At 54.8% G+C, this 68,523-nt stretch overlaps 4 protein-coding genes across 5 annotated transcripts in view; 3 read left to right on the top strand and 1 right to left on the bottom strand.

Annotated features, from left to right (window-relative positions):
• Positions 1 to 21,624: 21,624 nt before the first annotated feature.
• Positions 21,625 to 22,954, top strand: CLDN3 (claudin 3). Its single transcript, XM_059414700.1, has one exon. The coding sequence runs from the start codon at positions 21,892 to 21,894 to the stop codon at positions 22,546 to 22,548; it is 657 nt and encodes a 218-aa protein (XP_059270683.1). The 5' UTR covers positions 21,625 to 21,891; the 3' UTR covers positions 22,549 to 22,954.
• A 16,039-nt stretch (positions 22,955 to 38,993) lies between these two features.
• ABHD11 (abhydrolase domain containing 11) lies at positions 38,994 to 41,306 on the top strand. 2 transcript variants are annotated; one of them, XM_059414699.1, is made up of 6 exons: positions 38,994 to 39,199; positions 39,366 to 39,501; positions 40,021 to 40,162; positions 40,358 to 40,528; positions 40,623 to 40,804; positions 41,019 to 41,125. In XM_059414699.1, exons 1-6 carry the CDS (start codon positions 39,081 to 39,083, stop codon positions 41,034 to 41,036), a joined length of 768 nt encoding a protein of 255 aa, XP_059270682.1. In that variant the 5' UTR covers positions 38,994 to 39,080; the 3' UTR covers positions 41,037 to 41,125. The 2 variants fall into 2 exon arrangements, with proteins under 2 accessions (XP_059270682.1, XP_059270681.1); XM_059414698.1 differs by having other exon boundaries at positions 38,995 to 39,199; positions 40,021 to 40,194; positions 41,019 to 41,306.
• On the bottom strand, positions 41,260 to 42,788 carry LOC132027284 (uncharacterized). The gene is made up of 5 exons (XM_059416036.1): positions 42,754 to 42,788; positions 42,333 to 42,549; positions 41,900 to 41,994; positions 41,561 to 41,681; positions 41,260 to 41,471 (listed from the first exon to the last, which is right to left on the bottom strand). The coding sequence occupies exons 1-5, from the start codon at positions 42,786 to 42,788 to the stop codon at positions 41,265 to 41,267; spliced, it is 675 nt and encodes a 224-aa protein (XP_059272019.1). The 3' UTR covers positions 41,260 to 41,264.
• Positions 42,789 to 52,120: 9,332 nt separating this feature from the next.
• Positions 52,121 to 68,523, top strand: part of STX1A (syntaxin 1A) — a 16,514-nt gene continuing 111 nt past the window's right edge. Inside the window, exons 1-10 of the mRNA XM_059414695.1 lie at positions 52,121 to 52,227; positions 60,247 to 60,324; positions 60,531 to 60,630; positions 63,268 to 63,342; positions 64,030 to 64,103; positions 64,202 to 64,310; positions 64,403 to 64,476; positions 65,256 to 65,393; positions 66,821 to 66,931; positions 67,224 to 68,523. The exon at positions 67,224 to 68,523 is cut by the window's right edge and continues 111 nt beyond it. Coding sequence (XP_059270678.1) covers positions 52,198 to 52,227; positions 60,247 to 60,324; positions 60,531 to 60,630; positions 63,268 to 63,342; positions 64,030 to 64,103; positions 64,202 to 64,310; positions 64,403 to 64,476; positions 65,256 to 65,393; positions 66,821 to 66,931; positions 67,224 to 67,301 — 867 coding nt within the window. The 5' untranslated portion in view covers positions 52,121 to 52,197 and the 3' untranslated portion in view covers positions 67,302 to 68,523. The remainder of the gene's footprint in view (positions 52,228 to 60,246; positions 60,325 to 60,530; positions 60,631 to 63,267; positions 63,343 to 64,029; positions 64,104 to 64,201; positions 64,311 to 64,402; positions 64,477 to 65,255; positions 65,394 to 66,820; positions 66,932 to 67,223) is intronic.

Below are 68,523 nucleotides of genomic sequence, written 5' to 3'. Positions count from 1 at the left end.
TTCCAGGCAGCCCCCAGGCTTGGTTTCAGCAGGCCTGGCCGAAAAAACGGAAGAGGCCTGGGCAGGGCAGGGCCTCTTTATGGCTTTTGGCGAAACCTGGCCCTGGGGACAGGGAAGAAGTTTCTCTGAGCAGGTGCGGAGGGAGTGACTCATTCCTAGCTCCCAGGCTCCCGGGACACCGCAGAGCCTAGGAATTACCCCAAAGCAGCCAACTGGGCCGGGCCGGTCCGAGAGAAAACAGCCCCACCCCCCCCCGGCCACCCCCACCTCCCACCTCCCACCGCCACCCACAGGAAAGGACAGACCACACCCAGAACAGTGGGTTCCCCGGATGAGAAACGCACACCCTCTGCCATAAGCACAAACCCACACAGACACACAGACACACACACCCCACAGTCAACACCCGCCACGCACACACACTCCCGGGCGCTCCCCGGGAAAAGCCCACCACCCCCACGCGTTAGGCCTAGGCTCCCTACCCTAAACCTTCATAGCCCAGCACAGGTGTCCACAACCAAAGTCAGCGGCAAAGTCACTCCCCGAGAATCCCGGGAACCGACAGCACCGGCCACGTGGGCTATGTCCATCAGCGCGGCCCAGCCTCGTGTTCAGGCCCAGACCTCCCAGGCCGGGGCCTCTGCTGGGGTCAGCAGCTTCCCGCGTCTGTGAGTCCTTCATGTTTTTCCACCTCAGACGGGCTTCCCAAGGCAGGGCCTGTGTCCCCCAGAAAATCCTCCCCAGTGGCATGGCCAAGGATCTCCAGTCAGACCAGGGCCCCTGTGTTGAAGACAGCAGGAGTGCTAGACATGATTCCTTTTACTGAAGGCAACAACAACGGACCATGTTGAACTTAAGTCCAAAAAAGAAAAAAAAAACACTAAGAATTGGGGAGAGCAGTGATAGCATGTCTACTGGGACTTCTTGTGGAGCAAAATAAGAGTCACCAGATTCCAAAAAGGCAGCAACGGGGACAGCCTGGGGACTAGCATAGTATATCATATACATATATATTATTAAAAATATATAAATATTCATCTATAGTCAATATATAAATTCTAATATATATACTTGAAATAAATGGGATAAATGAATATAAATATATATAAATAAATATATATAAATGTAAATAAATATATAAATACATGAATAAATGAAACATGATACATATAATTATATAAGCTAGGAAAAAAATAAATATATATAAACTAGAAATAAATTAAATAATTAAATTTATTTTAAATAAATTTAAGTAATTAAATTTAATTTTATATTTATCTTATATTTATTTATATTATTATATTATATAAATACATTTATATTTAATTCAATAAAATTAAAGTCATATGAATGAAAAGAACTATTATAAAACTTTTAGAAGAAAATAGAGGAGAATATCTCTTTCTTGGAGCTAGGGACACTTCTTAAATAAGATTCAAAAGGTATAAAAAAAATTGATAAACTTGGATGCATTAGAAAACTGGCATGATCGCGGTGACCAGCTGGCTCGGTGGGTGGAGCATGAGACTCTGGATCTCAAGGTTGTGGTTCGAGCCCAGGTGTAGAGATTACTTAAAAATAAAATCTTTATGGGTGCAGGGCTAGAGGTGGATGGGGCAGATCTGGTCCTGGGGACGGAGCTACAGGCCCTCTAGACCACTTTGCCCAACTCCCAGCCTCTCTTACCCCCACCTACAGAAGGAAAAAGAAAAAAAAACAAATAAAATAAAATCACTTAAAAAAAAACCTGGCCTGATAAAAGAGAATAAAAAACGTTATACAACCCACACACCCAACAAATGGTTAGTAATCAGAATAAATAAAGAACTTCTACAAAATCTATAAGAAAAAGAAAGCTTAATAGAAAGACAGACAAAGGCTATGAACTGGCATCCTACAGAGGTAATTGCAATGACCAATGAATCTCTGAAAGATGTTCAACCTCACTAGCCATTAGAGAAATGCAAATTACAATGAGTAACCATCTACATCCAGAGAGGAACAAAGCTACCAAGTGTTGGCAGGGATATGTAACAACAGAAACTCCAACATGCTGCCTGGAGTGTTAGTTGGTATAATTTTAGAGAATCATTTGGCAATATCTCATAAAGTGAAGGGTAAACAGACCTATGACCCAGCATTTCCACTTCTAGAGAAACTCTCAGGCACATGTACCAGGAAGACAAGATATTGGAAACAAGCCAAATGCTCATCAAAAGAAAACTGAAATGTGAATTGTGACAGAGTCACGGGATGGAATACTCTACAGCAATGAAAAGGGAAACCATTACTGACACACCCAACAACATGTGTGGACCTCACATTGAGTTAAAGAAGCTAGAAACAGATAATTACCTGCTGATTCCATTTATATAAATATCAAAACAAAGCAAAAGTAATCAAGGTTGAAAGAGGGAGGCCATCTCTGGGGAGACAGAAATAGAAGGGACACCAGGAAACCTTCTGGGATTATGGAAATTCTTCTACCTTGATCTGGGGGGTGGTTACCTAGTACACACGAATGTAAATATTTCATCTAGCTGTACATCTAAGATTCGTGCATTTTAGGGGCACTTGACTGGATCAGTCAGTGGATTATGCAACTCTTGATCTTGGAGTTGTGAGTTTGAGCCCCACATTGGGCTTATGCCTAACTGCTCTTATTTTTAAGTACTCTTAAAAAATCTTGGGGGGGGGGTTTGTGCATTTTAAGGACCTCACTGAATGTACTTTAGGCCTCAAAAAAACAAAAACGCCAAAAGTCTCCATAAAAATGGGAAAAGATAAGCCATGGTCTGGGAGAAGATATTTGCAACAAATGATTTGTATTCAGAATATATAAATTCTATAACTGGATAAGAAAACTCCCTGTGTTTGTGTTCCCTCTCTTACTGTGTCTCTCTCTGTCAAAGAAATAAGTAAAATTTTAAAAAAGAAAACAAAGTTAATGAAAAAAGCAAACTGGAGAATGATAAGTGCAATCTAAGACCATTTATATAAAATTTTCTAAAGATTTTATTTATTTATTTGAGAGAGTGAGAGAGAGAGAGCAGGAGATGGGGGAAGGTCGGAGGTAGAAGCAGACCCCCTGCTGCGCAAGGCGCCCAATGAAGAACTCAGTCCTAGGACCCTGGGATCATGACTTGAGCTGAAGGCAGTCACTTAAGACTAAGCCACCGAGGTGTCCCCATTTATGTAAAAATTCTAACAAACAAAATAGATCTAAGTATTGTACGGGGATGTATACCTAAGTAACAAAAAAATAAAAACATGAATAGGAAGATGACATGCCAACCTGAGGACAGTGAAGGGACACAAAAGAGCTTTAGCAGAATGAGATTTGCTAAATCTGAGTGACGGAGTCCTGTGGGTGTTTCTTATATTATTCTCTGTACTCTCCCGTGTGTTTGAAGCATCTCATAACTTCAAAAATACATCAGAAGGGCAAGAGGACAACTTTACAGTGTAGCGGCAAAATGGTGGATGGGCGGCCATCTTGGTTTCTGCAGCAGATCCCAGGTTGTTCCCTCTCTGCTTCCCTCCATGCCTCAGCTTTGGAGGCTGGGCTGGCACTCTTTGCCCATGGAGATGGCTTGGACTTCATTCTTGGGCCTCCTAATCTTTGGTGATCCTGGAGGCGGGCTTCTCTGAACATTTATCAGTGTTGACAGCAGAAGGTAGATGCTCAGGAGGGTTGCTGAGCTATTACAGGTTCTGCCCCTGCTCCCCTCTTGTAACCATGACTTGATACACCTTCTAAGGTCAAAGTCAACCACCTAATCCATTATACAGATTCCCTTTGGCCTGTTCTTATAGGGGCACAAGGAACCTCAAATGGACAGGTGGCCCCTTCCCTTCCAGTATAGCGGGCCTGTGATCATGCTCCCTTTGAGAGCATGCCTCCTTCGGCAGCATTCAGAAAACAGAACCGTTAAGAGTGGACTATAAGGGGCGCCTGGGTGGCTCAGTGGGTTAAGCCTCTGCCTTTGGCTCAGGTCATGATCTCAGGGTCCTGGGATCGGGCTCTCTGCTCAGCAGGGGGCCTGCTTCCCTTCCTCTCTCTCTGCCTGCCTCTCTGCCTACTTGTGATCTCTCTCTGTCAAATAAATAAATAAAAGCTTTAAAAAAAAAAAAGGGTGGACTATAAGGAGTTTTTCGGGGTGATGCCACCCCCATTTTTGCCCCTCAGTTCCTGGATCCACATATATATCTAAGATCCAAGAGACCTCATTCAGGCCAGGCTTGATGTCCCATCCACAAAGGATGACCTAGAAGCATGTAGGAACTCCCTACCCCACCCTGGCCTTTTGAAACCCGTCAAACATATGGAGATATGTGGTCTACTGCAACAGATAAGAACCTCCTTTCCTGGCCACTCTTCCCACCTCACACCCTACAACTGATCCTAAGCAGATCAAGAAGCTTCCCCCAAAACCTCTTTTCCACCCCTAGTCTAAAGAGTTCTGTTCCTGCCCTGCCCATCTCAACACTTTCTGTGTATCCACACTGTCTCTCTCCCCGCAGCAAGCAATTCTCCCTCCTTGGAATTGATGAGATGGGAGAGCAAATCCCATATCAATGAATGAAACCTCTTTAGCAGAGAAGGGAGGAGGGAAGCCTGGGAATGCACCTGTGTTCTTCCCACAGGAGAAACAGCATGAGGTGTAAAAACATCTGCCAGATGGCAGTCCCATCTCCCAGGCTCCTGTCTCCTGGGCGGAGCCACTGCTGTCTTCAAAAGGCCATTTCATCATCCTGCAGGGCCAGATGCTTCTAGACGGTGGGGTCTGTGAGAAAAAAGCAGGGCTCTCAAGGCATTACCCATGCTTCTTTGGCTGTAAAGCAGCTTCTAGATCAGAAGCGATATAGTGGCATTCACCAGAACAGTGGATGAGGCATTAGAAAGTTCATAAAGGGTGCCGTTGGCAGAAGCGTGATACACCAGTAGAGCTAATACGAATCCCAAATAACCGTCTACTGGATATGGACCAATTGCTGTCATCCTCCCAACAGGAGTCTGGGGTGATGGGTTTGCTTTAGGCCAGCTGGTTCCTAAGGAAGGAGGCGGCCATATTGGATTCAGGCTGGAGTCAGCCTTGGAGAGAGAAAGCCCTGTATGGCCTCCGTCCCTGCCACAGTGGCCTCTGCAGTCACAAGCCCAGCAAGCAGGCACTGGGCTGGCTGGGGGAGAAGGTTACATGGCACCCACAGGTGCCCACCCAACAGGGCTGTCCATCAGCCCAGAAAGTAATTTGAGCCCCTTCAGCAACAGGACGGCCCTTTGGGTTGGAGCTCAGAGTCAGGGCACCAGTGGCCCAGAACTGTGCTGACAGGGGAGCGTGGCCTCTGTCAGCAATAAGGCAGGACATGCTAAGGGTTGAGTAACCTCTGATAGAGCCCTATCTTAAGTCAACTTCTCTCTCCTTGGGCCTCAAAAGCTGCTTTGTTTAACTTCGTGCTGCTTGGATGAAGATATGATAAGGTCCCCAAGGTTTACATAAACTTAGAATGCGGCGGAGTTTATTACCCTCCAATGGCTAGGAGGGAGGCTTCCCAAGACCCTGCAGGAGCTGAGGCCTGAGGTCTCATGTCCCTCCTCTCTCCTGAGTCGCCCTCAGCCGCAGCCTGTCCCCCACTGAGTTTCCCTTGGGTTTCTTTCTTTTCTTTTCCCTTTTCCTCATTTTGGTTGCCAGTAAGGGATCCAGGGTCAAAACACAGAACTGTGAAAGCTAAGCCGGGGGTCTCTAACTCACGTGGTTACAGGGAATGAACAGGTAATGAAAATGCATACTGAGAGCCATGTGTAAAACAGCAGGTGGGGGACACCCATTTCTTAGAAGACGGAGTAGATGTCCTTTCCCGGTTCCTTCTGCCAAGAACAACTAAGTGCCCTGCCCCCTTTATAGATAAAACAAACAGGAGAAGATTGAAAGGTAGAGAGAAGGCAGAGCAGTTAGGCACCTCCAGACCCAAGGACGTGCTATGCCCTTGTTGTCATCATTCTGATAGCCACCTTCGGGCTCCTTGTCACACCTGGTGAGGGCTCTGGGTTTTCTTTTTCCTTCTGGTATCCCAGACATGGAAATGAGGAAGCAGGCAACTGGGAGACACCAATGGGTACAAACAAAGACAGCCCTGAAGAAAGTTCTAGTCAAAGGACCAGCAAAGGAGCAGCCTAGAAAGACAGAAACTTTTGACAATAACCACCCATACTCACACCATCTGTGTAACCAGAGCCCAGACTTCTACCCTCCAGAGGCTGTACCAAAGCAAACGTGCTCACCAAGGTGGCGAGACACCCCCCACCCCTTCAGTGTCAGGGGAGACCCCATGGGGAAGTTAGCGGTCCACACTCACCGGGGAGGGACACCACACAGGATCCCCCACCGGGGTGCATCAGAGGAGGTCATACCGTTGATGGAAACTACCTGAAGAGCCAGAACTCCCATGTCTGTCCAGAAGTAAAGAGAAGCCACCCTCCTCCATGGCCTAGATGCCAGTCAAGGCCAAATGGGGAGCTTGGAATGTCTACTTCTGCCTGACAATACAAGAAAGACCCCTGCTCTTCTCCTGCAGTGTCAAAATAAAACAATTAAAACTGAAGGTTTATGTAGCATCCAGACTCTCAGAACATAATACAAAAATGCCCAGGATTCAGCTGAAAATCACGCATCATACGAAGAAATAGGAAGATCTCAAACTGAATGAAAAAGACAATCAAGAGATGTCAACACCAAGGTGACAGAGATGTCAAAAATTCTTGACAAAAATCATCTTAAACTAGCCATGGTAAAAAATAATTGCATGAGCAATTATGAATGCACTTAAAACAAATGCAAAAGAAAACTTCAGGGGCACCTGGGTGACTCAGTGTGTTGGGGGACTGCCTTTGTCTCGGGTTGTGATCCTAGAGTCCTGGGATCGAGCCCCATGTGGAGCTTCCTCCTTAGCTGGGAGCCTGCTCCTCCCTGCCTGCTTCTCCCCCTGCTTGTGCTCAAATGAATAAATAAAATCTTTTTTAAAAAAGAAAAGAGGGGTGCCTAGGTGGCTCAGTGGTTTAAAGCTTCTGCTTTCGTCTCAGGTCATGATCTCAGGATCCTTGGATCGAGCCCCGCATCGGGCTCTCTGCTCAGTGGGGAGCCTGCTTCCCCCCACCTCTGCCTGCTTCTCTGCCTACTTGTGATCTCTCTCTCTCTGTCAAATAAATAAATAAAATCTTAAAAAAAGAAAAGAAAAGAAAAGAAATTACCCCGTCTGAACAACAAGGAAAATATATATATATTGGAAGAAAAAAGATCAGAGCCTAGGGTATCTGTGGGACTATAACAAAAGATCTAATATGTGTGTCATCAGAGTCCCAGAATGATAAGGAAAAGAAGGAAGAGCTGGAAAAATACTTGAGGAAATAATGGCTGAAAATTCCCCCAATTTGGCAAGAGACATACACTTACAGACTCAGGGAAAGCAAATCTCAAACAGGATAAACCTCCCCAAAATATACTTAGCTTCAGAAAACAAAAGACTGAGGGCAAAATCTTAAAAGCAGCCAGAGAAAAACAACACCTCACTTTTAAGGGAAGACAATTAGAGTAACATCAAATTTTTCATCAGAAATCATCGAGGCCATAAGTCAAGGGAAATTTTTTTAATGCACTAAACTAAGTGAAAATGAAAATACAACATGTCAAAATTGTAGGACTCATAAAGCAATATTGAGAGGGAAATTGATAGTATTAAAGGCATGTGGTAGAAAGAAAGGAAAGTCCCAAATCAATAATCCAAGCTCCCACATCAAGAGTTTAGAAAAAGAGAAGCAAAATAAACCCAAAGTAAATGAAGGAAGGAAATCATGAAGATCTTGAAAATAGAGATCAATGAAACAAGCTGCATCTTTGAAAGAATATGATAAAAATGACAGACCTTTAGTAAGGTTGACAAAGGGAAAAAAAGAGAGAGAGAAGACACAACTTACTGGGGCGTCTGGGCGGCTCAGTTGGTTACATAACCTCCTTCGGTTCAGGTCATGATCCCAGAGTCTCTGGATCAAGTCCTGCATCGGGCTCTCTGCTGAGCAGGGAGTCTGCTTCTCCCTCTGACCTTCTTCCCCTCATGCTCCCTCTTACTTGCTCACTCTCTCAAATAAATAAATTAAATTAAATTTTAAAAAAGACACAACTTACCAATAGGAATGAAACAGGAGCTATCATACAGACCCTATAGATTTCAAAAGGATAATAAGTAATTATTATGAACAATTCTACACAGATAAATTCAATAATTTAGATGAACAGACCAATTTCTTTAAAAAAAATAGCCCACAAAATACAACTCACACAATGTAAAATAGATAATTTGAATAGCCCTCTAAATATTAAAGAAATTAAATTTGTATCTTTAAAACTCCTGGCACACCTGGGTGGTTCAGTCGGTTAAGCATCTGACTCTTGATTTTGGCTCAGGTCGTAATGTCAAGATAATGAAATCAAGCCTCATTTCAGGCACCACACTCAACACGGAGTCTGCTTGGGATTCTCTTTCCCTCTCCTTCTGACCCTTCCCTTCTAATGCTCTCTCTAAATAAATACATCTTTTTAAAATATAAATAAATCAATAAAACTCCTAAAAAAGAATTTCCAGGTCCAGTTTTCCCTGGAGAATTCTACTCCATTCACCAGGGTTACCAGAGAAAAGAGCCTTAAAAGAGTAATCTGAAGGGGCACGTGTACCCCAAAGTTTATAGCACAATAGCCAAACTATGGAAAGAGCGTAGGTGTCCATCAACAGATGAATGGAGAAAGAAGATGTGGCATATATACACAATGGAATACTATGCAGCCCTCAAAAATGATATGTTGCCATTTGCAGCGACGTGGATGGAACTAGAGGGTATCATGCTGAGCGAAATAAGTCAATCAGAGAAAGACAATTATCAAATGATCTCACTGATAAGAGGAATTTGAGGAACAAGACAGAAGATCATAGGGGAAGGGAGGGGAAAATGAAACAAGACAAAACCAGAGAGGGAGACAAACCATAACGGACTCTTCATCTCAGGAAACAAACTGAGGACAGCTGGAGTGGAAGCAGAGTGGGAGGGAGGGAGTGGAGGAGTGTGGAAGGGAGGGGGCGACGCGGGGGGTGGGGACGGACACTGGGGAGGGAATGTGTTATGGGAACGCTGTGAATTGTGCGAGACTGATAAATCACAGACCTGTACCCCTGAAACAAGTAATATGTTATATGTTAATTAAAAAAAAAACAAAAAACCTGCTTTTCTAGCCCTAGAGGCTGGGAGTACATACTGGGGGACCACCCAAGAAGAGAATGTTTAAGAATCAAGTGTGTCAGAGTCCTATCTCCTGGACGGATGAAGCTAATAGAATTCTAGCTAATTCTAGCTAATAGAATTCAGGGTACATAAGAAGAATTATACACCATGACAAGTGGCGTTTATTCCAGGCATGCAGGACCGGCTCAGTATGCAAAAATCGATCAATATAATCCACCACATGAACAAGCTAAAGAAGGGGTGCCTGGGTGGCTCAGTCGGTTAGGCGTCTGCCTTTGGCTTGGGTCATGATCTCAGGGTCCTGGGATCGAGCCCCACATCAGGCTCCCTGCTTGGTGGAGGGTCTGCTTCTCCCTCTCCCTCTGCCTTCTGCTCTGCCTGCTTGTGCTCTCTCTCAATCTCTCCGTCAAATAAATAAATAAAATCTTAAAAAAAAAAAAAAAAAAACAAGCTAAAGAAGAAAACTAACATCATCATTTCAACTGATGCAGAAAAAGCATTTGAGGGGCACCTGGGTGGCTCCTCAGGTCATGATCTCAGGGTCCTGGGATCCAGCCCAGCATTGGGTCTCTGCTCAGTGGGGAGCCTGCTTCCTCTTCTCTCTCTGTCTGCCTCTCTGCCTACTTGCGATCTCTGTCTGTCAAATAAATAAATAAATAAAATCTTTAAAAAAAGAAAAGAAAAGAAAAAGCATTTGACAAAACTCAACACTCATTCATGATTTAAAAACAATAACAACTCTCTGAAAAATAGTAATAGAAGGGAACTTGATTAAGAGTATCTTAAAAACAAACAAACAAACCAAAAACAAAAAACCTACAGCTAACGTTGTACTTGGATGCTTCTACCCCAAGATCAAGAACAAAGCAAGAATGGCTGCTCTCACTACCTTAATCAGCTAGTGACCGAAGTTGTAGCCCGAGCAGTAAGGCAAAAACAAGAAATACAAGGTGCACAGATCAGAAAGGAAAGAATGTCTCTAGCTCTATTAGCCCGTGACATGACTGTGCATGTAGAAAATCCCAAGAAATCTACAAAAGCATTCCTAGAATAAGCGAGTTTAACAAGGTCTGGAGATACAAGATAAATATAAAGAAATGTTTGCTCTTTGTTAAGAGGACAAAAAGACCCGCTAGCGTGGAAGCAACGGCTGGGTTAAAATTAATAAAAGGAAACCTCACTAAAACTGAGTCCGGAGGCCACCAGTAGGGGTAGTCGTCTCATGTCCTACCACTCGTGCGTGCTCAATTGCAAACCCAACAGGAAGAAACTATTTGCAGACTGGTTCTCCCTCATTAACCCAGAGGGAGGAGGAAAGGCTTTCCTACACCCCAGCAACAGCCCAGCCAATGAGAAACTGTCACCACACAGCCAATGAGAAGCTACTAGACTCTGTGCCCCCAGCTTCCTCCAGTGGACTTGTTTTAACAAACTTCTCAACTTCCCCCTCTTCTAGAAAAGAGCGTTCCTCCCTGGACCTGCCTGCGGTTTTTGCCATAGTTCGTTTAATAGATTCTCCCTTAATCCCAAATAAAACCATTTTTTAAAACTGGCAGTTTTGGGGTGCCTGGCTGGCTCAGTCCGTAAGCAAGTGATGAGTTCGAGCCTCACACTGGACAAGGAAACTCGTTAAAAAAATAGTAGGGTTGGGGAGCCCGGGTGGCTCAGTGGGTTAAAGCCTCCGCCTTCAGCTCAGCTCATGGTCTCAGGGTCCTGGGATCGAGCCCTGCATCGGGCTCTCTGCTCAGCGGGGAGCCTGCTTCCCCCCTCTCTCTGTCTGCCTCCCTGTCTACTTGTGATCTCTATCAAATAAATAAATTAATTAATTAGAAAATAATAATAAGGAACTGCCAGTTTCCTTTTTTAAGGTTAACAGTTGCAAACCGCGCATTCAACAAAGGATTACTATGTAAGATATATAAAGAACTCTCAAAACACAAGAGCTAAAAAAAAGAAAGAAAGAAAGAAAGAAAGGCAAGAAATCCAATTATAACATGAGCAAAAGCTACCAACAGACATTTCAATAAAGGAGATACACAGATGGCAAATAAGCAGATGCAAAGATGTCCAACATCGCGAAGTCATTAAAGAAAGGCAAATTGAAACCATAGCAAAATGCCATGACACACCTCTCAGCATGACTTCAGTAAAATCTGGGGACAGTACCCAATGTTGCTGAGGATGCAGAGAAACTGGACAGCTCACACACTGCTGATGGAAATGACAAATGGTACAGCCACTCAGGAAAGCAGTTTGGCTGTTTCTTTAAAAGTTGAACGTACAACTACCATGCAACCCCGAAATCACATCCACACGCATTTACCCCATAGAAATGAAGACGTGTTCGCACAAACACCTGTAGGTAGGCGGTTTTCAGCTGTTTTGTTTGTAATAGCCCCAAACTGGAAACAATCCAGACGTCCTTCAAGCAGGAGATGGTTAGTTACAGAAAAAGTTCACGTCCATATCGGGCAATATCACTCAGCAATAACAAGGGACAAGCCACATGACTTGAGACACATGACAAGCTGCGTGAACAAGAATCACACTGGGTGACCAAAACCGACACCAAGTTACTGTTCGTACTGTGTGATTCCATTTACATAACATTCTTTTTCTGAAGTTTTACTCATTTGCATAATCTCTTTGCCCAACATGGGCTTTGAACTCATGACCCCAAGATCAAGAGTCCTAGGCTCCGCCAACTGAGCCAACCAGGCACCCTTATATATAATATTCTTGAAATGACAACAGATGAGTGATTGCCAGGGGCCAGGATGGGGCGTGGGTATTAGAGATCAGATGAGAACGGGCGCCTGGGTGGCTCAGTCTTTGGGTGTCTGCCTTCGGCTCCGGTCATGATCCCAGCGTCCTGGGATCAAACCCCACATCCAGCTCTCTGCTCAGCAGGGAGCTTACCCATCTCTCTCCGCCTGCCTCTCTGCCTACTTGTGATCTCTGCCTGTCAAATAAGTAAATAAATTCATTTTTTTTTAAAAGTGCCTCATGATCACCTCCCCCACAAATTGAAAAATCAATCAATCAATCACTGATGAGGGACCCCCTGCGGTTTGGAAATGCTCTGTGTCCTACCAATGTCAATATCCTGGTTGCGATCTTGTACTATAATTTTATAAGATGTCGTCACTGGGGGAAACCTGGTAGGGAGTATGGAGATCTCCGTGTCGCTTTTTACAACCATATGTGAGTAACTCTGCATTATTGTTTACAACTGTGTGTGAATCTACAACGATCCCTAAATAAAAAGGCCAGTTAAACAAAGAAAGAAAGACACGAGCTACCATCAGCAACCAGAGTGTGCATGTCCCACTCTGTAGTGTTGGAAAAACCTTGTGCTGGTCAAATGAGACTCTGCAGGCTGAATTCTGCCCCGGGGCTGCCCTTGGCAACCCTTGGCAACCCTTGGCCAAGCGCTGGGAGCATAGATAAGTACTGTGATCAAATGAAATTGATAACCACCTTTAAAACACACGTGTAGCGATACGCATCATCATTACCGTTTATTTCTCAGCCTCACACACATCCGCACACGTCATTCACAAACACTGCACACTACACCCCCCCCCCCCCAACACCCACACTCACACACACCCTCCACCAGACGGACACCTAGACGCCGCGGCCGAACGATGACATTTCCCGTGAGGACTCGGCCATCCCAGTAGGCACCGATGGGCCCCCTCCGTGTACACACTTTTTGCTCTTCTCCTTGTCCTTGATTTGTCCCCAACAAGGGCATCGGGGCCCCCAAGCTTCTCAAGCCTTGGGCTCTTCCCTCCTGCGCCCCCTCCCCCCTTGCACACAGCTCTCCCGGCTTCTCATGCTCGAGGCTACAAGAAGGTGGCCCCAGCGGTCACTGCCTACTGAGGCGGGCACAGGAAGGGCCGGAGCGTGCTGGGACTGGAAGAAACAGGAGGGTGCCCCAGGGGCTGCCATGGGGGGAAGCTGGCCCCAGGCCCCTGATGCCTACTCTCTGGGGTTGGACACTGGGCAGGAGATAAGGAAGAGGCTCATGGAGCCGCAGGCACTTTTCTATTCCTTCTTTTCCTAGTGCTTTGCTCCTTGGAAACACACACGCATGCGCACACACAGGCATAGACATACTGCAGACCCTGAACACAACCAGGCCCTACAGCTCCCTATTTAAAGATTTATTTATTTATTTATTTATTTGACAGAGAGAGATCACAAGTAGACAGAGAGGCAGGCAGAGAGAGAGAGAGGGAAGCAGGCTCCCTGCTGAGCAGAGAGCCCGATGCGGGACTCGATCCCAGGACCCTGGGACCATGACCCGAGCGGAAGGCAAACACTTTAACCCACTGAGCCACCCAGGTGCCCCTGGATATATATTTTTTTTAATGGACTCACCCAATGTGTCAGGCTTTGTGACCGGCATCTTTAACTTACTGTAATGTGTCAAAGGTTATCCAGGTGTAAGTGCCCTATTCCTTTTTACAGCCAAATAATATTCTGTTGATAGACATACCTACCATTTGGTTAATCATTCATCAGGGGACGCTCAGAACGTCTCCACTTTGGGGTTATTATGAATAATGCTGCTACAAACAGGACATTCATGTGCAAGCTTTTGCATGAACCTATTTATTACTTCCCTTGAGTTGATACCCAGCAGCGGAAAAGCTGGGGCAAATAGTAGCCTGAACTTTTGAGGAACTGCCGCACTGGTTTTCACAAGCAGCCATGACATGTGACGTCCCCAGAGTATGGGGGTTCCCGCTTCTCCAGCTCCTTGGGACCGTCCGTCTGTGTCCATCTTTATAATTCCAGCCATCCCTGTGGGTATGAAGTGGTATCTCTTTATGGTTGTTGCTGTTGTTGTTTCTTAAGGGATGCCTGGGTGGCTCAGTCAGTTAAGCATCCGCCTTTGGCTTAGGTCAGGATCCCAGGGTCCTGGGATCGAGTCCCACATGGGGCTCTCTGCTCAGCGGGGAGGCTGCTTCTCCTTCTGACCTTCCCCCCCCTTTCGTGATTTCTCTCTCTCTCACCCTCTCTAATAAATAAATAAAACCTTTTTAAAAAGATTTTATTTATTTTTAAAGATTTTATTTATTGATTTGAGGGACGGAGATCAGAAGTAGGTAGAGAAGCAGGCAAAGAGAGGGGGGAAGCAGGCTCCCCGCGGAGCAGAGAGCTGGAGCTATCTGCCCGGAGCCAAAGTCTTACTTGCAGAGTCCCTGAAGTTTGGCCCCTGGGCAAGAAGCTTCCTGTCCAGCTACCTCCTCTCAGCCCTGCCCAGCACACCCCCACCCCTCAGCCTCTGGAGCCAGGCCCCTCTCCTTGCCCACCTCCCCTAACCCAAGCAGCTCAGAACAAGCCCCTCCTCACAGCTGAGGAACTTGAGGCTCCAGGAGGAAAAGCACCTGCTCAAGGTCACACGGCTGGGGAGGGGCCGCTGGGTTCCCTTTCCGGTCTGGCCAACTACACCCCACGCTCTTTCCACACATTCTCTGCACCTTGGCATGTCCTGCCTGGGTTGTTTTTTGTTTTGTTTTGTTTTTTTGTTTTCCCTGGTTTACTCTCACGTGTCCATTCTGCCCCCAGCCCTGGGAGGTGGGCCCTACAGACACTGTTTTCCTTGCTGGACAGAAGAGGAAGCTCAGGTAAAAGAAGTGACAGGACTGTCCTCAGCCCTGTAGCTAGCAAGAGACAGAGCACACAGCCCTCCCCACCCGGGCACCACCAGCCAGGGACCCAGGCTCTGGCTGAAGGCATCTGACCTCGACCCCCCTAAACCCAGCCCAGCTGCCTGGGGGCTCCATTTCTCTTCTTGCCCAAAGCCACCCCCACAAACCAGGAAAATGCAGCAGCCAGCAGTCCACTGAAATGGACCCGGGCTACCCGAAGCTTCTGAAGGGCAGCCCCCACCCAGCACCAGCTGGGCCCTCTGGCCGGGCACTCCCAGTCCTGCCCAGCCCAGCTCCAACAGGCCCAGCCCAAGACCTTTGCCCCTGCAAGAAGCAGAACCGTAGTTTTCAAGGGCCTCTGGCCCTGTTTCCCCTACTTTGCTATCACCCCGGGGCCTGGGCGCTTAGGAAAAGGACACAGGCTGCATGTGTGTGGTTTGAAAAATGTGAGCAAACCAGAAAACCCCTTAGGTCCCGCTCTGTGAGGGCTCTCCCCTCCCTTGGAGGTGCCCTTGGTTCCTATTAGATTACAAAGCTCCCTTGGGGCAAATAAAACTGGCAGAAATCCTTGCCTGTTTGGGGACATTCTGGCTGCCCCCGTGGAGATGACATACGGGAGAAGAGAAAGAATGAAAAATAAATAAGAAAAATCGAGTATGGGGCCCCTGGGTGGCTCAGTCGGTTCAGAGTCTGGGTCTTGATTTCAACTCAGGTCGTGATCTCAGGGTTGTGAGATCGAGCCCTGCACTGGGCTCCGTGCTGGGCGTGGAACCTGCTTGGGATTCTCTCTCTCCCTGTCCCTCTGCCCCTCCCTCAAATAAATAAAAATACATCTTAGATAAATAAATAAACAAACGGACCTCAAGTTTCCTACCTTCCCCGGACTAGAGCTGGGTGATGAGTCTTAAGCAAAATGAGTTTCCTAAAGTGATGGAGGGCCCCAGCCCCTTGCTGACAAGTCTGACATTTATTCACAGCTAACAACATGGTTTCTGAGATTTCTCTCCATCAGCCCACGTGCCTGCTGCTGAGGACCAGGGCGAGCACTGGATAAAACGAACAGGAAAGTAGCATCCTGAAGGGGATTTCGAGGAAGGAGCCCCTAACTTTTGGCAAGATGCTAGAACACTGTCTGGAAATTCCCTCCGAGCAATGACAGTCGTCACAAGCTGATTGGAACAAGAGTTGGGCTTGTGCACAGAGATCTGATGGTCCCGCTCCTAACGATTACAGTCCGCTCCAAATTGTCCTTTAAGGGTATTCCGGGGACACCTGGGGGCTCAGTCGGTAAAGTGTCCGACTCTTGATTTCAGCTCATGTGTTGATCTCAGGGTCCCATGGTTAAGACCCATATTGGGCTTAAAAAAAAAAAAAAAAAAAGGAATATTCTGGTCTCCCTTTAGATGTTAACTCCATCCAGGGAAAGTAAGTCTATGTTCATTAACAGGCTGGACAGGGATCTTTCTCTTTCAGTTAAAAGGAGCAAAGTGGAATGGAAAAGCAACCACTCCAGATTTATTTATTTATTTATTTATTTATTTATTTATTTATTTATTTTAAGCCACTCCAGATTTAGACCGCCTTGCTCATGTCGGAGATGAGTCCCCTAAAAGAAAGGCGGGTAAAATTCTCAATTTCCAACTCAGGCAAATGAAGCCCCACCCCCCCCCAAAAAAACTTTCTAGTTTCTATTATTATTGCAAAGATCCAGGGCATTAAAAAAATTTTTTTTTAACATTGTTACTAATTTAAGCACTCCAGTTGCTTCCACGCGTCTGGTGGGTCTTTCCAATGTATTCCCAGTTCCCAGGGTCCGGGCTTCCAGAAACAACAAGGGGCTCTTTCCAACCCTCACTCTTTTAAAAGAAAAAAAAAAAGATCTTATTTATTTATTTGACAGAGAGAGAGAGATCACAAGTAGGCAGAGAGGCAGGCAGAGAGAGAGGAGGAAGCAGGCTCCCCGTTGAGCAGAGAGCCCGATGCGAGGCTCGATCCCAGGACCCTGAGATCATGACCCGAGCTGAAGGCAGAGGCTTAACCCACTGAGCCACCCAGGCAGCCCCCAACCCTCACTCTTAATCAGCTTGGAGAAATATGAGTCTGTCTCTGTGTTTACTGACACCGACCTAGACTGCAACCCCTGTCTCAAAGTATTAAAATAATAGGGCTTCAGATTATAGGGGTTTGTAATAAACCTCAACAGTTTCCTGCCTCTGAACCTCTTCCCTCTTGTCCAACAGGAGATATGTACCCTTTCCTCCCTACTTCCTCTGCCTGTATTCATTTGCTGGGCCAAGATTTCTTAGGAAAGTATCATGCCAGAATTTCTTTCTCCTAAAAGGGAAAAGTAATTCCAGAAGTTGACAGTAAAATAAAATAAAGCTGAGGGCACCTGGGTGGCTCGGTTGGTTGGGCAACTGCCTTCCGCTCAGGTCACGATCCTGGAGTCCCGGGATCGGGTCCCGCATCGGGCTCCCAGCTCCGCAGGGACTCTGCTTCTCCCACTGACCTTCTCCCCTCTCATGCTCTCTCTCTCACTGCCTCTCTCTCAAATAAATGGATAAAATCTTTTTAATTAATTAATTAATTAATTAAAGCTGAAATGCCAAACAGGAGACATTAATGATCCTTTGGCGTGTTTTCTGTGTGTTGTCTCTGATGGCAATGTGATTGAATCTGGGGACATGGATCATTCTTTCCTATCAGATCAGCTACCATTGACTTTACGGGCAAAATCCTCAGCTGATATTGGCTGAAACACTGTCCACCCGCCATCCAGAGTCAAAGAGATCCCTCAAAACCTCTTCCCATAATGAATCAACACTGTCTACATAAAGGGGACCTTCAAGGCATCAAGCCCATAATAGACGATAACTATTAGGTGCTCATTATTCCTCGTATGAGTCACTGTTAACACCCTCATTTTACCTGTGAGAAAACCCAATGGCCCAGGATGGAGATCCGCCCAGGACCTTTGAGCCATAAATAACACTGTCATCCCTCCCCTCCCCGGTGTTCCTGGCCCCAGTGGGCCACGACCAACATCCATTCCCGCTGAAAGCCAATGTTTCACTGCAATTGACCTATGAGGTCCTTTTTAGTATTCCAGCTGATAAGGATAGCCATGAACTTGTCGCCTTCGCTTGAAAGAATGGAAATACACCTGGACAGTAATGCCCCAGGACTTCACAGAGCATCTCACCTTAAAAGCTGATTTGGAGGGGCGTCTGGGTGGCTCAGTGGGTTAAGTCTCTGCCTTCAGCTCAGGTCATGATCTCAGGGTCCTGGGATCGAGCCCCGCATCGGGCTCTCTGCTCAGCAGGGAGTCGGCTTCCTCCTCTCTCTCCGCCTGCCTCTCTGCCTACTTGGGATCTCCCTCTCTGCCAAATAAACAAATAAAATCTTTTTAAAAAATAAAATAAAGAAAGTGCCAGACCCTGGGGTGCCTGGGGGGCTCAGTCGGTTTAGTGTCTGACTCTGGATTTTGGCTCAGGTCATGATGTCAGGGTTGTGAGACAGGGCTCCAAGCCCAGAGTGGGATCTGCTTACTCCTCTCCTTCCCCTGCTTGCTCTTTCCAACTCTCTCTCTCTCAAATAAATGGATAAAATCTGAAAAGAAAGCAAGAAAGAGAGAGAGAAATAGAGGGAGGGAGGGAGGAAAGGCACCAAATCCTGATAGAACCTGGTGACCTGAAAACTGAAGATTTCCCAGAACTGAAACGGAGGGCATCTGACAAGACAACTTTTCCAGGATGTCCAGACCGGGCCTGTATGCCTTTTTCTCTTTTCCACGGGATGAAAATACCCTTTCTCTGCATTTCTCCAGCCTTTGCAAAAGACGGGAACCTCTTCTCTTGATTCTGGCCTTTCGGGGACAGCTTTGTCATGATCCCGGAATAAAGTAATTTTTCACTTGCTTTTTGCTGAAGTCTTAGATGGTTCAGAATTCATAAAAATCCTTCTTCCATCTGAACTATTAACTGACCAAAAAAATGTAAGAATCTAAAAGATAAACTATTTAAAATTAAAATAATAATTTTTTTAAAAAATTTAAAATAAAAACCAATTATGAACTGATCATGGATTCTTATCCAAATCCACAGTCTCTGAATTTACAACTTTAGACTGTATTATTCAATAACATTTGTTTTCAACATAGTTCTTTTTGAGATAACGATATTTATTATTTGTTTTTCTAATTTTGATAGTTTTTATTTTTTTTAAAGACTTATTTATTTATTTGGGGGAAGGGGCAGATAGAAAGGGAGAGAGAGAATCTCCAGCAGACTCCCCATCGAGCAGGGAGCCCCACTCAGCGCTCGATCTCATGACCCGGAGAATACCATTTGAGCCAGTCAAGAATTAGAGGCTTAGGGCACCTGGGTGGCTCAGTGGGTTGAGCCGCTGCCTTCGGCTCAGGTCATGATCTCAGGGTCCTGGGATCAAGCCCTGCATTGGGCTCTCTGCTCAGCGGGGAGCCTGCTTCCCCCTCCTCTCTCTGCCTGCCTCTCTGCCTACTTGTGATCTCTCTCTTTGTCAAATAAATAAATAAAATCTTTAAAAAAAAAATTAGAGGTTTAACCAACTGCGCCACCCAAGCGCTCCTCTTTTATTTTTTTTAAGATTTTATTTTTAACCACTGAGCTCTACCTCTGAAACTAATAATACACTGTATGTTAGTTAATGAATTTTAAATAATTTTTTAAAAAAATATTTTAAAGTAATCTCTGCATCCAACATGGGTCTCTAACTCACAGCTCTGAGCTCAAGAGCTGCATGGTCTCTGACTGAGCCTGTGGGGAGCCCGGAGATAAGTCTCTGAAATGTTGCTGCTCTGCAAAGAGTTACACTTTTGCTTCATGTTGATACTTACACTGTTTCTTCCCAGTGCACTGGATTGGTTCTTTCCATGTGCTTGTGCAATATTCACTATTCTGCTCTTGCACCTACTTTAAGCAGGGACTTCCGGGGGCCATCCATGAGCCTGGGCTTGCCTTCATAGGGAGAAACTTCTCTTCCCTAAACTGGAATTAAGAGCCAAGAAACATTTTTAGCTGGCTACCTGCAGACCCAGCGTCCCGGTTTAGAATCGGCATACAGTTCGAAATTGTCATGTTACTTTTGATTCTGTACTTGCCTATCAGTCTTTCATAAAAACAATGTCCCCAATCAGGTGATGCTAGCTTGACGCTTTAAGATGACCTCCAATGCCCATAACCTGGAGAAGACACAGACCTCAGAGGGCAAGCACCCGAGAGTTCTCCCTCCCTACTCTTGTTACTCAAACGTGGTCCGAAGTGGTTTCCAATTGCTATGCACTTTCCTTCCAGCGTGGGTCCTCCCAGGCCCTGAGGGACAAAACCAGTCTATACCAAATACCTAACTCTTGGTCAACGATGCTTTCGAGGAAAGATCTTGATCTCAAAGAAGGAAACGGGAAAATTAATGAAAGGAAACCTCACTGAAATGGACCTGGAATGCTGGAAAAAGAGGCAGGTGGGGCAGTCCGCCACTCCGCGTGGATTACAGGGAAGAATGGTCAGTTGCAGACCCCAGAAGAACCTCGGCAGGACACAATCATCAGTTATAGGCCCCCAAACGGAAAGATCCACACGTGGCATCTTCTAAAAGAAACTGACCACCTCTGCCACTCAGGCAATGAGAAAGGGAAACGTCATTGCCCTGAACTCTGGCTTCGCTTTAAATGGACTTTTGTTCAGAACAAGCCCTCCGCCCAACTTCCTTCTTTTTCCCCGTGAAATAATGTTCTTCTCCTTTGCTTGTTGGACTTGTCTACCGTTCTGCTGCGGCTCGGTCGTGCTGGGTTGTAATCCTCTGCTTTGCCCAAAGAGACCCATTTTTGCTGGTATAAGTAAGATCTCTGACTTCCCACTTTTGCCTAGATCCAACCGTTCACCACCATTTCATTAAAGATGGGTCACAGCTCCCCGGGCGGGAGGACCAGGCGGTGAAGCAGGAGAAGAATGGATGAGGAGGCGGGACTTGCGGGAAAGGAGAGCGGCCCTGCTGAAGGCGTCCGGGACCACCGCAGGACTAAGGGCGAAGGGCGCTGCGGTGGGGCGGGAAGTGAAATTGAGTCCAGCGCTGCTTTGGGGCAACTTTTCGGTACCTTTGGTGCGGAAAGGCGGGTTCCTGGCTTCTGAGCGCAGACCTCCGGGGCCTGGATCAAGCCCGGATTGCGCGCCAGCCAGGGCGGGAGGGACCCAGGAGCAGGTGCGCAGCTCCCGGGGGCAGCCTCCCTCTCGCGAAAGCAGCCCCGGCCACGCCCACACTGGACGTTCCCAGGCCCCAGGGACCCCCGGCCAGATGGCAGAGACCCCCTTCCCCACGCCGCCTGTGCCAATGGCGACGAAAATGTGGGGAAGTCAGGCAGTGTCGCGCAGATCGTGATCCGTAGCGCAACCCCTGCCGGCCCCAGACAATGAACTCGGGAACGGTTAGGGACGAGAAGCGAGGGGCGGGGTGGCAGGCCCCGCCCTCACTTGGCACCCCCCACCCCGAGCTGGGCGCCACTCCCGGCCAAGTCCTTCCTCCCCGGGCGCTCGGCGAAGGTGGGAAGTGGGGCCACGTCACTGTCCCCAGGCCGTGGGAACGGCGGCTCCGCCCCTCCCCCCCCCGCCAGAGCTCTGGGCACGGATCTAAGACTCACCGGCCCCAGCCCAGGGCCAGCCCAGTCGCCGCCGCCCGCCCACAAAGCCACAGGCAGGTGCAGGCGCTGCCGAGGCGCGAGCCGGCAGAGCGGAGCCGTTAGCCCGCGCCGTCCGTGCGTCCGTCCGTGCGCCCGTCCGTGCGTCCGTCCGCTGAGGCCTCCGTCCGTCGGCGCGCGGCAGCTCCGGCCCAGGCGCAGCGGCCACGGCCCCTCGTCGTCCCGCACCCTGAGCCGCCCGGCAGAGCCGGCTTCGGCGCGCGGCAGCCATGTCCATGGGCCTGGAGATCACGGGCACCTCGCTGGCCGTGCTGGGCTGGCTGAGCACCATCGTGTGCTGCGCGCTGCCCATGTGGCGGGTGACGGCCTTCATCGGCAGCAGCATCATCACGGCGCAGATCACCTGGGAGGGCCTGTGGATGAACTGCGTGGTGCAGAGCACCGGCCAGATGCAGTGCAAGGTGTACGACTCGCTGCTGGCGCTGCCCCAGGACCTGCAGGCGGCCCGCGCCCTCATCGTCGTGTCCATCCTGCTGGCCGCCTTCGGGCTGCTCGTGGCGCTGGTGGGCGCCCAGTGCACCAACTGCGTGCAGGACGACACGGCCAAGGCCAAGATCACCATCGTGGCGGGCGTGCTCTTCCTGCTGGCCGCCGTGCTCACGCTGGTGCCGGTGTCCTGGTCGGCGAACACCATCATCCGGGACTTCTACAACCCGCTGGTGCCCGACGCGCAGAAGCGTGAGATGGGCGCGGGGCTGTACGTGGGCTGGGCGGCCGCCGCGCTGCAGCTGCTCGGGGGCGCGCTGCTCTGCTGCTCCTGCCCGCCGCGCGACAAGAAGTACGCGCCCACCAAGATCCTCTACTCCGCGCCGCGCTCCGCCGGCCCCGCCACCAGCACCGCCTACGACCGCAAGGACTACGTCTGAGGCGCGGCCGCGGGGAGACCCCAGCACCCCCACCCCTCGCGCGGGAGCGCCCACCAGCCCGGCGAGCAGCCTCCCGTCGGAGACCAGCCCACCCCACGCGCCGGGAGCTCTCCCACTGGACTGCGAGGGACCCCCGACCCGGCCGCCCCCGCCCCCCGCAACTCGCCTCTCCCCCGATCCTCCCCCCACCCCCGGCCCCAGGGTCGGGGAGCGGGACCACGGCGCGCGCGCGGGGGACCAGCCCGCACGGACAGTGAAACCTTGTTCCTCCAGAGCGCGGGGCTTCGGGGGCCGCCGCGCCTGCCCAGCCCCGTCGGGCCGCAGCCCCGAAGCCCGCGTTGGGTGGGGGCCGGCTGTCGTGAAAAGGGCCAGTGGATATTTTTCAATAAAAGCCTTTTGTTTTGCATCTGCGGGCGCCTCCTTGTCCTAAGAGCCGAATGGCGTCCGCTTCCCTGCGGATCGCCCCCCACCCCCCACCCATTCCCTCCCCGCCAGAGTCGGCCTTGGCTGGATTCTGCTAAGGGGGCACCCAGGAGTGAAGCTCAGAGAGGGCAGACGTTGGGTAACGAACGGAGAAAGCGGGGTTGGAAACTGGGCTGGGCGCGCCCTAGGGGGCCATTTGGCCTCCTCCCTGGGGACCCGGTCCTTGAAGGCCCAATCTCGAGAGGCGAGTATAAGCCGCAACGGCCTGCTCCGTGGACAGAGGCGTGGGGGAGGCTGGAGAAGGGTGTCAGGGGCCTCCCTCCCTAGCCTGTGCTATCTTGGGTCTGTACTCCTCGTCCTCCCCGGCTGGCTGCCCACCGAGTCTTCCCTGTGCGTGTGAGAGAGACGTTCCGTGCGATGATTTCATACTGGGAAGAGAACAAAAAGACCTATTGTTTTTGTAAAACACCGCCTCAAAAGGAAAGCCGGGCAGAATCTTCTCACCGGGAGGAGAGATGAGGGGTCTCATATTCTTCCCAGGACCCTTGACCAAGAGAGAGAGAGGGGGGACTCGGGACCCTCTTAGGGCTTGAGTTTAACCAGGCTTGGAAGCACCTGTGTCTGGGAGAAGGCGCCGGAGTTTCAGGCGGCAGGAAAAGGGGGCCTGTGCCGCAGACCAGGAAAAGGGAGATCCCCGGCAGCTGGACAGATAGCTTGGTGCAAAAGAGAAGGCGATGAGGCCCAGGAGCCCAGAGGAGGCCGAGTCATCCAGACTCATACGTGGAATTACAAACTCTGGACCTTACTCTGGTGTTTCTGGGAGTCAGGGAAAAACACACCTGGTCAGATTTATGCTCTTAAATATTAAATTTAATATTGCTTCCCCACCCCACCCCCCAAAATAGGTGGGGATCCCATCCAAGAGGCTCCGTAGCCAACCCTGTTGAGATGGTGCAGGCCAAAAGAAGTCAGGAGCCCCGGGGCCTGGAGCAAGGCCTGATGGGAGCCGAGAGGAAGCAAGAAGCGTAGGACTTGAGAAGCACTCGGACATGTGGGGTGAGGGAGAGGCGGAAAAATTAGGTTAATCCCAATCTTCTGCCTTAGGCCACTGATTGGATTGGTGGTGCCATTTACCAAAATAGGAGACCAGGTTACTGGGGCAAACCGATGGTTCAGTTTTGGGTGCCCGGAGTTTCGCACCTGGGGGACCTCCAGGCAGAGACGTCCAGGAAGTGGCAGGACATGTATAGAGACCTGGGACTCGGGAGTGGTAAATGTGGCTCTTGTTAGCACACGGGTGGCACCCGAAACCAGGAGAGTAGATGAGGTCAGTCTAGAAACCAAAGAGGAAAAAGGGTCAAGAGACGGGCGTTGGCAAGGGTGTCCGAGGTGGCGGAAGTGGTCAGGCCTGAAACGGCCTAAGGAGAAAGCCCGGGGTTCAAAGCATCAGGGTGGTCCCTGGTGGCCTTGGCAAGAGGTGTCGGGGCAGATGGGGCGGGCAGAAAGGCGAGCGAGAGATGAGAAGTAAACTCAGAGTACGCAGACCATGAGTCCAAGAGCTTTGCTTATAATGCGAGTTTCGGCCAAGTTAGCAAGTTGACAGGGAGCGAGAGTCAAGGGACAGGCATTTGGGCTTGGGGAGACTTGGGATTATTTCCAAATAGATACTGTATCTCAAACTGCTTTGCCTGCAGCAGAGCTAAAGCAGAAGGTCCCAGTGGCCACCAGACTTTTCAGTAGAATGCTCCGCTTGGCTGCCCCCAGATTCTCTAGTTAGAGAAAACCGACACGCTGTCACCCTTTATGACTCAAGGAAGAGGAAGGAGATTATGGCTTTCAGTCCTTCTTTGTAGGATTCCGGGAAAGCATGAGGGGCTGGAGTCGGGGTCCTGATTAGTCTTTGGGAGACCAGTCTTCTAGCCTGGAGTGCGGGGCAGGGGGAGGAAAGGGAGAGAGTGGCAGTGAGTATAAAGGGGGGGGGGGGGAGTGATGGAGACCCATCCTAAGAGAGCTGGAGAGGAGGGGTGTGGGTTCAGAAAAGCAGGACTCAGTGGGACCTCCGTGAGGGGAGGACGGGGCTCAGTGATGGGAAGGGGCTCAGTGGGGGAAGGGTCAGAGAGGGAGGAGGTTCAGCAAGAGGAGGGGAGAAGGAGGGAACCGAGAGAAGTTTCTCCGGGCCTGTCTGGGATGGAATTGGGGGTGGGGGAGGTCAGAAGGGCTAAAGGGATTGCATCTGCCTTAAACCTCCACAGTCTCGGGCCTTGGGTATGCCAGGAAATGACAAGTGGGAACTGAGGGGCATAGAGTGGGTTCTTTGTCCCAGGGAGCCCTGGACATGGAAGCAAAGTTATTCATTTACCCAGAGCTTCCAGAAGGCAGCCTGAGCATAACGCCTCCCGGCCACACTAGGACAGAGCTGCAGCCTGGGGGCTTGCAGCCAGCCTGCCCACCGCAGCCCACCCCCCACGACACACACACACACACACACACATCCTGGCCTGGCTTCGGGGTGTCTCCCCACTCAAACTCTTCTTATGGTTTTTGGAGATTAGGGTCTACAGGGGGTGGTGGCGCTTGCGGGGTACAGACCGCAAGCGGAGGGGAGGCTCAGAGGAGGGATCCCGGAAAACCACAGGCTGGAGGACAGACGGGGAGTCAGTGGTTTCTAGATCCCTTCCTTTTCCTGGGTGCCTTTGAGCACACGCCTTCCCTTTCTGGGTCTCCGTTTCTCCATCATTTCAACAGGGGGTTGAACCAGAGGATCCACCACGGCCTCCATGTTTACCCTTGCCACCCCTGCCGCAGAAAATGAGGGAGAGCCAAAGGGGGCTGGCTGAGCAGGGCAGTTCACGCCTCTGGGCCTCGGCTTCCTCATCCACAAAATGGGTATGATATTAGCTTCAGGCCGTGTGGAGGACCAGCGATGCCATCCTCTGGGTTGCCAGGAGGGAACCCCATGATGGCACTGTGTTATGTGGCTTCCTGTCAGACCCCTCCAGCAGGAGGTCACCCCCAAAGTCAGGGAAACTTGTCCTGACCTTCTATCCACCCGTAGCACCCAACGCAGGCCAGCACCCGTGGAAACAAGACCCGCCTATGTGCTTTTCCACACGACGAGGCACACGACAGGACCTCTATGAGCGTGAGCTGGTACTGTTAATGCTTTGGTCTACAAAGCCAGGCAGGGGTCTGGGAACTTGAGGGCAGTGAGAAAGTTCTGGGTTTCTCCAAAATCCAGAGCCCTGGACACCCCCTGCCAGGCCCTGCGGCTCTGTCCCACTGCACCTCCCACCGTTGTGCCGCGGGGCTGCCCTGCTCTTGCCACACCTGCCCCAGCCCTTCCTCCTGCCGAGACCAAAAGCCAAGTGCTTTATCAAACAAACACAGCATTTATTGTGGTTCCGTCAAGGTCTGCGGCAGGCCTGCAGGAACAGACAGTACCTTCCTTCTCCCTCCCCTAGCAGGGCTCCAATAAAGGTCATCTGTGCCAAGACAAGGAGGCTCCGCAGAGCCGGTGAAGAGAGCAAGTGTCCTGCTGGGGCGCGGGCTGAGCGACCTTGGACAAGTCACCGGCCGCATCTCACTCTCAGCTGCACAGGAAGCCATATTGTCACTGCTCCCCTCCCCCCCGCAAAGAACCCTACAAGGCACGCATTGCACGATGAAGCCATCAAGGCTCATAGGTGATGGGACTAGGCTGCTGGCCCTGCCGCATCCTGCCAAGGACCAGCCTCTCACCTGCCAACCTGGTCATGTTCTAGATGTGTCCACCTGTCTTCTTCCCCACTTACTGCCATGACTCCAACCAGGCCACCACCATCATTCAGGAACAGCCTCAAGGCTCCCTCTCCACACCTCCCCACCCGGCTACGCCCCATTCCAGGCCACTCACCTCGGCATAGCCAAGGGACTCCTCATGCGACGAAGTCCTGAATCTAACCACATTGGAAAATCCTTCCAGTCCCTTACCCCTCCACCCCCAATATGCCTCTTAGAATCCCACTCAGACCCCACGGCATGCGTTGAGAGCCTCTCCAGGGCCAGAGCCACGGTCGCCGCCATATTGTCTCTTGTCTTCCCCACCCCAAGGCCCGACGTGTCCGGACATCCTTCAATTCTGCATGAACCCTGCCCTCTCCGGGCCCTGGGCCTCACCACAAGCTCTTCTCTGTTCTTGGCAATTTCCCCACCCTTGCCTCACCGCTCCTGGCAAGCGTAGAGGTCATTTCGTGTCTTGGCTTGAGGGAAGCTTCCCTGACCGCCACCCTACAGAGTGCCATCCATCCAGGACCCCATCTTGGCCTTTGTCGGTCTCTGCCAGAATCCCTTCTCCCTTTCAAACAATCCCACAGCGTTTCTCATCAGCTGGCCATAACATAAGCATAATCAGGACAAAATGACCAAGGGGGCCTGGGTGGCTCAGTCAATTAAGCATCAGATCCTTGATCTCAGCTCAGGTCTTGATCTCGGGGTCGTTGAGTTCAAGCCCTGGGTTGGGCTCCACACCCAGCGCGAAGCCTACTTAAAACACACACACACATGGGGCGCCTGGGTGGCTCAGTGGGTTAAGCCGCTGCCTTCAGCTCAGGTCATGATCTCAGGGTCCTGGGATCTCAGGTCATGATCTCAGGGTCCTGGGATCGAGTCCCGCATCGGGCTCTCTGCTCAGCAGAGCTCTGCTCAGCAGAGCCTGCTTCCTCCTCTCTCTCTCTGCCCGCCTCTCTGCCTACTTGTGATCTCTGTCTGTCAAATAAATAAATAAATAAAATCTTTAAAAACACACACACACACACACACACACATACACACCGGTGTGAACAAATGTTTCCACAAAGGACACCTAAAAAAAAAGAAGGAAATTACATTGTCTTCTCAACAATTTCTCAGTTTATTGACCATTTCTACTTGAAGACACTTTGGAACAGAATAATATGATCTCCCCGAGCCTGATTCAAGCCACGTGTTTTCCTGACTTCGTTTTAGAATGAATCTCTTCTGCATCATCTAGCACGAGGGGCAGAGATTCATAAAAACCAATGATACAGCACTCCACACTCATGGTCACTTGCTCCTAAAGCCGCCGCTGAATCTGGGGTCCATGTGCAGGGATCTGGAGATCAGCCATTCCAGCACCTTCCGTACTCTGAGTGCTAGCCACAACACGCCATAGTGGAAACTCACAAAGACCATGCTAACTCACATGCTACCTCCCGGAATGACCTCTGAACTTGTCTTTCTCCTGCCCCTAAACCATCGGCTCTGCTGGGGCAGGGCTCTACGCACCTTGTTCACCTTTGTATGTCCCAGGCTTAGCCTAATGCCAGCACGAGCACGGAGCTGATGTTCAGTGAGTGAGAGACAAGGTTCACATCCAGGGTGCCAAAAGAAGGAAGCTGAAGGACCCACACTGGTAGACTTCAAACCTTATCCCAAGGCTAGAATCATCAAAGCAGTACAGTACTGAGAAAGAGACCAATGAAACAGAATGAGAGAACCCCAAAATGAACGGCCACGTATGTGCTCAAATGATTTCCACAAGGGTGCCAAGAGCACTTGATGGAGAAAGAATCATCTATCTAGTCTTTGCCCCAAATGGTGCTAGGACAAGTGGATATCCACCTCCAGAAGATGAAGCTAAACCTTTATATAATGCCATATACAAAAATTAACACAAAATAGATCAAAGACCTAAGAGCTCAGCTTTTCTGAGGCACCTGAGTGGTGCAGTCGGTTGGGCATCTAACTCTTGGTTTTGGCTCAGGTCGGGATCTCAGGGTCATGAGGTCCAGCTCCGAACTGGGCTCTGTACTCAACTCCAAGCCTGCTTAGGATTCTCTCTCCCTCTGCCTCTCCCCCTGCTTTCTCTCTCTCTCTAAAATAAATAAATAAAATCTTAAACAGCAACAAAAAAAGAGGGGTGCCTGTGTAATTCAGTCAGTTAAGCATCTGCCTTTGGCTCAGATCATGATCTAAGGTCCTGGGATTGAGTCCCACATCGGGTTCCCTGCTCAGCGGGGAGTCTGCTTCTCCCTCTCCCTCTGCTACTCCCCTTGTTATTTTTTTTTAAGAGAGATTTTTTTAAAGAATTTATTTATTTATTTGACAGAGAGAGATCACAAGTAGGCGGAGAGGCAGGCAGAGGGAGAGGGAGAAGCAGGCTCCCTGCTGGGCAGAGAGCCCGATGCGGGGCTTGATCCCAGGACCCTGGGATCATGACCTGAGCCAAAGGCAGAGGCTTTGACGCACTGAGCCACCCAGGCCCCCCCCCCCCCCTTGTTCTTGGTCATTCTCTCGCTGTCTCTCTCTCTCTCTCGCAAATAAATAAAATCTTTTTTTTTAAGCGCTCAGCCTATAAAACTCTTAGAATAAAACATACAATAAAAGTTTCACAATATTGGACTTGGCACCAATATCTTGGCTATAACACCAAAGGCACAGGTAACAAAAGAAAAAAAAATAGATGAACTGTACCCGATGGAAAATTGAAAAATTTGTGCATCAAAGGATACTATGGACAGAGTGAGAAGACAACCCACAGAATGGGAGCAGCGAATCATACAGCAGCTAAGGGATTCATATCCAACATATATAGAGAACTCCCAAAACTCAACACCTACAAAAAGAGCCAATGCAAAAACAGGCAAAAGATTTGGATAGATGTTGCTCCAAAGACGATATATGAATGGCCAGTAAGCACATAGGAAAAGATGCTCAACATCACTAATCACTGGAGAAAGCAAATCAAGACCACAATGAGATAATACTTCACCCTCATTAAGATGGCCACTGTAGGGTTGCCTGAGGGGCTCAGGTCTGACTCTAGATCAGAGTCATGAGATCAAGTCCTGTTGGGCTCCTCTCAAAAAAAAAGAAAGAGAGAGGGGCGCCTGGGTGGCTCGGTCAGTTAAAGCGTCTGCCTTCAGCTTGGATCATGATCTCAGGGTCCTGGGATCGAGTCCCACATCCAGCTCTCTGCTCAGCAGGGAGCCTGCTTCTCCCTCTACTTCTGCCTGCCTCTCTGCCTACTTGTGATCTTTCTCTCTCTGTCAAATAAATAAATAATCTTAAAAAAAAAAAACTGATGTTGAAGATATGGAGAAATTGGAACTCTCAGGCACTGTTCGTGGGAATGAAAAATGAAAAAAAAAAAACGGTGTCCCTTCCAAAAACGAAAAATTAAATAAATAAGAAGATAAATTTAAAATTTTTAATTAAAAAATTAAAAATAAAACTGCCTTGTGATCAAACCATTCCACTTCTGGGTCTGTCCCTACAAGAATGGGAAGCGGGATCTCAAAGACATATTTGCACGCCCGTGTTCACAGCCTGTTGTTCACAATGGCCCAGGAGTAGAGACAACGCAGATGTCCATCTGTGGGTAAATGGAGAGCAAAATGAGGTCCACCCGTGCAATGGAATGTGATTGAGCCTTAAAAAGGAAAGAAAATCTGACACCTGTTGCAACAGGGCAGAGGTTTTACTGGGGGGACTCTGTGCAGAGAGGCACGTACGGAGTTAAGGGATTCCATAAAGGACATGGAGGTGTCAGGAAACTAACAAACCGGGAGCTGGGAGAAACAAAACAGCTCAGCATCTCCCTCTTCATAATTTTTTAAAATATTTTATTCATTTATTTGACACAGAGATCACAAGGAGGCAGAGAGTGAGGGGGAAGCAGGCTCCCCGCTGTGCAGAGACCCCCCCCCATGCAATGTGGGTCTCCAACCGAGGACCCTGAGATCATGACCTGAGCCAAAAGCAGAGGCTTAAGCCACTGAGCCACCCAGGCGCCCCTCCCTCTTCATAACTTTTAAGCGCAAGTGCTGACGAAATAGTGGTGCTTTCATCATCATCCCCATTTTATAGATAGGAAAACCAAGGCATAGAAGTGTGCTATGTTTGCCCAAAGTTCGCATAGGGGATCTGGGGTTTGAACCCAGGCAGTCTGGCCTGCTAGAGCCCAGGCTGCACGCCCTGCTTCTTGCTTTCCCTCCCCACCCCCCCCTCCCCCACCCCCCCACCCCACCCCCGGGCTGGGGAACCTTATATTGATACAACAGCGTTAAAGGGCAATCTGGCCATTTCTATCAAATCAACCAAATCGAAGTCCCTTATAAAGATCCTCTGACACCCAGCAATTCCACTTGCAGATAACTTTGTCCTGAAGTACAGAGCGTGCAAGGGTATGCGATGCTCGTTTTACTCAATCCTCAGGTACCTACCGTTCTGGGGATTAGACGAAGCCAGTCATGGTGGCTGATCTCTTTTCCCTCCACGGTGACTGGTTTACGAGGCGCATGTGACAGTTGAGGCCAATGAGACAGGAGGAAAGATAGGGGTGGGCAGCAGGAAAAGGCTTCCACATTTTCTAAGACAGCACTCTGACTCTCCTTGGATGGGTGGTAGTGGCGATAGGATTCTATCGCCAACTTGAACCCCCAAAAGAATGAGCCCAAGAAGCCATGAGGTCCACGATGAGGACATCAGTCTGGAGAGGTGGAATGTGGAGCCCTGGAAACATTTTCTGCCCGGTAGTCACTGTCAGCTCCCTGGGTCCTCACCCTCCTTAGATCTCACTGCTTAAGCCCGTGTGACTTGGGGTTCCAGCCTGAGATATCCTAACCAGTACAAAGGGGCCGCCGTTTAAAAAAAAAAAAAAAAAATCAAGTACAACGTCTCTTGTGTAGGAGTCTTGCAGAAAAATAAATGAACCAATAAAATCCGAATCTGATCAATTTTCTAGATCTACTACCAGTTTACAGGACATGCAAAGGAAGGAGGAGCACAGCAACAGTATGGTCAGCAAAACGGCACCTGGATTCTTCAGTGACCCAAAAAAAAAAAAAATGCATTTCGTTTTCAAGGAAAGAAATTGAGATGTAGGGGAATCTATAGATCAAAAGAGACTTAAAAGAGGTATCAACCAATCACGGTTGTGGCCATTCATAGATTCCTGATCGAGACTCTTAGAGCTAATAGCATATATGAGGCAGTTTGAGGGGCACATAGGTGGCTCAGTGGGTTAAGCCTCTGCCTTCAGCTCAGGTCATGATCTCAGGGTCCTGGGATCGAGCCCCGCATCGGGCTCTCTGCTCAATGGGAAGCCGGCTTCCCCCTCTCTCTGCCTTCTGCTCTGCCTACTTGTGATCTCTCTCCGCCAAATGAATAAATAAATAAATCTTAAAAAAAAAAAAAAAGAATTATGAAAGAAAAAAAAGAAATACCTTCTTTCTCTTGCCCAAAAAAAAAAAAAAAAAAAAAAAAAAAAAAGTTTTCTTGACTTCGCATTTCCAAACAAAGACCAGCCCAGAGGATTTTGCCTCCTCTGCTCCCACGGGCCAATCAGCCTCTCCCGCCTGCTCCTGCCCCCACTCCTTCAGCACTCCAAGCCGCTCTTGGCAAGGTCCCCAGTGGCCTGCAGGTTGCCATGGCCTATGGTCACTTTTCTATGCAGAGCTTACTCACTCTTGGCAACTTTTGACACAGGTGATTGCTTCCTCCTCCTCAGAACCTCAGTTCCCCTGCCATCTGGGACCAGTCCCTCCCCCCCGCCCCCCTCCCCCAGCTCTCCTCCTGCCACTGCTCAGTCTGTCCTCCTGGGCATTCTTCTCTTCCTCTGATGCTCTGTGAACGCTTTGATTGTCTCACCCATTCCCAGGGCTTTAACACCCTCCGGCTCGCAGACCTCTCCTTCCAGCTCCCCAAGCAGGCGTCCAGCTGCCTCCTCGGGTGCGTGCGGGTGGTGGGGCACAGTGGTTAGCAATGGCGTGGCCCCTGGAACCCAGCCACTTGGAACCAGATCCCAGCCCTGCAGCGTCCAAGCTTTGGGATGGTGGGCAGTTAATTAACCTGACTGTGGCTCAACGCATTTGGCTCTAAAGAGGGACCGACAAATAAAGTAATACAGCTCTTATGAGGACGAAATCAGTAAACAGATAAAGCACTTAGAATGGTGTTTAGCACATGGTAAGCACTCAACAAATGTTGACTATTACCAGTATCTTACGGGCAACTCGACCTTAACATGCGTCAAGTAGGACTCTAGATTGTGGGACGTCTGGGTGGTTCGGTCGGTTCAGCATCTGCCTTCTGCCTGGATCGTGATCCCAGGGTCCTGGAATCGAGTCCCGCATCAGGAAATCCTTCCTCAGTGGGGAACCTGCTTCTCCCTCTGCCTGCCACACCCCCTGCTTCTGCTCTGTCTCTCTGACAAATATATAAATAAAATCTTAATAATAACAACAAAACTCTAGATTGTCCCTCCCTAGTGGAAAGTTCCTCGCCAGCCTTCCCCAGCTCTGCAAACAGCACAGCTACCTGCCCAGGTGGTCCGTCCAGAAACCTGGTGTCGTCCTAGACCCCTCCCGCTCCCTCCCCATTGTCCTCTCTACCTATCCAATTCTTCATCCAATCTTGCTGATTCTAACTCCAAAACATATCTGATTTCTACCTTTCTCTACCTCAATGGCCACTTCCTAGCCAGAAGTGGACATCGTGTCCTAACTGGACAACCACAGTGGTGTTCAAGCTGATTTTCCTTCCCCTCCTCCATGTGCCCTTCAGTCTGTCCATCTTCCACTATGCACCCAGAGAGTCCTATAAAAACGCATGCCTGTCCCTCCTTAAACCCTTTCCCAGTTCTCCTTTTTCTTAGAATAAAAATCAAATTCCCTACCAGGCTCCCCCCACTCGGACCAACTCCAACCTACCTACCGCATGCCTTGCTCCCTTTGTTTCCTCTGTGTACCGCAGGGCCTTTGCATACACTGTTATCTCTGTGTAGGACACTTCTCCCCTAGCATTCCTATGACTGCTTCCTTCTTATCCTTCAGATGTCACCTACCTGAGGCCTTTCCCTACCGTCCTACTTAATATTGCCAGTTCCAATTACTAGCTAACACAGCATCCTGCTCACTGAACTTACACAATTTATACTTACACACTTATTTCTTTGTTTATTTCTTTGTAGCCTGTCCCCCCCTAATGGAGACTAGAAAAGTAGGGGATTTAGGGTTTGGGTTTTTTGTGTTGCTTAAAGAACAGAGCCATGTAACTGCCATATCTTGTTTTAAAATTCATATTTGGCATTAAAAAAAGAAAAATCAGGCCACCTGGGTGACTCAGTCAGTTAAGCGTCTGACTCTTGATTTCGGCTCTGGTCGTGATTTGGGGGCCATGGGATCGAGTCCCAACTTGGGCTCTGCCCTTACCCCACTGCTTGAATTGTCTCTAAATAAATATATAAATAAATAAAAAATTTAAAAAAATTCATACTTGGCCTTAGCATGTGTTCAGTAAATATTTGTTGAATGGATTATTGGATTATTGATTTAAAAAGAAAAGTTAGTTGCAGACGGATGTGCATGGTATTATCACAATTATGAAAGTCAGTCTCTAGACTTAGACATACAATGCCATGATTTTTGTGATGCCCGGTTCTGACCCAGCAGTGGGAGTCACGTTAAACTTCAGTCCCCCTGGGTTGGGGCCACAATTCCAGGATATTCAGCAGGCCCAAGTTTGTTTGAGATGGGGGGAGGGGAGGTTGGTGGCTGGAAGGACAGGTTGGACAGTATCCAGCCCTCAGGAAACAGTGGTCACTGCTGAGGCATTGTCATTTTGATTCAGTGGCCAGTTCAGTCCTGGTACTGTGTCTGCTTTGGGCTTGGGACCGGGGAGAACGTTGCAAGCTGCCTATGGTTCTGCCAGCCCAGTAGACCCCTGAGCTGTTTCCTCTCTGGGGAGCCTGCCAAGAAGCCAAGAAGTGGGCGACAGACGCCTCTCCCATTCTGGGCCAAGCTCCGGTCTCTGCAGAAGCATTCCCTTCCCCTAAGGGCTTTAGCTCCTGAAACACACAAACCAGCTTTTCTACTCTTGGGTCAGCCCCTTGCATCCCCAGTAGCAATGAGTATGGAAAAGTAGGAAGGAACCAACTAGATGAACCCAGAAAGACATTATATATTTGGAAAAGATCACGCTGACTACTGTGTAGGGAAATGGACAGGGAGCTGGCCATCCCCGGGGAAGGGACGGGGTCGTGGATGTGGACAGCAGAGAATGGATATCAGAGTTATTTGGAAGATAAAAATCCGTAGCAACTGGGGGAGAGATTGAGTGGTGGCAGGGGAGGTAAAGAAGATGCCCCTAGAATGATTCCCAAATTCTGCCTTGGGAGAGGGGAGGGCTCGGCCATTGCAGTGATGGTCCCAACTTCCAGAACAACCTCCTCCACTGTAAGCCCTTCACCTGCCCCGACTCCTACTCATCTTTCCGACCTCCATTCAAGCAACCCTTCTGCACATTGGCACTACCCGGCCCCAGGGCCAGAGGCACCCCTTCTTTCTCTCTCCGCCTTTCTTTGCCTATTTACTGCGTGTGCGATTACACATCTGATCCTCCCCACCAGACTGTCAGGTCTGTGAGTGGATCTGGGGTCATCCTTGGAACCCCAGTGCCTAGCACATAGTAGGTGCTCAATAAGTAAAGGGTCCCAAATGCAGATTGGGGGGGGGGGCCTGCAGTGTCCCCTGCGGGTTGGTGTTTTTCCCAGGGGAATGGAGTGGGCTGGGTCCACCCACTCCGCCCGGCTCGCCACCCAGACTCCTCACCCCCCTTCTTTAAGATCTATGCTTTCCAGGAGGCTGTGACTGGGGGTACAGCGTGCACATGGGGCTGGAGGTGGGAAAAGCGTTGGCAAGGTTGCAGCCAGCAGGGCCTGCGGGCCTTTCTGGAGCAGAGGAGTGAGGGGAGCAAAGCAGGACATGAAGGTGTGTGGCCTGGTGGGAAGCTCAGAGGGGAGGGGGCCTGCAGGTGGCTGCGAGGGGGCCCAGAGATGTTCTGGGCCCTGTGCACTCCCTGCCTTTTATCAGTATCAGTGGGTCTCCCGCACCTGCCAGGAAGAAAAGAAGTACTCCCCACCATCCACTGCCCTGCGGTTCCTGAGTTTCTCGCTTTCTTCAGGGCTGTCTAGAAAGGTGCATACATTCTCCAAAGCAGCTGTTATTTTTGAAGCGATGAAGGAAAAAGGGAACGTTCCGGAAGTGCTCGGTGAGTCTGGGGGAGGCACCGCGACCACCGTGCCCCTGTGGGAAAGGCTGCGATGGGGACTGAACAAGGTACTGCACAGAAAAGTCCCCGCAGCTTAAAAAACTCCGGATCCAAATCGGAGAAGGCTGAGTGGCCCCGACAGGAGGAGGCTGGGCGCGGAATCACCTAGTGCCCCCCCCCCCCCGTGGGGAAGCCTCGAGGGGTCTCCTGGGAGCCCCGCCACGGCACGACGGACACTCTGGCCCCACCCGGCCGGCAGGCAGGAATTTGCCCGGCTGACCTCCCCTGGCACACTCCTGTCACCATGGCGACCAACCTGGAAACAAGCGGCTCGATTGTCCCTGCTCAGCGGGGCAGGTGAAACCCCGGCCACGTGACCGATACTGAGCCAGGTGCGGCGACGGGAGACCCGCCTGCCTCCCGGTCTTAACCCCTTCCGCCCTGCCGCCGCCGGCCGCACCCCTTCGGAGGCCTCGGATTCCCAGCCAGAAGGGCGGGGACTACCGGGAGCACTGCACGAGGAGTCAAATTCCTGGGAAGGAATTCGGGTTGGGCCACGCACGTGCTCAGCGGCTGGAGCTGGGTTACTCCCCTCCCGCGCCTCCATTTTCTCAGCAGTCAAATGAGGATGACAACACCCTCCCAGTTCACAGGGACCTGGGGACGGCTGGGAGCCGGGATGCTGGGAACAAAGACTGCCAGGGCCATCTCATTCACGCCCCTTTGCCCCCTCCCCCACATGACCTCAGCATATCAGGGGGCTCCAGAAGGCCTCCCCCCACCTCCAAGAGCTGGACACCCCCCCACACACACTCCAAGAGAGACCCTCACAGACCAGTTAGGAGTTAGCCGGTTCCTAAACAAGCTGGGGAAGGGTGGGCAGCCCCCATTTTGACCCCTCCCCAACACACCCACACCAGAGTTCTTCCCAGGTGGCAACCTCCCCTACCCAGGCCCCACCGCTTGCTCCAAAGTGGAAACCTCAAGCCAACTGGTTTTTCCCGCTTGCTCCCAGGCCCCAACCAGCCACGTGATGGGGCTTTGGCCAGGTCTCAGGAATGTCTCCAGACTGCTTCTGCCACAGACCCAGGGCTCTGAGCAGATGGTCCAGGGTCACGGGCCAGGCTCAGGTTGCCTGGCTAGACAGCAGGCTGGGGAGGAGGTGGAGGGTGGTTTAAAACCACGTTTGGGGGGAACCTGGGTGGCTCAGTGGGTAAAGCCGCTGCCTTCGGCTCAGGTCATGATCTCAGGGTCCTGGGATCGAGCCCCGCATCGGGCTCTCTGCTCAGCAGGGAGCCTACTTCCCTCTCTCTCTCTCTGCCTGCCTCTCCATCTACTTGTGATCTCTGTCTGTCAAATAAACAAATTAAAAAAAAATCTTATAAAAATAAAATAAAACCACGTTTGGAATATTAACCTTCTGAATCACCAACATTATGTCCACCCCCTGCCCCTTCATCCACCAATTCTAGAAAAACACTTGCTTTATGTCTCCTCCAAGGACCCCTCCCATGCCTTGGTCCAGCCCCCATCCAGGGCTCAGATGTGCTCATCAGTCCCCTAAGGACTATTCTGGCAACAAACCATCACACCACCCGGTGTGCTTAGCATCCCCCCCCCCCCATGACCTCAAAGCCCTTCTCTCATTAGAACAAAACAACTGCCAGTCCCCGGGCTGACTCAAGGTGGGAGCCATCTTATTGGGCAAGGTATTTATAACACCTTGGAGTTCAGATGCATCCTACAGGTCTTGACTCCATCAGGCCTGCCCTGAAGAGAGAGAGGCCTGGCTGGTCCAGATGTCATCTCCTGCAAGGGGCACTGACCCAGGCCCTTAGGTGGACCTTCACCTAAGCCTTCACCTAAGCCTCAGCTAGTGCCTGGAATCTCTTCACAATCATTCAGTAAAATGATTACCATTGCACTTTGCCCCAGATAAACAAAAACGTGTCTCCAGTCCGCCAGGAGCTCCCAGACTGCGGTGGACACAGAGAAAGCCAGCTTTGAGAACATGGGTTGGAAGAGATGAGGTTCAACTGGGAAAATCCGGGAAGGCTTTTGAGGAGGTGGCCGTTATCCTGGACCTCTATAAAGCCGTGCAGGAGTTGGGCCATTGGCTCTCCGGAAGGCCCCCGCAGCAGCCAGCAGAGGGAGTCCTGGGGCCGGAGAGTAAAAGGCAGGTGTGCAGATGCAGTTTTCGGGTTGGGGAGTTCATAGGAAGCATGGGTGCAAGAGCCGGTAGGATGGTCAGGGTGGGTGGTGGGAGACACGGACCAAGGGGGGGGGGGGGAGAACGTCACATCAGCGATTCTGGTTCTGCCGCTTGTGCAGCCATTTGCCTCAGTTTCCCCATCTGTAAAGGGCGGGCGTGGAGAGTGGCTGATGACCTCTCCAGTCGAGGACTTCAGGATGGGGAAGAGGGGCACCACCCGGCCTGCCGGGGCCCCCGGCTGGGCAGCACGGCGCCCCCAAGCCGGCGCCCCGACGACGAGGGCCCCTCCCGGCGCCCCTCCGCGCCCGCCCGCGGCACTGAAGGTATGACGCCCACCCAAGGCGGTGCGTGAAGGCAGAGGAGCAGGCCAGCTGCGGGGCGGGCGCGGGCCAAGGCCGGACCTCCTCGGCTCGCCAAGGGACCTGCCCCACCCGCGCCCAAAGCGCGCGCGCCCCAAATCCCCGACGGTGCGAGCCGCGGGGATGGGACTCCCACGCCCCAGGACCCTGATTCGCCACGAGGCTACGACGCCGGAAGAGGCTGGGCGGAGCTTCGCGGGGGCGTAACCGGGGAACAAGGCGGCTCCGCCCGGGGCGTGGTCAGGGGCGGTTCTCCCGCCTGCCGGCGCGGAGGCTGCGGGGATAGCGTAATGACGTAGGGGGCGGAGCTGGGGGACCAGACTGTACCCTGGGATTACGTAAGGAAACGAGGGCGAGGGCGGGGTAGTCCGTGCGAGTGGGAGGGGAAGAGGGCGGGGCTACGGTCGGAACTGGGCGGGGTCCTGAGCGAAGGCAGGAGGCGGAGCGAGGGGGGACCCGCGGCGGTGAGCGCCGGTAGCCTTTCCCCGGGCATGCTCCGCTGGACCCGCTCCTGGAGGCTCCCCCTTAGGGGGCTCGGCCCCTGCAGCCTCAGCTTCTGCAGGGTGCCCGTCGCACCCAGCAGCAGTGCCCGAAGCGGCGCCGAGCCGAGGTCAGTCAAGGGCGCCACGTGGGAGGCCGTCCGTCGTTCCTCCCCGGTCAGTCCGGCCGCGGCGGCCCCGCCTCCTCCGTCTGCGCCCGCCCCCGCCCCGGCCGCTCCCCGGAACCCCTTCCCCAGCCGGCTTAGACCCCTCCACCGCCCTCGCGCCTCCCTGCAGGTCGGTGCGGCTTTCCTACAAGCTTCTGGACGGAGAGGCGGCGCGCCCGGCCCTGGTGTTCCTGCACGGGCTCTTCGGCTCCAAGACCAACTTCAGCTCCATCGCCAAGGCCCTCGCCCAGCAGACCGGCCGAAGGGTGAGCTTCCGGGAGAGGCGGGGCCCCGCGGAGGCGTGGCCCGTCCCCAGGCCGGCGTGGGGAAGGGGACGGAGGCCGCAGGACACACCGGGGCCCTAGGTGTGGACCCCCGTCCTTCCCGTGCTTGCCCCCACCCAGTCCTTCATGTGTGAGAGCTGCCGTGCGTGCTCCACGCTGAGCTCAGCCGTCCAGGGGTGCGGTGGTCAAGGGGGCCAGGGTTCCTTATGCAGGAAATTCTTGGCACCTGCTTTCTCTGGGTGGTCACCCTGCCAGGCCAAACCTTCAGAGACACAGTCATGCTCCTTGGGCCTTCTCTTCTCTGGCGGAGCAGCCCCAGGTCCTCCATCGGGCCTCCTAGGTCTGAGAACTGGGCCCTCTCACCATCGGGGCCGCTTTTCCATTTCACGACCTTTCCCCCGGGCCTGTCTAGGCCCCTCAGCCCGCAGGAATGCCGCGCCTTGGGCTATCTGTGCCCAGAACATGGATGCCGGCTCTGCCCGCCCTCTCTCCACTCCGTAGGTGCTCACGGTGGATGCACGGAACCATGGTGACAGCCCCCACAGCCCAGACGTGAGCTACGAGGCCATGAGCCAGGACCTGCAGAACCTCCTGCCCCAGCTGGGCCTCGTGCCCTGCGTCCTCATTGGCCACAGCATGGGAGGCAAGACAGCCATGTTGCTGGCACTCCAGAGGGTGGGTGAGGCTTCCCCTGCATCCAGTGTGGACCCTGAGTACCCAGCGGTCGGCCTGGGACTCAGCCAAGCCTTGGATGGCCAGATTCAGGATCTGGGAACCCTGCCTGAGACTCAACTGTGCCTGCTGTAAGGCCGGTCCCAAGTGTGGTTCTCTTAAACAGCCGGAGCTGGTAGAACGCCTGATTGCTGTGGACATCAGCCCAGTGCAGACCACACCGAGCTCCAACTTCCCGTCCTACATGGCCGCCATGAGGGCTGTAGACATCCCGGATGGGGTGCCCCGCTCCTCTGCCCGAAAGCTGGCCGACGAGCAGCTCAGCACTGTTATCCAAGTAACACACCCATTCCCTGGTGGTGTTGTGGGCTGGGACCTGTCAAGGTCCCTGGAGACTCCCCTCCCCCAACTACCGGACCCACCCCTTCCAGGACTTGGCAGAGCGTCAGTTCCTGCTCACCAACCTAGTGGAGGCAGGTGGACGTTTTGTGTGGAGGGTGAACTTGGAAGCACTGGCCCAGCATTTGGACAAGATCATGGCTTTCCCACCACGACAAGAATCTTACCCTGGGCCAACCCTCTTCCTCCTGGGTGGAAACTCAAAATATGTGCTGTAAGTTAGTTTCAGCGGCGGTGGTGGGAGGGGTCCCAGCCTAGGGATCCTGCCTTGGGGAGGGCTTCGGTGTGGGCAGGGGGTGCCTGAGAATCCAGAAACACCCCTGGGCGTGTGGGCTCATGTGCTCTTGTCTCCCTGCTCTCTTCCGCTTCTCTGTGTCTCTCCTACCTCCCACTTTGACCCCTTTGGCGCGGCCTTCTCCGACGGACAGCCCCAGCCACCACGCTGAGATCAGGCGGCTCTTCCCACGAGCCCAGATGCAGACGGTGCCCCATGCCGGCCACTGGGTCCATGCCGACTGCCCCCAGGACTTTGTGGCTGCCATCCGAGGCTTCCTGGCCTAAGAGTGGCTGACGAGAGGAAGCAGGAAACCCCCGGCTTCCAGGCACTGTGGCCCCCTCCATGTTTCTGCGCAAAAGGACTCGGGCACCGAGAGAGCGCGAGGGGACGGAGGTGGTCAGACCTCAAGCTTTAATGAATAAAGACTCTGCTGCCAAGGTCCCGGGCTGAGCTCTGTCATCACCAGCGTCCCCACCGACCCAGGGGGAACCGGACCCAGGGGACCCTCGCAGTTCGGGGGCCCAGGGGGGGTGCCCAGAGTGCCCCTGGACTCTCTCCGCAGCTGACTCTCGACCCGCTGCCTCACCAGCTGCTGCATGTCCTCCTGGGGGCGGGAGAGCAGGTTCAGGGCCGACCCTGTGCCCTCTGCCTTCTCCCCATGGCTCCCTGGCCCGGCTGGTGTTCCCACACTACCTCCCAGGCCTCCACCTCCTGCCTCAGCCTCAGTTTCTCCTCCAGGACCTCCAGCAGCTGGGCCTCCACGGCGCGCAACTTGGCTTTGCATGTGTCCAGCTCGGCCTCCAGTGCCTGCTTCCTGCAGGTGGCGGGGACAGTGGCACGAGGCTTGAACCCCGCGCATCTGCTGCATGGACACAGCCCCCTGCCTTGTGACAGGGTGAGCGTTTCCGTGGCTTTCCTTGCGGGAACACCTGACTTCTCACCTCCTCTCCTCTAGCAGGACGGAGCCCTGAGGGTGAACCATCCACTGCCCTCCCAACACCCCCCCCCCCCCCCCAAGCATCTGCCTCTCACTTGGCAATGGCTTCATCCCGCTCCTGGAGGACTTGGTCCAGCGAGGGCTCTGTCTGGGCGTCCCCCAGTGCTCCAGCCACTTGGGATTCTGGGCTCTGTTGTAGGGTGACAGAGGAGGGAGTGGGGATCTAGAGCTTGTCTAGATGAGGTGTCCCGCTTCTGGGCTTCCCTTGGCTCTGATGCTAATGTCAGTGGAGGAGGGGTCTGGAACTTTCTCTTCCTGCCTCCTTCCTCCTTCCCATCCCCCACCGCCTCTCCTGGGCCTCTGAAAGTAATGCAGGGGGACTGGGCCACGCTGAGGGGTGGCAGCTGTGGCCCCCTGCCTGGCACAAGGCTAAGCAGAGGGGATGGGGCGTTTGGCCCCTCAAGGAGGAAAGAAGTTCCCACCCAAACCGCAGGAAAGAGACAGGGAGGGTTTCAGAAGGACACTTACCCCTCTAGGGCCCCAGGACAGAGAGCGTGGCCGGGGCCGGTGACTGGGACTCTTGTCAGTGGGGTGGGGCAGGCGGCGACGTAGCCCTTTGCCCTCCCTTCCGGGCGAGGCACTCCCTGTCAGGCTCCGCCCCGGCCTGGCCGGCCAGCGGGGCCCCTCTCTCCCCTCCTGGATCCTGGAACCTTCCTGCGGGGCCCAGAGCTTCCTCAGGCCCTTCCTGTACCGTCACACTCGTCCGCCCCCACAAGGGGGCGCTCCACCCACGCTGGGAGATGAGAACCGAGGGCCAGAGCCAGGACCATCGTGCACGCCAACAGGTGGGGGTGCCCCAGCACCCCATCTCGAAAGCCTGGCACCTTGGCATCAACCACGCATATGGCCGAGCTTAGCTCAGCAGGAAACAGAAGGGAAAAGGCCTAACCGTGCCTGTAGACTCTCAACGTCGGGGATGTCCATTCTTCCTAGTAACATGGCTGGTCACTCCTCCAGGATCCCCAGCGTTCTGATCCTGGAGCCGGGCGGGGTCTGCAGGTCCCCCCCCATTCTCCCCCCATTTCTCCTCACCCCACGTGCTCACTGAGCACACCAGTGACGTCAAAGGTGTAAGAGAATTTGCCCCATTGAGAAGCGTCTTCAGCAAGGTATGTCCAGGGGAGTAGATCCTCAAGTCTGCCTTAAACATAAATATTTCTCCCAGGCCACCCCACCAGACATGACTCGTGGCACTGAGACACGGGTTCCTCCAACAGCCAGACCAACAGCTTCCTTGGTTGAGCCCTAGGCAAAGAGGTGAACTGTACCCCCCAGACACACCCTTCTGTTGAGACGGAGTCACTGTGTTTTGAGAGTCTCATCTGTGCCATGATCCAGAAAGGGCCCAGGGACCTGGTCTCAGGGACCTCCGAGGCCAGCAGGGACGAAGCACAGATAAAATCAGAAAAGAGCATCAGGGGCTCCTGGCACAGTAGGAGGAGCACGAAGGAGGTCACAGGAGGTCACACCCAGCCCATCCCAGGAAGTTCCCCTAGGAGCTCATCCACAATGAACCCTGCAGGCCAGCAGGATTCATTCCGGAGAAAGGCATTTCTTTTAACTTTTTATCTCGAAACAGTTTCAAAACTGCTCTTCAGTGTCCAAAAAAATATCTTTTTAGGGTAAAAAAAAAAAAAAAAATCTAATACGGTATCAAACATTGTACCCAGTCGTGGCATCCCGCTGGTCCCCCTAGGTCTAGAACAATTTGTGGCTTTTCTTTGAATTTCGTGGCCTTGACATTTCGAAGATTACAGGGAAGTTATTTTGTAGACCATCCTCAAATTCGGGCTTGTCCACGCCTTCCTTATGATTAAGCCACTGTTAACCAACTTTGGGCAGAGACATCACAGATAGGATGCTGTGTTCTCCTTTCTAATATTGTTTGGAACCATGACTGGTGGGACCAATGCTGAGTGCTTGACCACAATTAATAAGCACTGGGGAAGGGAGGTACTTTGAGACTATGACACTTCCTTTCCCTTACCTCACTTTCACCCATAGGGTTCGGCATCCATCTATGTTTCTTGCCTTCATTAATTATTCCTACAGTGGTTCACAAATGGGGGCGCCTGGGTGGCTCCGTCCATTAAGCGTCTGACTCTTGATTTTGGCTCAGGTCCTCATCTCAGGGTCCTGGGATCGAGCCCCACGTTGGGCTTGGGCTGAGTATGGAGCCTGCTTAAGATTCACTCTCTCCGGGCACCTGAGTGGCTCAGTCATTAAGCATCTGCCTTCAGCTCAAGTCGTGATCCCGGGGTCCTGGGATTGAGTCCCGCATGGGGCTCCCTGCTTGGCGGGAGGCTTGCTTCTCCCTCTGCCACTCTCCCTGCTTGTGTTCTCTTGCTGTCTCTCTCTGTCAAATAAATAAATTAAATATTTAAAACAACAACAACACTCTTTCCCACTGTTCATCCTATGGTTCTGGTTCTCAGGAGAACCTAACTAATAGAATTTACATATATTAAGAAAAAGTTCACTGTTAGACCTGAATTGCCATCCACCAGGCTCATCCTAGCTTTCCATATTTTACCTTCTTTCTCCAGTTGTCTGCAGTATATTTTGTAATTAGTTCAGTCTTCCTGGGTGCCGCTAACCCCCCGGAACAACGGTGCTCCCCCTGATGTGGATGCCCTTCTTATGGGGGCCTGGCTTCTGCGGGGACTGCTAACCCCCACCCCAACTCCGATGCCACCCTCAGGCGTGGCCCTGGCTGCCACTGGGGTGTCTAATGTCTAAGAGCTTTACAGTCATTAAGTGAGTCATTCATCCCGCAAATATTTGCTGAGCACCTACTATGTTCTAAACGTGTTTCCGGGTGGTGGACATAAAACAGGAAACAAAATTCCCTGACTTCATAGAGCTCACATCCATTTTTTTTTTTTTTTAAGATTTTGTTTATTTGATAGAGAGATTCTCTCTGGGAATCTCCCTGGGGAATCCTGGGTTCATGCCCCAGCTGCCCCTGTCCAATCTTGCTCCTCCCCTGCTTCCCCAGGATGGCTCAGCCTCGGGGCTGAGCTGGAAGATGGACAAGATGGACAAGATGGTGCGCTGGGGTGGCGGAGGCTGGAAGTGGGAAGGAGAGCTGCCGGCTGGGAGGGGCCTGGGGGGCTTACCTGTATGTGACTTTGTTTGTGGTTCCCTCCCTGAGCTTCATTGTCCTCATCTGTGACACGGAACTAATGGGTCACCTCCCCGGTGGGGTCGCAGGAAGGGTTAAGTAAGGTCGCTCATACAATGACCAGCGCTTTGCATAGTAATGGACCAGGGTCGGAAGTCCCAGGAAAGGTGAGGAAGCCTGCCAGAGAGCACAAGAAAAGAAAATTCTATACGAGCTTCCTCCTCGTCCTCCTCCAGACCCCTACAGCCCCTGCACTTCCCATCATTGTCTTGTCACTGTCAAGGTGTCTCTCCCACCAGCCTGAGGGCTTCTGGAGGGCAGGTGGTGACTGTCATCATCCCAACCCCAGGCACATGGGTGCTCGGCGGCCAGGACGCCAGTGAAGCAGTACCGACCATGTCCAGCAGGTGGCAGCAGTTCCCAACCTCAGGGATTAGGTGCGCAAGGGGCCCTTGCCCAACCCTTCCAGCTTTCGGGATGGAAGCCCCAAACTGTCCCCAGGGGCTTTGGGACCTCCCAAACGCCCAGCTTTTCCCTCAATGCTCCTTTATAGGAACACAGATTATTCGCATATGCTAACATCTCTCATTCCACAAACCCACTTTCTGTGCTGGCCTTGGGAAATATACTAGAAGTGACCTGGTTCCTTCCCTGTAGATGTCCCCATCCAATGAGGGGACAGACACCTAACACAGACCACAGCCTCACAGGACAAAAAGTGCTACAATCAGGATAAATACAGGTCTTTGCGGGACCACACAGGAGCCCGGCCCTCATTGCTGGGCAGTCAGGGATGAATTCCTGGAGGAGGTGATGTCTGGGGAAAGAGTGAAAGTCAAGGGCCAGGTGCCTGGAGAGGAGGCAGGAAACAGGGAGGAGTGTCCCAGCCATGGGGACCTAAGGCAAGTGCAGATTCCTAAAAGGAGCGTGTTGTGTGGGTATCGGGTATCACGGCTGCGTCAAGGGAAGGTGGCCTCCAAGAGGTGACACAGGGCTGGACCACAAAGGAACTAGAAATCTCTACTGGGGTATCAGGATCCTCTCCCTGGGGGCGATAGGGAGACCTCACTGCCCTGAACAAGTAGAGCGCAGAATGCCACAGAGAAGCCCTTTTGACTAAGGTGGGGACAAGGCTTCACAGGGCATTGGTCAGGACAGACTATCCACCGATTACACACCTTAAAGCATGTTCTGGGGCACCTGGAGGGTTCAGTCTGTTAAGCGTCCTACTCTTGATCTCAGCTCAAGTCTTGATCTCAGAGTCGTGAGTTCAAGCCCCACATTGGGCTCCACACTGAGTGTGGAGCCTACTTAAAAAGAAAAAAAGAATGGGATCGAAGTGATGTGTGTTACGGGGACTGCCCTGTCCCCACAGGGAACAAGCCCTGCTCTCTCCCCCTGTCCTTGTTCACACTGTTGGCCCAGAAGGCCTTTCCCCCCGTTCTCCACCCGGCCACCTCCTCCTCATCCCTTAAGCCCCCACTGAAATGCCCCACCTCTGGGAAGTGGCCCCTGATCCCAGGGAGTTGGCCGCTCCAGGGCCCATGTCATCTTGTGCAACAGGTTTTTTTTTTGTTGTTTTTAATTATTTATTTTATTACTTTACTTATTATTTTATTTATTTCTTATGTATTTATTTTAGTAATAAATACGTAAGCACCTACTATATGCTTAGTGCATTCCATTCCAATGTCAGCCCTTGTTTCTTATTCCAATCTTACACACACACACACACACACAGATGCATACACACCCAGGACTGTGGCCCCCCAACTTCATCTCCACCCCAAGCCAGACTACTCCTGCCTCCTTAGTCTCCAGCTGGCGTGGTACATGAACTCCTCACTGACCATCTGCATGTCTCCCCAGCTATCTGGGCGGGCACTTGAAATGCTCACGGGTGGGGGTCTGGACTCCTCCCCTGTCCCCCTGGGTCTGCTCCTCCTCCCGGAGCCAGCTCTGCCCTTACCTGCACGTGCCCAGTTATCAGCACCTGTTGCGTCTAGTTCATAATCTTTCACACTGTTTTAATGTCTTTTTTCGGATTTTATTTTTTTTAAGTAATCTCGACTTCCAACGTGCAGCTCGAACTCACAACCCCAAGATCAAGACCAAGAGTCACAGGGTGCCTGGGTGGCTCAGTGGGTTAAGCCGCTGCCTTTGGCTCAGGTTATGATCCCAGGGTCCTGGGATCGAGTCCCACATTGGGCTCTCTGTTCAGCGGAGAGCCTGCTTCTCTCTCTCTCTCTCTGCCTGCCTCTCTGTCTACTTATGATCTCTCTCTGTAAAATAAATAAATAAAATCTTTAAAAAAAAAAAAAAGATCAAGAGTCACATGTCCAGGGCGCCTGGGTGACTCAGTCCTTTAAGCATCCAACTCCTGATTTTGACTCACGACATGATCTTGGGGTCATGAGATCAAGCCCCACATCGGGCTCTGGATTTAGAGGGGTATATCTACTTGAGGATTCTCTCCCTCTCTCTCTGCCCCTCCCCCGGCCCTCTCCTCTTCTCTCTTCGGATAAATAAATAAATCTTTAAAAAAAAAAGAAAAAAGAAAAGTCGGGACACCTGGGTGGCTCAGTGGGTTGAGCCTCTGCCTTCAGCTTGGGTCGTGATCTCAGGGTCCTGGGATCGAGCCCCGCATCGGGCTCTCTGCTCAGTGGGGAGCCTGCTTCCTCCTCTCTCTCTGCCTGCTGCTCTGCCTACTTGTGATGTCTCTCTCTCTCTCTGTCAAATAAATAAATAAAATCTTAAAAAAAAAAAAAAGTCACGTGCTCTATGGACTGAGCCAGCCAGGCTCCCCTAATCGTTTTAATGTCTTACAACAAACATTCTTTACATAATTGAAATACAGTATAATAATATTAAATATGTCTCTTGAATGGCTTTGACCATTCCCTCCAGGCTGCCAGGTCAAGGTCTCTCTCCTAGACACCACTTCCAGGCTGTCCTCCACGCTGTCCTCTTCCCACGCTCCGAGAACTTCCTCTGCAGGCTGCTTTCAGCCCTGACTATTCCATGAAATCCAGATCACATGGGCAATGGGCTACTTGCCCTCCCCATTGTGGTGTCTGATGGGCAACTCAAAATTAAGAGAGCCAAACCCCAAAACCTGATCTACTCCCACACCAGACCTACCCCTCCTCTAGTTCTTCCCCACCTTTGTGAGCAGTAACACCGTCTTTCCAGGTATTGAGGTCAAAGCTAGACTCCGCTCACCCTGGATTTCTCTTTCCTTCAGTTGGCTCTACCTTTAAAATGTATGCAGGGGGCGCCTGGGTGGCTCAGTGGGTTAAAGCCTCTGCCTTCGGCTCGGGTCATGATCTCAGGGTCCTGGGATCAAGCCCCACATCGGGCTCTCTGCTCAGTGGGGAGCCTGCTTCCTCCTCTCTTTCTGCCTGCCTCTCTGCCTGCTTGTGATCTCTCCCTCTCTGTCAAATAAATAAATAAAATCTTAAAAAAAAAATGTATGCAGAATACGACCACCTGTCACCACCATCACTGCCGCTGCTTCCTCCCCAAAGCCCTTCACGATCTACAGATGTAGATTTAAGACCGTTCAATTGATGATTTTTGACATTATGACGGTGCGAAAGTGAGATGCCTTCAGTAGAAACCATATCCTGAATTCCGAATCTGGATCTCTTCCCAGGCTGGCAATACGAGGCACGATCCTCTCTCGTGATGCTGGGTCGTGGCACCAGCAGCAATCACGAGAGTGAGGGGGACCCCTGTGCTGCCAGCCATCCACGCACCCAGACAGCCATTCTGCTTCTCACCCGCTGGCCAGCGTTCAGCACATCACTTCATTATAACCTAAGCTCTGTGCTGGACGATTCTGGCCAACTGCAGGCTAGTGTAAGTGTTCTCAGCACATTCACGGACAGCTCGGCTCAGCGCTGGTGCTCGGTCGCTTAGGCGTTACGACGTGCATTTTCCACTTAGGATATTTTCAATTCACGGTGGGTTTGTCGGGATGTAACCCCCACTGTAAGTGGAGGAAGACCTGATTTCTCCACCCAGCAAACAGGGCGATTCTGTTAAAGTCCCAGATGGATCTTGGCTCGGCTCACATCCCCTTATCCGTGTCTGTGGCTTGCATCCCAGTCAGAGTAAAAGCCGAAGGAAGAGGTCTGGACCTCAACTCCTTTAAGGTCTTCCTTACCCGCTAGGCTCCAGGCATCCACGCCTCCTTGCTGTTTCTCCGACAGGCGAGGCGAGCTCCCTGCTCAGGGTTTGCGCTTGATGTTGCCTCTTCCCAGAATGCTCTCCCCCCAGAGACCTACATGACTCACTTTCTCCCCTCCTTCAGATGTTTGCTCAAATGCCACCTTCTCATGGCGCCTGGCTGGACCAGTTGGTGGGGTGTACGGCTCTTGATCTCTAGGTTGTGAATTCAAGCCCCACGTTGGGAATAGAGATTCCTTAAAAAACAAAACAAACAGACAAACAAAACACACACACACACACACACACACACACACCAAAACCTTAAAAAAAGAATGCTACCTTTTCAGCAAAGCCTCCTGGACTATCAAATTGCAAATTGAAAACCCCTGCGTGCCTGGCAGGCTCAGGGGGTTGAGTGCTGAGTCTTGATTTTTTTTTTTAAGATTTTATTTATTTATTTGACACAGAGAGAGATGATCATAAGCAGGCAGAGAGGCAGGCCGAGAGAGAGAGGGGGAAGCATGCTCCCTTCTGAGCAGAGTGCCCGATGCGGGGCTCAATCCCAGGACCCTGAGATCATGACCTGAGCTGAAGGCAGAGGCTTAATCCACTGAGCCACCCAGGTGCCCGCTGACTCTTGATTTCGGCTCAGGTCATGATCTCAGGGTCCTGGGATCGAGTCCCGCATCAGGCTCCCTGCTCACTGGGGAGTCCGCTCCAGGATTGTCTCTCTCCCTCCCTCTACTCTCCCCCCTGCTCCCATGTTCTCTCTCTCTCTCTCTCTCTCTCTCTCTCTCTCTCAAATAAATAAATAGATACTTAAAAATAAAATAAAATGAAATGAGAAACCCACCTCAAACCCCACACCCCCTTCCTCCCGACTTTGTCTTCCCCATAGCATGTTTTCCCGAGCAAGGATGCTATTTACTATCTCTTTCCTCTCCTAGATGTGGACTCCACGAGGGCAAGGACTTTTGTCTCTCTTGCTTTCTGCCGGTCTCCAACATCTAGAATAGGTAGTGCACAGTAGATGCTCAGTTAACTTTTTTTTTTTTTAAGTGGGCTCTGCTGGGCACGGAGCCCCACGCAGGGCTTGAACTCACCACCCTGAGATTAAGACCGGAGCTGAGATCAAGAGTTGGAAGCTTAACCAACCGAGCCCCCCGGGTGCCCTAGCTCCGCTGATTTTTGACTCCCCCTACTCATTTGACTCATGGAAGTCTGACCCTTGATTCCTTCTTCCTTGTCTGCACAAGGAGGAAAGTTCAAAAAAAAAAGTTCAACATTCAAGGAAGGCCTCATTCAAGGGCTTCATCTTTTACCCATGCAGAGCTGTGGCCCACAGCAAGGTCTGAGGTTCTGCAAACACTCCTGGCCTGACCCCAGTGTCTGGGCACTCTCCTTCTGTCTTCCTGCTGCAATCCCCGCCTCCAGGAAGCCACCCCAAATCCCTCAACTACTGAAACCGTGTCTGTCTGTCCTACTAGATTACATCTTAAGTGCAAAACAGCGGCTCCAGCACGGTTTCCTCAGTCATGTTTGCGAACTGAATGAAGGCTTGAATGAGGGTAAAACCGCTAACACAAGAGCGGAGTGAAGCGTACACATCCAGTCTTTAGTCATTGTTCATGCTACCTTTAATATGGACATTAGTAAGCGATGCTTGGTGTGACCCTGGGGCCCTGTGAGGTCATGAGCTGTGTCTCCCCCTCCTGCCCAGACACTGGGCTCTGGGGGTGCACCCATGACCCACCCCACCATTTGCCCTGCACACAGGAAAGCACTCTGGACCACCACGGGTTCCCTGTAACAAGTCCCTCCAGCAGGTGAGTCCTGGTTTTGCATCACCAGTGCTTACTCTGTGGGATGTTCAAGGTTGAGGTCTGGACAGCTGGGTAGGGCGTGGCTGCCTCTGATGCCAGGCCGCATCTAAGCGAGTCAGTCTCTGGCCGGATTTCCAGGGAAGGAAAGATGGCTGGAACAGTGTCTCTAGCCTGTCTACCAGCCAGCAAACCTGTGCCCACAGTCTGGGAGAAGCGCCAAGCTCAGACACACTGGGCAGCGGGAGGCTGGCCCAGCTCCAGAATGACACCTTGGCAGCCCTGGGGAAAGGAAGAGGGAGTGCTTGGCTTGAGGTCAAGAGGGTCCGGGCCAGGGCACAGAGGGGACAGCTGGGGGAGGGGGGGTGTTATATGGCTGCTATATAACAAGCTGCTGGCAGGGATTAGGAAAGGAGCATCTGTTCCTGACTAGCCCCCACCCACCGCCCCTCTACACACGGCTAAGATCTTTCCATTAGTGCTACGGTGAGCTGGGCCCCAGGCTGAGCGGCCCCCAGCCGTGGAGAGACAGGATCTCAGGCCTGGGGCTGGGACTCAGGGTTGGGGCTGCAGGGAAAGGGGTTACAAGAACCGGCGTTAGCTTAGACCTCCCTTCCTCAAGGAGGGGCCCTGCATCCTGCTGGGAGTGGAAGCTAAAGGAAAAAGGTGGTCACCCAGCATCACCAGGGATCGGAGAAATCCCGGGGAAAGAGGGGCCAGAGCCTGAGTCAGGACGAGGTGTTGGGGGGAAAGCGAGAAGGGTGGGGGGCTCAGCGGATGAAACTCTGGAGCAGGGTTTTGGGGGCGAGTGCCAGAGGTTCCAAGGAAATCGAGGGGGTTCCGACCTCCAGCAAACCCCCAGGGATGCGAGGAGCTCTGGGGGCGAAGATCCAGGGTCCAGAACGAGGGCGGAGCTGCTGGGCGGCTGAGCGCAGAGAGGGAGCGGGGGCTCTGGGGGCCCCATGCCTGTCAGGGATCACGCGGCGGGGGGCACGCGGGGGCACGGGGTCCCCCGGCTCCGACCCCGCTGCGGGCGCCGGGAGCCGCCGGGGCGGGGCGGGGCCGGGGGCGGCGGCTGGGCGGGGCCGGGCTGGGGGCTGGGCCGGGGTCCCGGGGGCCGGGGCGGGGCCGCGCTGGCGCTGCGCAGCCGCGGGGCGGCCGCCGCGCATGCGGGGCTCACACGGCTGCAGCCGGCGCCGCTGCCACTCCCGGGAGCATGAAGGACCGAACCCAGGAGCTCCGCACGGTGAGTCCGGCCCCCGCGCGCCGCCGCTCGCCGCCCGCGCCCCGCGCGCCGGCCGCTCCCCTCGTGGCCTCGGCGGCCACCCGGCGACAGCCCCCTGCGTCCCCGGCCGGGCGGGAGGGCGCGGCGCGGAGCCCGGGACCCCGACCCCCCTCCGGGTCCCGCCCCTCGGACCCACTGGCGGCCACGGGCTCGCGTGAGCTCGGCGCCGTGGGCCCGCGGGCTGGCGGCCGCAGCCCCGGGTCCCGGATAAACTTTCCCGCGCCCCCTTGTTTTGGGGGGTCGGAGGGCTATTACCGGATATCCGCGGCGGGACGGAAGGCTGACCTCGCCCGCGGCCCGCGGAGCTGGTCGCGTCTCTGTCTCCCCGCCCCACCCCCCGTAGTGCCGCATCACTGACCCTCCTGTCCCTCCGCACAGGTGGGGGCAGAGGGCGGGACCGCAGTGGCAAGGGGCCGGGGGCGGTCCCCTGCCCAGAGCCCAGCGGCGGGGCGCGCTGCGGAAACCGGGCCGCCGGGTGGGGCCGGGCCCCTCGGGCGGGCGCTGTCCCGCGGGGCGCCCCGCCGCCTCCGTCACCTGTAGCTCCCATCACCTGTGGCTCCCCACCCCCGTCGCGCTCGGGGGTAGGTGCCCGCCCCGGTCCCTGAGGGGTCGGATTCGCCCCCGGTCCACCTCGCTGGCTTCCCGGCAGCCCCGGCCCGCGGCGTTTTGAGATATTCCGGGGTTCCCTGGTCTGAGTCCAGCCTGAACCTATTTTTCCACCTGTGTCTGGGCCCCCGGGGTGTGGCTCCTGGGGCGGGGTTTGGGGGAAGTAAGAGGATGCGCAAAGGCTCTGACCAGACAGAGCCCACCCCTGACTGAGACCCCTGCCGCCTGCTCCTCACTCACCCCTACCCCCTCACCCCTGTCTCCCCTGGACTCTGACATTTATGAGGACGTTCTCACCTCTGCCCCCTTACAGATGGCAAGCCTGGGGGCATGTGGGGGCATTGAAGGAAATGAAGCCTGCCTGTGGGGAGGGGGGCATCAGGACTTTAGACCAAGCTGACTCTTGTCGGATCCCCTAGCTGACCACCATGCTGGCTGGCAGGTGCCCTGTCCACAGTGCTGATCTGGGGTGGGGGTGGGGCAGCTAGCTCACTGGCTCCTCTGAGCCCTCCCTCTGCTGCCCAACTCGGAGCCAGAGACCGAGGTCCTCATATGGAAAGTTTCAAGTGTACTTTGGGTTTTTGAGCCCCTGGCTTGACCTGTCTGTCCAGAGGCTCGCTGCATTTGTGCCCCATCTCTTCCATTGTACCACTCTTGTCTCCTAGGCAGCTGGAGCTGGGACCTGTACTCTCCTGCCTCCATCTCCCCCCTTGCTCTGGCTCAGACCCCCCCCCCCCCACCCTCCCAACAGACCTTTTATTCCTGGCCAAATGCCCAACTCCCAGGGTAAACCTCAGGAGGTTTCAAAGGAAGAAGATGGTCCCTCATGTCATATATGATGTCTAAACACTTCCCCCGCCAGCCCTTGCGGTTGCCCTCAAGCTTCCTGTGCTGTGTTGAGTCAGAAAGAATGTTATCTCGGCGATGAGTGGCTTTGCGGTGCACTGGCTGATGTTCGGGCGCCTGGTGGGTCAGACGGGAGTGTATGTGGGGACCAAGTGGTCAGGGGAACACAGTCCTTTACATGTGACAGGCTATCCGGCGTATCAGCGGTCCCCTCTCCTAAAGGGGAAACTGAGGCATAAGAGAGCAAATGGCACGCCTGGTAGCTCAAAAGGGACAGTAGAAAGGGGTTTTGTCCCAAAGACAGTCAGACTTAGGCCTGGCTGGGACTGGAGGCCCATGCGCGGGGCACGGGTTGTAGGGAGCTTGAACCCAGGACTGTTGCTCTGGGGTGTGTCTCCGCGACTCCCTCACCCCCATCCCCACACATATATACATAAACAGTAGCCTTGGGGCTCCCTTAGATGGCGAGGCCTGGCTTCTTCTCTAGACCCCACCCCGCAGGCATTCAGAGCCAGTGAAGGCTGCTGTCCTCATTGGCAGTTGGTCCTGCCCCCTGGGGGTTTCCGGCAGCCCCCAGGAGCCCACACAGGGTGGGGTCCTAGGCAAGTGGGGGGGGGGAACCTCTCATTCCCACAAGTCTCCCTCTGGGCCTTGGGTTCCCACCTGTGAAAGGAGAGATAAGAAAACCTAGAGCCCAGTGTCTCAAGGCAAGGGGTGGTCCCCCGAGTCTGACTCCATATTTAAGAGAGACCTTGAACCCCAGGAGTCAGAATCCCCAGGAACCGAGAGGCCGGCGTACAGGCTGGGCTGGACAGAGGTGGTGCTCGGGCCGGTGACTTGCAGCCCTGCCAGCCTCCCTCCCGCCTCCCGCTCCTCCTTCCACATCCAACGCCACCACATTTGGAAGGAAAGCAAAGGGAGCTTATTTATAAAAGTCACACTTGGGGAAGGAGCTGGCGCATTTCCTCAGCGCTCTGCAGGCCGGGCACAGCCCTCCAGCCGTCGCCAGCAGCCTCTCCTCACGCAGCTTATCCTGCGGTTGTGCACACGGAGCGAAGGGATCATCGGGGGCCCTCAGAGATCAGAAGGGCCACCCCGGGGTCTCAGAGGGGCAAGGACTAGCCCAGGGTCACAGAACCAGAGAGACTTAGGGCAAGATGCCCCCCACCGGGCAGCCCTACCTGGCATGCTGCTGCCTCCTTCCCCCCTATTCGGAGGCCTTCCTGGTTTTCTTTCTGCGATCTGGGAGCTCACCCACCCTTCCCGGGGTCCAGGAGGGGGTTTACCTTCGTGCTGAGCCCCATGCAGGACCTGGGGCCTGCCGCGGGAGCCAGAGGGCAGAGAGGAGGGAGCGCGGGGGCCGCCAGACCCCGGAAGAAGGGAACCTAGGGTGGCCCAGAGGGAGTTGGATAGAACTGGGGGGAGGGATCCACGTGAGTAAAGGCAGAGAGGCTGGAATGCCCATCCAGGAGAGGATGGGGGGTGGTCTGATGCCTGCTCACGGCGGTGGGGGGCGCAGGCCTGGGTGGGGAAGCCCACCCGTTCCCGCGTTCTCTCTCGCTGAGAGAAAAGAGACTGGGGGTCCTGGGCAACACCAGGCAGGTTCTTGCCTTAATCCCTCTTGCCCGTTTCACCCTACAGTGCACCTGGCCCGACCAGCCTTGCAGCGTGGAAGACTAGGGATGAAGAGTAGGCTTCCTCCCTCCCCTTAGCTCCCTGGGGTTTCCCAGAAGAAACAGTGGGTTTCTCTTCCAGAAGAAACCTGGGGTGCAGCCAGAATGATCTTCAGGGATGATCTAGTCTTTCCTCTTTCGCACATAGGAAAAGTGAGGTCTGGAAGGGGCCAGGGGTTTATCGAAGGTCCTATGGTGTGTTGTGGTTTGGGGCAGGAGGGTAGTGCGGGGCGGAAGCCGGCTCCTGTCCAGGTGGAGGCTGCCTCCTGCAGCTGCCCCGGGGCCCCCGCTCAGGGGCAAGGATCTGGAGGTGAAAGGCAGACACCAGGTGGGGAGGGGGCGGAGGGATCAGATGGGGGTGGGGGGAGCCCCTCTTTCCTGGAGACCCGGTTTGGCCTCACATGCCCCTGACTCAGCGCTGGGTCTCTCTGCTCTAGTGGTATTGACTTCGTCCGTCATCAAAAACAAGAAGGGGAAAAAAACGAGCCCTCGAGGCAGACAGCAGCCAACTCCTGCTCCAGAGGAATGAATCAACACAGGGGCTGGCCTCCCGACAGCCATCCCCAGGGACGGGCCTGGAGGCTGCTGGCCTCCAGCCTCTTAGAGGAATCACACTTCTGTTTCCAGGAAGGTATCCCGGAATCCTGGGCCTCCGCCAGCAGAGACCACCGGGGCTGTCTGGCCTCCTCTGGAAGTGCAGGGCTTCTGGCCAGGGCGGCCTTCATCCTGGATGGCTTGTCCCAGAGGCCTCACGAGGCCAGAGCCTATCAGAGAGGAGAAAGATCAGACCACTGGTTCTCAACCCCGGGGTGGGGGGCTTTTTAAAAACTTAGCCTTACCAGCCCCAAACCCCTAAATTCTGATTCCGTCTCTCTGGGTAGAATCTTGGAAGCTGGGTTTTGGGTTTTGGGGTTTTTTTTAAGCCTTCCAAGGGATCATGGTGCTGGACCAGGGTTAAGACCTAGTGAAAAGGACACCGCAACAAGTCAAATGTTGGAGGAAGAGGAAGAAAGTAGATGTACCTGGTTTCTGATCTGGGGGGACCCTTGGGAATGGGGGGTTTCAGAGGAGGAGCTCAGGAGAATGAGGCAGAACCTAGTTTGGGCCAGATGGCTGGTAGGTTGCTCAGATGATGACGGGCTAGGTTTGTCCTGAAGATGCTTGCCGCCCCACCAGGTCCAGCTGCCACCTCAAGTCCCCAGTCCAGGCCAGCCCTCTTTCTGGTGCTGTGACTGTCACTCACAGAGGGCGAGCAGGTTTTCAAGGGAGCTGGGCTCCTCAGGATTCTAAACCATCTGGGTGCTCCCTTGGTGCGTGTCAGTGATGCCCGCCCTGAACACCCCCAGGACACGAGGACATGCCAGCCCAGTTCCTACTTCGCTTTGGGTCCAAGTGTGTCTGGGCTTGGGGCTTGTCATTTATTTAGATTCCAGTGAAACTTGGCTGGGATCTTAGTTAATCTGGGCGATGTCTCTAGAAAGGTGCCACAGGGCTCCGGCTTAGATACGGACGAGGTTGCAGGGAGCCCCAGAGTCATGAGCCATCAGATTCTCACCTACTGGAACAAGGATCAGAACAAATGAAGACATTAAGCAAAAAAAGTCCTTCCCTTGAGCCTAAAATCCAACCAAGTAGACAGGGGTGGGTAAGGGCTTGGGGCTTTTCTGGCCAGGAAGTGCTGTATGATCACTTATACTGATCTCTGGTTGCATTAATGAAGGTAGACCACATAAAAAGAGGGAGGGGATGGGTCAGCTCTTTGGTACCGCTTAGACCACCATGAACAACAGATTGAGTTTATATCATGTACCGCAGAAGAAGAGAGAGGCTGAACCAAACAAGTCTGGGGCAGGGGTTGCAACTTAATTTAGGGTCCCAGGAGAGATGTGAGGGGAAGGGAATGGTCAGCTTGAGGAGGAGAACCCAGGGAAGGTGTGGATGCTGCCGTCAGATCTCTGGCAAGTCCAGCCAAGGGAAAGGGCACCAACAGGTTCTTCATGGCTTAGGGCCACAAGAAAGGGACAGTTGGGGCAGCCCAAGGTAGGCAGAGCTGCCTGGGGAAGTCTCGTGAGCTCACCATCACAGGAGGTATGCAAGCTGAGGCCAAGATGGCTTTTCATTGCGTGGCTGTGGTTCCAGTCGAGATGTGAACAGTGTGTGGGGAACCAGAGGAGCGAGATACTGACCTGGGGGAGGCTTCTGGAAGGAGGTGGCATGGAAGGATGGCAGGAGTGTCTGCTCCGTGGAATCAGCATTCCAGGCGGAGGGAATTGCACTGGGGCGGGGAAGACAGCGGGTAGGTTGTGGAGGCAGGGAGGTGGTTTAGGTGGGGTGTACCAGGGTCTGGTTTCAGGCTGCGCCAGCGAGGTGGCGAGGGGCAGTGGGTACAAAGTCCTGTGGAGGAGGAAGCTCCAGGACGTGGTAAGGAAGGGGTCCCCACGGAGAATCCCCTCCAGGTTTTGCTTGGAGTCACCACTGCTGTGACCCGGGCTGCGAATTCAGGCCCTCAGTCCTCCGAGTGGCTTTGGGGCCAATCCGAGTGCCATCTTCGGGGAGTAGCCCAGCCTGGGAGCCCCAGTCAGGCCGTGGCCCCTGGTGTCGCCTTCCTCAGCTCTGCCCTTATGGCCTGGGGGTCGGGCGGAGAGTGTGAGCGGCCTTCCTGCCAACCTTGTGTGGGAGAAACTCCCCGACTCCAGCTGCCAGATTTCTGGGGAGGCCCAGGAGGGGGCAGGTCGGAGCTGCTGGATGCTGGAGAAGATCCATCCTTGTTTGACGGACGGGCGGGCAAGCCGGGGCCCAGGCCGAGCAGCGGCCCAGATCCCAGGGGTCTCTGGAAACTCTGATGCCCTTGTCTTTGGCCCTCGCTGGTCATTACTGTTCTTGGGAGAGGTCCTGGAACGTTCTCCTTCTGTCCTGTCCTGTCCATCCCTCTGCTTCTCTAGATGCCAGGAAAGACAGACAGGGCAGGCCGCTGAAGGGCAGGAGTTCTGGGGCCACCTCCCAACCTAGCAGGCTGCCCCGGAGGGGGACCTGGGCTCCTCCAGACTGCACTCTGCCTCGGTTTCCCTAAGGAGTGCTCCTCTAGCTTAGGTCCTGCTCCTGGCAGGGTTCAAAAGTGTGGAAACGGCTTCTAGATTCTCTTTGTCTATAGGTGGGCTTGGCTGGGGGGAGGGGGCCACCTGGTAGCAGCCACAGGCACTTGTGGGAGCAAGGATTTATTTTAGCTGCTGGGGGAGGAGGTGTGATCTCCTGATGAGGGGGCCTGTGAGAGCCGCCTCTGCCTCCGTAAAGCTCCCAGCCAACCCCTCTGCTGTCTGGTCCCTCTCTGGGGGGGCAGTGGGACCCCAGGAGCCCCAGGGGCCCAGCCCTTTACGGAACATGCGGTGCCTTCCCACCTTCCTCAACCTGCTGTCCCTGCGGCCAGGCGTCCCTGTCCCCACCGCACACAGGAGCAAACAGACTCAGAGGGCACGTCCCTCAGCCAGTCCCTGTCTGTGCTGGGCGCAGAACCTGGGTCCCTCCGCAGCAGGCCAGCTGGGCCCAGCCTCCGGGTCCACCAGCTTCCCCATCCCTCAACCGCTGCCTGGTCCTTGACCTGGACCCTGACACAAGAGAGACCAAGGTGAAGGCCAGTGCTGAGCCTGCTCGCACCTCCTCCCATGGGTGCCGGGACCTGAAGGGCTGTGATCAAGCCCGATAACCCCAGCGCGAGGGGGCCCCTGGCCTTGGCCGTGGAGAGGGACTTGCCCTGGCCAGCAGAGCGGGCTGCCCCTGGCGATTCGGAGGCGTGTAAGGCGGACAGGGGCGAGCGCGGCCGGCACACTGGGAGTCACAGGTGTAATTACTCAGCCCCATTGTGGGTGGCTTTTGTCCGGCCGCTCCCAGGGTGGCGGGGTGGGGCCTAGGGCAGGCCCCCAGCCAAGCGACATGACTGGCCTCTCGGGCTGGGGGGGCCCAGCTCTGGGCCTGTAGGGAAGGAGCATGGAGGTCCGATGTCACGCGCGGCGGGGAGAGCTGGGTTCCCAGGCCTGCTTCAGGCACTGTGGGACGGCGCCGCAGTCTGAGCCCGCCTGCCTTCGCCGAGGCAGGTATGGATGGCCTGGCACCCAGGCTGCCCACGCCTGGACTGCCCCCCACACCCCCCACCCCCTGCCAGAAAGGAGCTTGGGAACTTTGGGCTCCATCCTACTTAAAACCACTGGGGAAGGGGGGGTGCACCTGGGTGGCTCAGTGGGTTAAGCCTCTGCCTTCAGCTCAGGTCATGATCTCAGGGTCCCGGGATCGCGTCCCGCGTCGGGCTCTCTGCTCAGCGGGGAGCCTGCTTCCTCCTCTCTCTCTGCCTGCTTCTCTGCCTACTTGTGATCTGTCAGATAAATAAATAAAATCTTTTAAAAAAACCCAACCTGTCGGGACTAGGAAGTACAGAAGGCCAGCTTCTAGGCAGCGTGTCCCAGGCAAGGTCCGTGAGTTGGGGCCGCTGGCCAGGGGGCCAAGCGTTTCCAGCTGCCCCCTAGGGTGAGGGCCCCGGTTCTGTGGGAAAGGGGCAAGCAGCTGGGCAGGGGAAGGAGTCCTTGGCCTAGAGGTAGAGACTGGGCCCTGTCACCAACTTGACAGGCAGGGCCTCTGTCCTTACGCTGGGGCCTCAGGGGTCCTCCAGGTCTCACTGTGGCTGGGAGCTGGGGCACAGCCAGACCTTGTCCCTGCCAAGAGAACAGAGCACAGAGGGCGGCAGTCAGGGCCCCGGAGCCGAGCCCGCCAGCCTCCTGCATATGATGCCGGGCAGTTTGCAGTCTCAGGCCCGGCGGGACCCCGTGGGGCCGCCGCCGTTCCACTCACGTGCGCACACCCCGCACAGGCCAAGGACAGCGATGATGATGACGATGTCACTGTCACAGTGGACCGGGACGGCTTCATGGATGAGTTCTTCGAACAGGTGGGAGCCAGCACACCCCACGCCCTCGAGTACACCGCGAGACCTTGGAGGCGGGGCGGGGGGGGGACACCCACGTCACACCCCCCACCCCCACCCGAAGCCTGGTCCAGCCCCTCTGAACCTGACCGCCAGCCTCAGTCTGGTCCAGCCCCGGGGCCCACGAGCGCCCTCCCCGGTCTCCTCCTGACCGAGGCCCCGGCGCACAGGTGGAGGAGATCCGAGGCTTCATCGACAAGATCTCGGAGAACGTGGAGGAGGTGAAGCGGAAGCACAGCGCCATCCTGGCCTCCCCCAACCCCGACGAGAGTGAGTGTGAGGGACCCAGGCAGCGGGGGGGCTGGGGGGCCGGGAGGGGGCGGCGTCCTGCCGGGGAGGGGCTCCTGGATCCCCAGCACCCGCACTGCTGGGCCTGCCCGGCGCGCGGAGGGCCCCGTGGAAAGCTCCAGGGAACGCAGCTGGCCCGGGGCAGGGGTCAGTGCCCAGTATTCCCCGCTGGCCCCGGGTCTCCACCCAGGCTGGCATGGGTGGACCGACCTTGGGCCAGGTAAGCTGGGTCAGGGGGTGCTGCCCGGCTCAAAAGGAAGCCTCTCTGCCCAGCCCCTCCCCTTCGCAAGCCTCCCGGGGGAGCAGATGGCCGCGCCGAGCCTCAGCGCCGTGGGAGGGTGAGCCGGCCAAGCGGGAGGAGCTTCCGGAAGGAGCTAGCAGCCCTGGCACCTGGCCACTGGTACCCCGGAGCCGGGCCTTCCCAGGGCTCCAGGAAGTCACCTTCCTCCTGCACACGGGGAGCCTCTGTGTGTCTGCATTGTACTCTGTCCCCAGACATGCCCCCCAACCCTCCTGTCGCCGTTCCTGGCGAGGTATTGGTGACTGCCTAGCCCTGTGCCGGGCTGACGGCACGCAGGTCCCAGGTGCCTTCCCCGCGGCCCTGGGGAGGCAGTGACAGTGCGGGCGCGCAGGCCTGGACCTGAGCGGGTGTGCTCTGCTCCTGCCGGCTGGCCTCCTTCCCACCCCCACTCCAGCCCAGGGGGCCCCAAGAATGCAAGGGGGAGGGTCCCGGCCCTGGATGGCCCACAGGAAGCCCTTAGGGCTGGGTTTGCGTGTGGCCTCCTGCTGCGTCTCCCTATCCCTGACCCCTCGGCCCCCCCTGCAGGCATCCTCAAGCCCCCCAGAAGAAATCTCTCCGCAGCCCCCAGAGTGCACTGGAACTGGAGGCCAGGGCCAAGCCGAGCTGGCCCAGGCCCTTAGAAAGCGATATGAGTCTGCTGGGAGCCGGGAGCCTGCCCCAGGAATGGGTGGGAAGGAGACGGGGCCCCTCCAAGCCAGGGCCCGAGTTCAGTGTGGCCGTCGCGCGCTGCCCCTCTCCCCAGAGACTTGTCTCAGGTAGCAATGTGTGACGTCATACGTCTTCACACACGCGTGTGTGAGTCTGGGTGTGTCCCCGTGTGGGTCCCTCCTGCTGAGGGCCGGAAGGGGGCTGACAACCGGTGCAGAGTGCTGCAAAGAGCTGCGGCCCTCCCCTGCTGGTGGACAGGCCGAGCGTGGGGCCACAGAGACACCAGTTCCTTCCTCTTGTCGCACCTTCTGCACAAGGTGTCCCCACGTCAGTCAGTAGCAACCGGCTCGGAACTGCCACTGTGAGCCAAGCAGTCAGGACTGGCCGGCGGTCACTGATGAGGGCAGGGGGCTCCCCGGTAAGGCTTCCAGACCAGAGGGAGCAGTTTCCGGGGAAGGACAGCAGCGAGGGGGCGGCTTTCCCCAGGCCGAGGCCTGCTCTGCCTTCCCTGGGGGCTGCCATCTGGGCTGGGCTGTTTTGGGTCTGAGCAAAAGAGGCAGAGACATCAGAGCAGCTGATAACCAAGTTTCCTTTGTTTGTAAGAAAGAGGCGCCTCCTCCACTCCCTGAAGTCCCCTACCTCACGACCTACTTAGGAGGTACCCCCCAACGGATCAACTGCTGTAAATGCTCCTCCCCCGCCCCCAGGAGGGGCCCAGCCCCAGAGGAAACTAAGGCTCCCTCAGGAGCTCCGTGGTTTCTCCAGGAAGTCCGAGTCCCGGGGTTGCCCGGAGGCTGGGGGCGCTGTCACCAACACCCCAGAGGGAAGCAGCCACCTGGCCCCACTCGGCCAGCCTGCCACTTGCGGGGGGTGGAGCAAGCTGGGAACCCCCAGGTCTTCTGCCAGCTTTAGAGAGAGGTTCCAGTCGGAGCAAGGGCCAGAAACACTAGGCTGTGGCCTTCCCCCAGCGTCACTGTCACAGGACTGGCCACCTGCTGCCCCAGGGCTAACCATGTGCCAGGGGGCTGGCCTCTCTGAGCCTCTCTCCGCCAGCTCCGTCCAGGCCTGGTGCCTCGTGCCCCCAGCCGCCCATTGGGCATCCAGCGCTTGCTCTCCTCTGAGCTCAGCACCTGGGAAAGGGCACCCAGTAGAAGGTCTGCCCCACTTAGGGGGCTCCGTTGACGGGGGCTTGCTTCAGCCTCCCCGGCCCCTGGCTCTGTCCCCCTACTGGCTGGACATCTGGCCCCCCTGGCCCCCCAGAGCTACCAGGTAACTCTAGGTGAGCCCGCAGCGCCCCCCCCCTTTCGACTCAGGCAAGCATCAAGTCAGTGTTCCCCAGCGCCAACTCCAGCATCGCCAGCTGCTCCACAATTATTTCTGCCTTAAATTTAGACCCATCTGTTATCTGCAGGGGGTGGCAGAGCCAGTGAAGGAGGAGGGGAGGCTCCTTGGAAGGCAGCACGGAGGGGGTGAGGCTGCAGCTGGCGTGGTCCCGGCCCAGCAGCAGAGGGGCAGGCAGAGCCTTAGCCGGGGCCAGGGGGGAGACCCGGGACCCAGGGTCTGCCCGGAGCCCCGCGACGGAGCCCCCTGTGCCAGGGGCTGAGCCTGACTGTCAGGCAGCAGTGGGGGCGCCCCGGGGCATCTACCCTCTGCCCCTTCCACCTCCCCAGAGACGAAGGAGGAGCTGGAGGAGCTCATGTCCGACATAAAGAAGACCGCAAACAAAGTTCGCTCCAAGTTAAAGAGTGAGTCCGGGCTCCACCCGGGCCCTGGCTGGAGGTGGGGGGCGCGCCGGGCCCACTCCCTCTGCGTCCCACGGGTCTCCCCAGCTCGGAGCGGGCCGTTGGGTCTCGCTTTCCTTCATGAGGGTGCACTGCTACCTGGTAAGGCTTGTTTGCACCGGGCTTCACTCTGGGAATGTCCCCACTTAAGCTAAAGAGGGTTCAAGGTATGGCCAGCACCGCGTTTGTGGGAGTGCAGAGGTGCACGGGCGCAGGGACCAAGGGCCTGCAGCTTGGGGCCACCAGGTCCTCCCCGGCTGGCCCTTCCTTCCTGAGCAGAAGGCAGGGTGGGCCTGAGCTGCCAGACCTAGTGCGTGGTAGGCACACACATACACGCTCACGCACACACACACACACACACACACACACACACAGCTTGCAGTGTGCCTGAGGCCTCACGGGTGTGCATATGTGCACACGCCGAAACCCGCAGCGTGCCCGGATGGGCCCCTGGCGACCCTTCCCCAGTGTCTGGTGCGTCCTGTTCCTTTGCTTCCCGTGACCACCGCCCCCACGCCCAGTCCACACTAGACCCTCCCCAGGGGAGGTCTGGAGCAGATCCTGGGTGTGTGGGTCCAAGAGGGAGAAGACAGTGGCGAGGCAGACAGGTCGTGGCTCAGCGCCCCCCCCCTCCCCGCCCCGTCCGCCCAGGCATCGAGCAGAGCATCGAGCAGGAGGAAGGCCTCAACCGCTCATCCGCGGACCTGAGGATCCGAAAGACACAGGTGCTGCTGGGGGTGTCCGGGGTGGGCTGGTGGGCGCTGGACGCCCTGGGGCTCTGTGGAGCTGGGCCTGACACCTGCATTCCCACGTCACGCCCTAGCACTCCACGCTGTCCCGCAAGTTTGTGGAGGTCATGTCTGAGTACAACGCCACGCAGTCTGACTACCGTGAGCGCTGCAAGGGGCGCATCCAGAGGCAGCTGGAGATCAGTGAGCTCGCGGGGTGGGGTGGGGTGGGGTGGGGGCAGGGCTGGGGCCGAACCCTGCGGGTGTGCAGGGCTCAGTGCGATCCCTGCTTGCAGCCGGCCGGACCACGACCAGCGAGGAGCTGGAGGACATGCTGGAGAGTGGAAACCCAGCCATCTTTGCTTCCGGGGTGAGTGTAAGCCACCCACCGCCACCGCCAGCCCACCGCACCCCGGCAGGGACCCCTGGTGTGTGTGCCCAAGCTGGGCCTGGGCTGTCTGTGGACACAGCCACCTTGAGAGGCCAGTTTCAGGGATGGCAGAGTCCCAGAGGAAAAGGGCCCGGACTGAGGCCACACGGATCTTAGTGGCACAGGTAGAATGAAGACCACCGTCTCCTGGTTCCTCAGTCCAGGGAAGTGGGTCCCCTTCCTTGCTTCTCTGGTTTGCCCCTGGCCAGAGGCTCCTTCCACCGTCCTCAGGGCCTTGTTCCTCCTCCTGGGAGACATCGTGCCCTTGGCCAGCTCTACATTTAAGTGACACTTGAGCAAGGGGCTTCCCGAAGGAGGCGGCCTGCAGAGTGGAAGGCAGCTAGGGGCTGTGGGTTCCAGGAGAGAAGGCAGGAGTAGTTGCCCTCTGGGAGGCTGGCTGGAGGGCGGGGGCGGGGGGAGGGAGAGAGGAGGTTCAAGGCCTGGGTCCTCGGGGGCTGTCACCTTGGCCTCCCTACAAGGCTGCTGAGCAGTGACTATGTGGTGGGCACAGGGGGCTTCACGTTAACACTGAGACGTCCGTCCCAGAGAGATCCAGTAACAGCTAATAGGAACCGAGCGGGAAGTGGCGGAGCGCTGTGGCTGGGAGGGAGCAGTCACGGTCCCCCATCCCTGCTGCTGTTCTGGCCGAGGCCCCCTGCCCTGCCCGAGGCCCGACGCGGCAGGTTCCCAGGTCACAGCCCACTGCTCCCACCCTCTAGATCATCATGGACTCCAGCATCTCAAAGCAGGCCCTGAGCGAGATTGAGACACGGCACAGTGAGATCATCAAGCTGGAGAACAGCATCCGGGAGCTGCACGACATGTTCATGGACATGGCCATGCTTGTGGAGAGCCAGGTGAGAGCCCGGGCCCGGGGCCCTCGGCCCGCCAGCCCCCAGCAGCCCCCAGGGCTGCACTAACCCCCACCCTTTCTGCCTGACACGCTGCCCTGCCCGGGAGGGACCGAGTCTCCAGGTAACTCACCCACCCCCGCTGTTGAAACCACCTCTGGGGCTGGGCCCACCTGAAGGACCCTTGTCCTTTGCATGGCTCTGCTTGGCCCACCAGGCCCCGCATGGCCCCGCATGGGCCCCCACCCAGCCTTGTCCAACTCACCAGCCGTTTGTCTCGGAGGCACAGTTGACGGCTGCCTTCTCGGGAGCCGGAAGTACAGCAGCGACTAGGACAGCGGGGTCGGGGTGGGGGGGCGCTGCTTCCTGGAGCTAATGTCTGTGGGGTAGGAGGGCAGCAGAAGGGAGTGACGAATGGAATGTTCTCTGGTTGTGCCGGGTGTTCAGGAGAGGTTAGCAGGAGGCAGTGAGATAAAGCGGGGCTTCTCCAACTCGAAAACGCCCAGGAATCACTTGGAGGAGCTTGGAGGTTTCCTAGTCCCCATTCCCAGAGATTGGTAGGTTGGAGGGTGGCCGGAGAATTTGCATTTCTAACAGGCTGGAGGCTGTTGGTACTAGTCCCAGGGCCACACTTAAGGTAACACCGTAACGTCCCTGCGGTGGCTGCTTTGGATGGGGGTGGTCAGGGAAGGCCTCTCTGAGGAGGTGGCCTTTGAGCTTGGAAGACTTCCGGGTGAGAAGAGCGGGACCAGCAGAGCCCAGTCCCGAGACTGGCAAGAGCCAGGCTCACTGAGGAGGTCGTGCAGCTGGAGCTCGGGGGGTAGTGAAGGTGAGGCAAACGGGGTGCTGGCCTTCTGGATTTCCCGAAGTGTGGGTGTGGTGTGAGCCGAGTCAGGAAGCCGGGAGGCCACCAGGAGGCTGCTGGGGCGGAGACCATGGCGACACCAGCAGGACACCGGCAGGGGCAGTGGACTCGGAGAGCGCGGCCGCTTGTCACGGCACCGCTGATGGTAGTCTCGGGCAGCATCCTGGTGGGAGCGGCCTTGGGGGGCTGCTGGGACCAGATTACGGGGCCCAGGAGGGCTAGGGGCGTAGGCAGGGATCCTTGGATGTTGAAGACCGAAGTCAGCCGGAGCGCAGTGGAACCTGCATGTCTGCGAGGAGGGAGCGGGACCCTGTCCCAGTACCTGCTGCCGCCCCTGCCTCCCCCGCCTCTCCCGGCCCCGGCTGAGCACCCTCTGCATGGTCTGCACCCCTTTGGCTGGAACTGCATGGCCCAGCCCCTCCCCGGGAGCCTGGCCTGAGGGGCACAGGTGACAGGCTGCACCCCATCCTTCTCACGCCCCCACTTTTCTTTCTCTGACCTCAGGGTGCTTCCCCAGAGCCCTGCCCTGAGGGGGGCCGGCTAGAGCTCACGGGCGCCGGCCCCGCAGGGAGAGATGATCGACAGGATTGAGTACAACGTGGAACATTCGGTGGACTACGTGGAGAGGGCCGTGTCTGACACCAAGAAGGCCGTCAAGTACCAGAGCAAGGCACGCCGGGTCAGTAGCCCCCTCTGCCCCTCGGAGCCCTGGGGACCACCGCGGAGCCCTCCCCACTCTGCCTTGACCCCATCTCTGGGCTCTGACCGGACCCTGACCCCGAGGCCTTCAGCTCCCCACAGCCACTGCCTCCCTGGGTACATTCCAGGCGGCACCTTCCCCAGTTCCAATTCTGATCCTTGTCCCCGGGCCCCCCGTCCTCAGCCCCCCTTCAGGGACCCCTCTCCCTGGGTGCCCTGGCCCCGAGCCTCCCCTGAGTCTGAGGCTGCCCCTTCCCGCCCGCCCCGTGCAGAAGAAGATCATGATCATCATCTGCTGCGTGGTCCTGGGCATCGTCATCGCCTCCACCTTCGGAGGCATCTTCGGGTAGAAGCCACCCCACCCGCCGCTCCGCTTGGGACGGTCTGTCTGCCCTCGGGAGGCCCGCTGGCTGCCGCCGCCTTCTGGCTCAGAGCCCCTTCCTTCCCACCCGGTACCGCTCCTTTCTCGGCCGTAGGGCCCTCCGTACCCCCGCCCTGAGCCGTCGTGTGCATGATCTCTGTGACCGTGTGTGTCTGTACCGAGGAGCCAGTGGGTGGGGGCAGGTCCGCAGGGAACAGACTCCGGCCCTGGCCCAGGCCGCCTCACCCCTCCTGGGTCAAGCTGCCCAGGGTAGCCATGCTCCCCTTCCCGTGCCGCCCGCAGTCCCAGTCCAGCCCAGGGTCTGCCCTCTCCTGGGACCAGGGTGCTCGGTGGACCCCCAACCTTGCCTCCTCCTCAACGGCCCATCCGCCCTGACCTCTGTACTCTCCAGCTGTCCCCCAAAGCCGAGCCCTCTGAGGGGTGGGGGCCAGCTGGCCACATGGTGCTGCTTTTCAGGTCAGGGGAGGGGTGGCCCTGAGAGACAGCCCAGCTCTAAGCCTCTAACAGCTCATCACTGCCAGGGAGGCTCAGGGTGTCGTGGCCAGGTGGCTTCAGGTGGCTTCTGGCTCGTCAAGACCAGGCTCCCTCCCCGGCCTAGGGGCACAGGCCAGCAGGTCTTGGCTGCCTCTTCCTCCCTTCCCACATTCCTACAGCCCCAGGAACAACCCCTCCGGGCTGTGCCTGACCCCAGGTAACATTCTGGAGAGGTCGTCCGGTGCCTGGTTTCCAGCACCCTTCGAGCTCGGGAGGCAGATGGGGCCCGCCGGGCCTCTGCCCTGGCCGGAGCCCACACCCTGCGCCAGCCACCGTCCCCGGCCGGCCTGTCAGGTTCTCAAGCCATCGTGTGTTGCATGTTTGGGACAGGGGTCCCTGCTCTCTTGTGCCCTGGAAAGTCAGACGTCACTTCAGGCTACAGTCACGTCCTGCCCTTGCTGTCCCCCCACGGACATGCCACGTGGGTGTCTGGCGTCTGGGATGCAGGACTCGGCCGCCAGCCAGGGAGGCGGACCGCCCTCCTCCCCGTCTCGGGGCTTCTCCAGTCAGAATCGTGCCCCCACCCGAGAGCCCGCCCCCTCCCTGATTGGCTGGGAGTGTGCCTGCGAGTGCATGCGGCGGGGGCGGGGCCGCGGCCGGGCCCCGCCTCCCCTCAGCTCTGCTCCTGCCCAGTGACTGTGACCGCCGTCCGTGTT

The sequence above is a fragment of the Mustela nigripes genome, chromosome 11 (assembly GCF_022355385.1).
Source record: "Mustela nigripes isolate SB6536 chromosome 11, MUSNIG.SB6536, whole genome shotgun sequence".
In the NCBI taxonomy this organism is placed as follows: domain Eukaryota; kingdom Metazoa; phylum Chordata; class Mammalia; order Carnivora; family Mustelidae; genus Mustela; species Mustela nigripes.
The sequence above is the reverse complement of the archived record's forward strand: the minus strand, read 5'-3'. Positions and strand labels throughout refer to the sequence as shown.

Bases quoted from the DNA above. Each gene is read 5' to 3' on its own strand.
- CLDN3 (XM_059414700.1), top strand. From the start codon at position 21,892: ATGTCCATGGGCCTGGAGATCACGGGCACCTCGCTGGCCGTGCTGGGC.
- ABHD11 (XM_059414698.1), top strand. From the start codon at position 39,081: ATGCTCCGCTGGACCCGCTCCTGGAGGCTCCCCCTTAGGGGGCTCGGC. The intron at 39,502-40,020 runs GTGAGCTTCCGG...TCCACTCCGTAG, and splicing joins CCCAGCAGACCGGCCGAAGG to GTGCTCACGGTGGATGCACG. The intron at 40,195-40,357 runs GTGGGTGAGGCT...TCTCTTAAACAG, and splicing joins TGTTGCTGGCACTCCAGAGG to CCGGAGCTGGTAGAACGCCT.
- LOC132027284 (XM_059416036.1), bottom strand. From the start codon at position 42,788: ATGGACATCCCCGACGTTGAGAGTCTACAGGCACG. The intron at 41,995-42,332 runs GTAAGTGTCCTT...ACCCTACAACAG, and splicing joins TGTCCTGGGGCCCTAGAGGG to AGCCCAGAATCCCAAGTGGC. The intron at 41,472-41,560 runs GTAGTGTGGGAA...TCCCGCCCCCAG, and splicing joins AGGAGGTGGAGGCCTGGGAG to GAGGACATGCAGCAGCTGGT.